The sequence below is a fragment of the Sorex araneus genome, chromosome 8, assembly GCF_027595985.1.
Source record: "Sorex araneus isolate mSorAra2 chromosome 8, mSorAra2.pri, whole genome shotgun sequence".
NCBI classification, from domain to species: Eukaryota; Metazoa; Chordata; class Mammalia; order Eulipotyphla; family Soricidae; genus Sorex; species Sorex araneus.
The window spans coordinates 14126899-14187846 of record NC_073309.1 but is presented as its reverse complement, the minus strand read 5'-3'; the positions used below and the strand labels follow the sequence as shown (position 1 = coordinate 14187846).

Here is a 60948-nt window from a genome sequence, read left to right as displayed (position 1 = left end):
AGGCTCAATCCCTAGCTCACCTATGGTCCAGTGAGCCTATCAGGAGTGATCCATGAGCACAGAGCCAGGAGTAAGCCCTAAGTACAGCTGGGTATGGCCCCAAAATAAATACAAAAGGGCCAGAGAGATAGAACAGTGGATATTCTCTTGCTTTGCATGCCACTAACCCTAGTTTGAATCCCCTGCCCTACATATGGTCTCCCAAGTCCCTCCAGGTGTGTGACCCACCACCACCACCACCACCACCACCACCACCACCACCACCACCACCACCACCACCACCACCACCACCACCACCACCACCACCACCACCACCACCACCCCGCCCTGCCTTCCACCATCTCCAAAAATAAGAAGTATGGGTGGAGTGATGATACAACAGTTAGGGTGTTCACCTTGCTGGCCAATCTGCATTGATCCCTGGCACTCCATATGGTTCCTCTAGTCCTGCCGGGAGTGATCCCTGAGCACAGAGCCAGGAGAAAGCCCTGAGCAATGCTGGGTGTGGCCCAAATAACAAAAAAAAATAAACAAAAATAAGAGGCAGTTTGGAGATACAAGTGGCATATGGGAGTAGTATGAAGGGAGGAGAGATAAGCATTTGCTACTGTAGAGGAAGGAGGTTACAATCCAAAGAATTCAGGCAGGGCCCTGGAACATGCAAGAAAATGGAGGGATGGAGGTTCCCCTAGAACCTCTGGAAGGAACTGGCTCCCAGCCACTGAGACATCCAGAATTAAGATGTACTTTTTAAAAATGTTTTATTTTTTTTATTGAATCACAATGACATATAGTTACAAATTTGTTCATGATTTGTTTCCCATCATATAATGTCCCAACACCTGTCCCTTCACTAGTGCACATTTCCCACCACCAATGTACCCAGTTTCCCTCCTGTCCCTTCCATCCCCCACACCTACCTCAATGGCAGGCACCTCTCTCTCTCTCTCTCTCCTCTCTCCTCTCTCTCCTCTCTCTCTTTCTCTTTCTGTCTGAGGAAGCTGCTGTCTCCCACACTGGGCTGCACCAGCCCCGACTACGTCCACTGCACAGGGGCAGCAGGGAAGGCCGGGGGGTGGAGAGGGCACATCACCTGTCCTGAGGGTCAGGATCTGATGAACTCGTGGGGAGTGCAGCAGCCCCAGTGCTGAACGGGATGTGCCCGCTTGGCGTGCGGCCTGCAGAGGAAGAGGTGCTGCTCGAGCGGGGTTTGTGTTTGAACAAGTGACTTCGACACTCAGGAAGGGCTGCAGGGTTGGGGCGGTGGGGGGCGGGGAGCAGAAACCCGTTTCTGAAGTCCCAGGTGGAGTGAGTTCAGTCTACAGCAGCTCCCAGGCAAGGCCCAGAAGATGCCCTTCCTGGTGATAGGCAGGGCAGGAGGCCAGTAGAATCTTCTAGAAAGAAAACAACAACCAAGATCCAACTGGTGAGCTGCGTTACTTTGAGGTCACAGTCAGCTTCTGTACCAGCCCCACCTCCCACTCCTACCCGACTCCCTGGGCTACGGACTCCCAAGGGGAAACCCCGTGTCACATGGGCCTCCAAAGCTCCTAGGCTGGCATCTGGCGGGCACAGGCTGATGGCTGGAGGACTGCATTTCCCCAATGCCATACAGTTCAGAGATTAAAAGGGACCCCGGGCCCAGGAAAGATTGGGGGGGCTATGCCACACACATCTTGTCCCTCCTACAATTCCACACCGCAGTCAGTCTGCAGCAGAGGTGCCCTGACACCAGGGAGCAGGGGCCAAGCTTGCCAGCGGTGCCCAGATGTGTCTGGCTGCCACAGGAAATCTCCACTCAGAAGATGAACAAGTCGGACAAGTGCTCCTCTGAAGAGCTGCACTCTGAGAACCTGCGGAGAACGAGTGCGTCACCGAGGCAGGGATGAGTCACTGTCGCTTAATTCAGCATGGAGGGGAGAGAGGGAAGCAGAAGGGGAGGGAGGGGCGAGAGTGGATAAGGGAGGCTGATGGGACTTACAGAAGTGTCCCTTAGTTTTTTTGACCAAGAGTGTGGGGACAAAGAGTTTTGGGGGGAGATGATCCCAGGGGGGCCACAGAAAGGAGTCAGGTGGGGTAGGGGGGAGGAGAGGGGGTAAGGAACAGGTTACCAGTGGGACCAATGCCACCGGAAACTTCTGGAAGGGCAGGAGAACAGTCGGAATGGAGCCACCACAGATCCCACCAGCCGCCCACCCCGGCCGCACTCCTTGAGATGTCACACTCCTCCCTCTCCCTCTCCCCTCTCCTTAGATGCCGGCCTTTGCTGGCTACAAGCCGCTCTGCTTGACAAATGTTCACTACGCCCCCTGCTGGCTTGTCCAGCTTCAGCAAGCGCAGCTGAGAGGGAGGGGGGGAGGAGAGAGAGAGAGATCGTGCTGACCAATGAAGCATGATGGAGTTCTCAGATTAATGCGCTGACAGGTGCTCCGAGGCACAGCATGCAGGGACAACCCACAGAAGGGGGTGGCATCTAACATCTCAACAACCTCATGCTCCCGCTTCCTGGTCCCCAGCCCCAAGAGTAGCCTGAAGCAAGCAACTCGAGCCTCCCACCCCACATCTACCTCAGGACTGTGCTGCCCCCTCAGGCAGCAGCAGCAGCAGCAGCCCCACAGACCCCAGTCTCAGGCATCAAAACCAGAGGAGAGGCAGAGCTGCAGTTCCATGGTCCCCATCCTCGCCCCCCCCATCTCCCTGGACCCCCAGTTTCCACCATCCATAGTGGGGGTGTTCAGTCTCTGGGCTGAAGGGGGCAGAGCCTTGTGGGGGCAGCACCAGTAGTGAGGGGGTTCCGGCTCAGATACATCCTCCCTGCCCCCCTGCTTTTACCACAGGGGCTTCATCCTGGCAACCACAAAGGCCCTCTGGGTGGTGCGGGGCAGAGTCTGGCTAGGAGCTGGCTCTACCGTGCTGGCAGCGACAGTAATCAGACACAAGACACACCACTTGTTTTTTGGTTTTGGTTTATAAAGAGGTCACACCCAGCGATGCTCAGGGGCTACTCCGGGCTCTGCGGTGCTTGGGGGACCATAGGGGATGCCAGGGATTGAACTTGGGTTGGCCATGCGCAAGTGCTTTGTCCTCTGTACTATCTCTCTGGCCCCAATGTGCATGCCACTTGTCTCAAGGGACCCTGCCACCCCCAGACTGGACCTCCCAATGTCACCTTGGTGAGGCAGGGGAGAGAAAGGAGTGAGGTATGTATGGACCCTGGAGGGGCATCCCTCCACACTCCAGCACAGGGTGTGTCCTCAGGGCAGGTGTCCCTGGCCATTGTCACCTATTCAGAGAGGTGGGACTGAGTGTCCTCTCTGCCACCACCAACCCCATCCTACTGGTTGGCCCCAATTTATCATACTGTGGTCCCCCCATCTATGCAATTTTCACCAGACCCCCCCCCGGAATATCCTGGGGGTCCACACAGACTCTGTTGAGAAACCCTGGTGTAGACGCCACTCGTGGAGAAATGCTGGCACAGATGGCTCACTTCCTGACCCACATCGCTGGCTGTGGGCCCATTTCTGTCTCCTGGCTAACAGGGAGCTAGGCCAGAGCTGACTGACACCTCTACTGGGACTGGGATCAGGGTCTCCACCCGACCAGGCCAGTCTAGAGGGCAGAAACCCTCCACCAGTCATTATCTTTTTTGGTTTTGGGGGTTGTCACACTTGGTGGTGCTCAGGGATTATTCCTAGCTCTGTGCTCAGGGATCACTCCTGGAGGGGCTTGGGGAACCATAAGAGGTGCCAGGGATCGAACCCAGGCTGGCTGCATGGAAGGCAAGTGCCTTTCCCACTGGACTATGGCTCCAGCCCCCTCCCCCCCATTAGCCATCTTCAATCTCCGATGTGCACACATGCACCCTTAGGCCTCCTCATTGGGGCCCACCAGAGCACAGCCCCCTCCCATCAGGACCCCTGATGGATGGAGGCACACCTGGTACTGGCCCCGGACAGGTGAGCTTAGCATCCAGTGTGGTGGGTGGGCAGTGGAGACCAGAGTTTATTTCATATGCAATCTGGGTCCATCGAAGGGGACTGTACCCAAATCTCATGGGCACGGTGTCAGGGGCTTGCATGCTGAGGGAAGGTACTTCTCCCACATCTGGGCTCTAGAGCCCAAGTCGGGTCCCACACAGACCACCCATGCTGGGCTGCAAACAAACCCAGCTTTCCCATCACCCCTATGCAGGGAGCCCTTGGGGGGCGTCTCTTCTAGGGACATGAATCCCACTTGTGCAGACTCCAGCCTGTGATCTCATCACCTTGTCCTCATAGTAACCCCTCAGGCCCCAGGGGATGGGCACCTGAACTGAACAGGGTTACAAACCCCCCATCCTCTCAGCCACCGCCCCCACCTGCATTCACTTAGGTCCATCCGTAGCGGCTGTTCTGTTCCCGAGCTGTTTGTCTATTTGGGCACCAGAATCACACTCTTTTCATTAGAGGGTTTATATTATGTTTTGATGTCTGGAATGGCCGGCCCTCGTCAGTTTTTCGCTTTCAATGGTTTCCTGGCTATTTTTGTATGTTTGCTTTTCTCGGGGAACAATAGCCCGCGATGTTTCTATTGGAACTGCAGTGAATTTGTAAATTAACTTAGGGAAACTGACATTTTGATAATATTGAGTCATCCCAGGCAAAGGACAAGATGTCTACATCTGCTCGAGTCCTTTTTGTTCGGTGTTTTTCAGGAGCCTTTTCAACATTGGTCTGGTTTGGTACATTCCTTGTTAAGTTTATTCTGGATAATTTCATCTGGGGACAGTGGCACGTGGAGCTGGTGGTTGCTATCATCTCTCTGGACTTGTGTTCTCTGACCGGAAGCCCCCCGGTCAGAGTTGGCCTGACTTTGAAGTTGGTTTCATCGTTGATTGTGGGTTCTCATTTTCTGGGGGGTTCATTCCTGACCCCCAGGAAGGGAGTGGTGATGTTGTGGATGCTCTCTGGCCTGGCCATTTTGGAAGGAGACCATTGTTAAGAAACAAATTTGTGGGGGGCAGGTAGGGAATTTGCCTTGCACACGACCGACCCGGGTTCGATTCCCAGCACCCCATATGGTCCCCCGAGCACCACCAGGAGTAATTCCTGAGTGCAGAGCCAGGAGTAATCCCTGTGCATCACTGGATGTGACAAGAAAGAAAGGAAGAAAGGAAGAAAGAAAGAAAGAAAGAAAGAAAGAAAGAAAGAAAGAAAGAAAGAAAGAAAGAAAGAAAGAAAGAAAGAAAGAAAGAAAGGAAGGAAGGAAGGAAGGAAGAAAGAAAGAAAGAAAAGAAAGAGAAAGGAAGAAAGAAAGAGAGAGAAAGAGAGAAAGATAAAGGAAGGAAGGAAGGAAGGAAGGAAGGAAGGAAGGAAGGAAGGAAGGAAGGAAGGAAGGAAGGAAGGAAGGAAGGAAGGAAGGAAGGAAGGAAGGAAGGAAGGAAGAAATTTCCAGCTTCTTGAGTGGAGAGTCCACGTGGGCTCTCCCCCAGAGCAGGCCTGGCAAGCCAGTCAGGCGAGACTGGGCTACACGGACTCCAGGCTGAGCCAAGTGCAGACACAGATGCTCGGAGACTTCTATCCCTTGGTGGAGATGCTCCTTTGCAAAACAAACACTCGGCACCTCCAGCGCTGCAGGATCCCAGTCACAGTCCCCACTCCAGGAACTCTGCCAGTGAAAGTGCTAGAAAGCCTCTCCAGCCAGGGACAGAGAAGGAAGCCTGGAAGAGCAGCAGAATCAGACCCACTTCTAGCCCTTTCCTCTCCTGGGCAGTCCCTTTTCTTCTAAAAAGCAAAACAACCAGTATCCCAGGGGAGGCGAGAAACAGGGCCTAGGGCTCAGAGACAGTATCCCCACACCACATGCCCCCCCCCCACACCAAATCACCACATGGCTGGCCTGGATGTTCCTGGCACCACAGGGACTGGGTAGCATCAAATCCTGGGCACCCCCGGGCTCTTGCATGAACCCCAGATTGGCTGACACATCTGTGGAACCCCCTGGCCCACTGAGCACTGTTTGGGAGACACCAATAAAAAGAAATGGGTCGTCAGGGCTGAAGCAATAGCCCAGGGGGTAGGGAGTTTGCCTTGCACACAGCAGACCCGGGTTCAATTCCCAGCATTCCATATGGTACCCCGAGTGCTGCCAGGAGCAATTCCTGAGTGCAGAGCCAGGAGTAAGCCCTGAGTATGGCTGGGTGTGACCCAAAAAGAAAAAGAAGGGGCTGGAGCGATAGCACAGCAGCTAGTGCATTTACCTTGCATGCGGCTGACCTGGGTTCGATTCCCAGCATTCCATATGGTCCCCTGAGCACCACCAGGGGTGATTCCTGAGTGCAGTGTTTTGCAAAAAAAAAGAAATGGGCCCAGAGAATGAAGGTGAGCTGCCCAAGCTCTCAGAGCCCACCCACAAAGCCAAATGAATCCCCCAAAGGTAAGGTCAGCAACAAACACACAAACACACATGCTTGTTTGGTCACTGCTTATTTTTCTAGGTCTTTCTGGAACTGTCAGCATCTGCCCTGTTTGGGCACAGGTCAGCCAGCTCTGTGTAACAGCAGGGGGGTGGGGGTGGGGGGTCGCCGCTCATCCAGCCCCATGGCAGGGGAGGATAATGAGGTCACAGACCAGAAAGCCCTCATCCATGTGCCCAGGAGCCCCCAGCCCCAAGAGAAATGGGGACACTTGTGAAGAGGCCAGTGGGGCCCTCCTGGGGGGTCAGCTTTCACAGGCGAGGTGTGGGGGCGCCGCACTGGAGCAGGTCTGCAAGGGTCCCCAGAGAACTGAGAGCCAGGATGACGTGCTGGGAAGCTCTGTTACCATGGTTACCCCTGCCCGCATCCCGGTGGCCTGCAACCCCGCAGCCCTCCCCAGCAGGCCCGTTCCCCCCCCCCCCCCCCCGCACAGCCCTGCCGCCTGGAAAGCCCAAAGCTGCAGAGGGGTGGGGGGTGGGGGGATGGTGCTCACAGGGTAAAACTCCCAGGTCCGCGGGGGTGGGGGTGTGCAGGCCTAACCACCAGTCCCCAGGGGAGCCAGGCACACGAGCCCGAAGAGAGAATTCTCAGCTGCCAGGTTCCCAACAGACATGCCGAGGGTCGCGCACGCAGCTGGAGACTGGGAAGGGCAGGCGCACAGTTGGGGGGATTACAGAGGGGGGCAGAACTGCGGGGTGTCGGGCTTCAACTTTAAAGGGGTCCGTCTGGACTGCGCCAGTGCACCTGGAGCGTGTCAGCGAGTGCCCCGGAGGCGACACGGGCTCTCCCAGCCCGCCTGGCCCCATGGAACCCGGTCTGGGCGCTGGGCTTGCGGAAGAAAACAGCCACGAGCGCAGATACTGGAGACTGCAGTAAATACTGACGAACATTCTGGATTCCCGGGGAGCGGGAGCAGCGCTCCGGCGGGGGCGGCGGGCAGCGATTACCCAGAGGACCCGCAGCCCGGTCCGGGGCCCGCCGCGGGAGCGCTTCGTGACGGCGCCCCTCCCGCCGCGGCGCGCGCTGACATTTCCAAGAGCTCGCCAATTATTTTAATAACTGCAGCTCCTCGGGTGGGCAGGCCAAGGGGCGACTATTACTCATCCTACAGACAGGAGAGCCGCTGAAGCAGCTCTAGGGAAGGGGAGGGGGAGGCACCCCGGCGAGACAGCGGGGGTGGGGGAGCCGACAGACATGGGGCGGCAGGAAAGCTTCCAGTTCAGGTGAGGTGCTCAGGTGCCTACAGAAGGGGCTGGGGGAAGCCTCACTCCCCAGGAACTGCATCTGCCCCCGAGCAGGTGCCCCGAGGGGCAGCTGGGGCTGCGGACATTGCCCTGAGCGTGGCAGGTCACCAGCGGGAGGGCAGCAGGGTGAGTGGCCCCTTCCCCAGCTACATGGGGTCTCAGAGTTGCACTGGGAACCTGCCCGGGAGCAATATCAGTCAGAGTGGGACAGAAATCGTGAAATCTGTCCCCTGCCCCCCAGGCCCTGCAGTCAGCAGCCCACCCCATCACTGCGAACCAGTGTCTTCTCTGCAGGGACAGGTGGGGGGTGAAGGCACACCCACTGCCCGAGTCAGGACACAGGACACTTAAAAATTTTAAATTCTGGGCCAGAGAGCTGGTACAGTGAGTAGGGTGTTTGCCTTGACACCCATATGGTCACACGAGCACCGCCAGGAGTAATTCCTGAACAGAGAGCCAGGAGTAACCCCTGAGCATCGCAAGGTGTGGTCCCAAAGAGGAAAAAATTGCTTCATTCTAAATGGCAAGGGAGACAAGGTGCTAAAACTCAGCAATCCAGAATTAACCATTAACCCCAGCTGTTAGCATGAGGCACCACTGGGAGGGACTAGCTACTCTAGGGCAGAGGCTCCTGCCTCCACAAGTTTCTAGTCAATCACTTAAATTTGGGTGCCTCAGTCCCCAAAACCCTGGACTGCTAGCCAAACTGGTCCCAACAGGTAGGAGCGAGCAGGAGCAGGGATCCCTCTTAGCGCTCCTCCAGCAGGCCTGCAACATGCACACACACACACACACACACACACACACTCTCTCTCTCTCTCTCTCTCTCTCTCTCTCTCTTATACACACATACAAACTCTTTTACACACACACACACACACACACACACACTCTCTCTCTCTCTCTCTCTCTCCTCCTCCTCCCCCCTGCACATTCTCACACTCCTCTCACATACACGCAAACACAAATTCTCTCTCACACACACACACACACACTCTCACACACACTTTTGCTCTCACTCTCTCTCTCACTGGGGGCCAGGCGAGGCCTTCCAACCTTCACACAAGCGAGCTTGAGGCTGGGGCCTGTTTCCCAAAGCTCACAGCTATCCCCTCCTTCTGCTTCCCAGTCTCCTTCTCCTGGACACTCCCCCACTGCCATGCCCGGCTCCAGGCTTCAGGGGGATGGAGGGGAGGCTCCTCTTCTCTCCTCTCCCCCTTGACATGGGGTGGGGGTAGGGTGGGGTGAGGGGACGGCATAGTCTGTGCCTCACTTGTTACGGCTGAAGGAAGCAAAGGGTTTTTCTGACCTAATGTATGGCTGTGAGCTCTGTGCCCGTGTCCTGGCTGGTAAGACATCAGAAAGACTTGTGGTGCCACTGCCATCTCTCTCCTACAGGTCCTCATGCAGGGCACGGTGGGCCGGGAACCTGAAGCCAGGCACCCCACCCCCATGCCGGCCACAGAGAGTCCGCTGCTCGCGCACGTCCTTGGTCACCATGGAGACTAAGCCAGGAGCCCGGCTATGACGCTCTTGGGGACACGAGGTCCAGAGGGCGTCATGGGAACACCACGTTCTGCCGGACAGTGATCCGGCCCCGCAATTCTGGGAGGTGATCCAGCTGCAAACTGAGCAAAGTCTGGAGACGCGGATGGCTGCTGAGAGGGGCTCAGATAAGAGGAGACTCAGGGTCACCGGCACCCTGTGCTCCAGGGTCTCCCCACAGCTGTGAGGGTCCCCAGCAGGGCGAGGTCACGGGGAGGGGATCGGTACCCCCGCTGAGCCAGCCTGGGTCTTGAGAACGTCCGGGAGCCCACCCGTGTCCCTGAGCCCAGGGCCTCCCCAAGTTCCAGACTCCAGCCCTGGCCCCTCGGTGGGGAGGGCTGAGGGTTAGTCCAGACGCGCAGCGAGATCTCGGGTGGGTCTTCTCTGAACAAAAGGGGCGCAGCCGAGGAGCAGCGCTGGACAGGCGGACGTCCAGGGAAATGCAGGATGGTGAACCCCGCAGGCCAGGTCAAGTTCTCGTTGACACTTCACCACAAGGGCGAAGGGCAGTCTGGGAGGGGCTGTCTGGGGGGGTCCCTAATAACTCAGCTGCGGTCGCACATGCTCCTGGTGTGGCCCTTCCTGTGCTATGGCCCAGGCAGCCGACTCCCTGCAGCTAAGATCCGCTCCCGGTTTCGTTCCAAGATTTCTAACATGTTCTGCATGTCATGGTCAGCCTCCAGCACCTGAAAAACAAACACATGGGTCAGAGGGCTGCGCTGGCCTCCATATCACGCTCCCCCACAGACTGGGCAGGAGGCAGAGAAACGTGAGGGCCCGGGCAGAGGGAAAGGAAGGTCATAGCGAAGCGGCCGCCAGTTGGAGATCAACCGAACATTCTCGACTCCACGTTTCTCTGAGGAGGCCGGTGGCCGTCCCTACAGTGAGCTCACGCTGTTTCTGTCTCGCCGTACACCACCCACTGACTTTGCTTTTTTTCTTTTTATGTTTTAACAGGGGTGACCACGATGGCTGCTCAGGGGGCCCCGGGGTATCGGGCATCAAACTTGGGTCCTTTGCAGGCATGTGGTCAACCCCGAGGTCCTTCCCGGGACCCTGGCTTTATTTCCTTTAAGACCCACTGTGGGAATTAACGTCTCCTCATCCAGCAACCTTGCTGCCTGGAAGCACCCCAGGGCCAAGTCGGGCAGCCCAGAGGCAGCCCCAGGAGGCCTCGCCCAGACCCCACATCGGGCACACACTCCTAAGAGGCTCTGGCACCCGTCTGTCTGTGCCAAGAAATTCAGCTGTGGCAAAGCCACAAATAGGAGTGAAGGGGGCTGGGGAAGACAATGATGAGGGGTGACACAGGAGCTCAAACCGGGCCGCAGGAGGAGGGCTATGGGACAGAGCACAGGAGCGCATTAATGGCCTGTGCCAGTGGCAGCTCCTGGCGCTCCCGAGGCTCTGGGTCACCAAGGGAAGGTGCACGGGAGGTTCCAGGCCAGCCTCAGTCCAGGAAGGGAGGCGGGCTCAGAAAGGCTACGGCCGCCCTGATCACCAAAGACAAAACGGCGTCGAGAACTTGCCTGCGCTAACGCAGCTACCACAGCTGTAGGACACGGCCCGTGCCACCTTTGCTCGGGCCAGACTCACTCGGGGCCATGGCCACCCACCACACTTCCCTGCGTGCCCATCTTCACTATCCGGCCCAGAAATGGGAGCTGGGAGACAAAAGTTCCTCCCAGGCTCCCGCTTCCTCCTTCAAAGTCCAGAGCGTGGAAGGACTCTACCTTTCAGAACCTGTTCCTGTCATTCCTCCCTCTAGAAACTTCTCCTGCCCTAGCAAGGGGACTTACCAGAACAGGAGCTGCCACTGGGAACGAGCCTCCCTTCACCAGCCATTCCTCGTACAGGTGGTGGATGGCATCCAGGTATTGCTGTGGGGAGACGGACCCACGGGCACCGTCAGAGCAGGCCTCCTCCTCGGGGGAGGGGCAGGCAGGGAGCGAGGCAGGGCAGGGGGACATCAACGGCCAGAGACAGTGGCTCAGACAAGGCAGCAGCCAGCCAGGCCCAGGCGGACAGTGGTAGCTCTAGGCACGCACGGCCACAGCCAGTGGCACTCAGCGCCACCCCCACCCTAGACACACCCTACCTACCGGCACCCCTGCACCCACCCGCCTTCCTCACTTCTGTGCCGTCCCTGTGGGAGACTGCCCAGGCCCAGGTGCTTCTGCCTCTTCCTCTGACCTTCCCGCCAAGCACACTGCAGCTCTCGCTGCCTTCACCCCACCAGACGTGACCCAGGACCCTTGGGAACAGCGACCTTTGACCTTCCTGCACCCGAGGCCCGGCACCTGTCCTATATTCTGGGACAGGGACCGGCAGAGATGGCCAAGGCGAGGATCTGAAGTTCACCACCTCTCCAGAACCTTCCTGCATGAAGCCGGAGTCTGGTTGCTGAGGGCCAGTGATCTAGGATCCAGTCTCAGAGAGTCCGGCAAGGCGAGTCCCAAAGGATGGGGGCCCCGGAGGCCCCTAAAGCCACCTGAGCCTCTCACCAGCCCTCGGGAAGCTTTCAGGCAGATCTACTGCCACCTTCCCATTGCCCACCGAGCCCTCAGCCCCATCAAGGTGGGCAGCAGAGGTCAACGGGGAGACAGCAGGGCCACTGTCGCGGGCGCGGGCATGGGCTCTGCACTTCAAAAACTTCTTCCAAGTGGCAGTTCAGGGGCTGGATTTCAGAAGCTGGTGGCAGTGGAAGGTGACCAGGACAGCAGTCCCAGCATGCCAGTCCCAGTGGAACCCAGGGGATGAGTTCAGGCAGAGGTGAGTGCTACCTCCAGGCCCAGCCCTGAGCCAAGCACTGCGGAACAGCAGGGGGCCACCCAGGTGAGGAGCCAGAGGAGGGCACAAAGGCCAGCAGCTCCAGGATGGGGTGACCAAGGCCTGAGTGGAGGCGAGGCCCGAGAGGAAGTGAGTCTCTGGCCCCCAACAGGCTCCACTGGGATGGGTCAAGGCTCCGGGGGGCGCTCACCAGTGGAATGATCTTCTCCTCCTCCCTGCATCTCATCTTTAACCGCTGGTAACAAGTCTCAGGGGTGGTCCGGAGATAAACTGTGGGTTCAAGAAAATAGGGGGTTGGAGCGCTGGCTCACGGCGCTGGGCATGTGCTCCGCAGGCGGGAGGCCGGGCTTCATCCTGGCACCACATAATCCACCCTCAAAACACCACTTTAAGGAACTCCCAGGCACATAGCAAGAACAGACCCCACCACCCCAGTCCAATGGGTGTGCAACGATAAAAAACAAACAAAAATTATGAGGGGAAGGAGGTGTCTTGATGGTGGCAAAAGTGCCTTGTAGTAGATGAGCTACTTTGATCCTCAGCACCGCAAAAAACAGGAAAGAAAAAAAGAGCAGTTCTGTGAATCCTGTTTGGGGTCTGGAGCCCAGCTGACATCAGAGAACTGGGTTCATTCCCTCCTCCTTCCTGTGCACTTCTGAAAGCCCTCAAGGTGCTGAGGACCCAGGGGAGAACAGCTGGAGGTGTCTCCTCCCAGGCACAGAAGCCCCGGATTCTATCTTCCCCAAGGAAGAGAATCAGCAATGCTGGGTGTCTGGCACCTTCTTGCTGGAGGGCCAGGCCCCACCCAGGGGGAGTTAAGAGAGGCGCCTCACCGATGAGATCCACAGACACATCCACGTGCTCCTTGATCCAGTCAAACCATTCTGACAGAACCACATAGTCCACTTCGGGCATCTTCCCACTGCAATGAGAGTTGAAAAGGGGCGACTCATCCTTGAGAAAGCTCCCAGTGGCCCTGTCTCCCCGCAAAGGACCCAGAAATAGCTTTCATTCAAATGGCACTGCCTGGGGGCAGGAAGCTGGATCAAAGAGCCTGAGAGCACACGTGGCAGAGCTCAACCCCCAGTTCAATCCCCATGATGATCTCCGAGCACTGAGCCACTGGGTCCACACAGTCAGGGCAGATACACCACTGACACCACTGAATACTACTCGGATCCTCCCCCTCCCCCACATACACGTACACAAAGAGTATTTCCCTGTCCTTTGGGTCAGGGAGTTCACTCAAGTGGAAGCACAGCTGTCCAGTGTAGGTGAGACACTGGGTTTAATCCCCAGCACCACATGTCTCCCCAGTGCCACCAGTGACCCCAAGGACCCCTGGGCCACACCACACTTGGACCATTAACTATAAGGTCTGCACCAGGCCAAGCATCACTGAGGCAGCGGGGTGTCCAGCCTCTGTGGGTGGTTCCTTTCAAAAGGAGACTGTGGCTTAATGGCGGCCAAAATGCAATCCTGTAATGCAGAAGGTGTGGTGCTGGCTAGGGGCCTCAGGCCTCAACTTCCGTGCCTGGGGATGGGCTTAGAGGTAAAGGCAGCCGGTATCCTGCACCCCCGCCACCCCCAGGTGGATATGTGCCCATCTCCACAACAAGCAGAGAAAGGGGCTTTGAAGCCTGTCCTCTGAGAACCAGGACAACAAACCAATTTCACCTCTTGCCATTAATTTTGTAGGAGCTATCATGGAGCTTGCGGCAGCCCTATTAAAAATAATGAAGAGCTAAATCTCGAAACATCTATATCACAGAGACCCACGCAGCAACTGGAAGATGAAGCTGTAAAATAATACCAATGACGTGGAAGGTGTTCATAACCTAATGTTCAAAGCAGACAGCAGAACACAGCGCAGAGTGTATTTACAGCCCAGCCACAGTCTCAAGAGTACTCGGCCATTCATTTTGAAAAGGAGACTGGAAAGAAAAACACCTAAGATGTCAATAGCATTTTGTCTGAGTCATACGACTATGGGGATTTCTGAAAAAACCATACCTTTCTGTCTTTTCCAAAATTCAGCAAACTATTAGTCATTAATTCAGAGTGGGGGAGCATTATACCTTTCAAGTGGAATAAATAATGGAGGGCAGAAGGAAGGGGAAAGAGGGGAGAGGTTAGAGCAGCAGAGAGCACAAGAGAGATGTACCTGTCTGCTCCCATGGCTTTCTCTGCCCCAGGAAGTAAATGGAAAGGAATAGGAATGAGGAGGGTCCTACCATGGCTCCTAAGAGGTATTCAATCTTTGAACATCTTTTGCCCACTTCAGATCCCTCCTGAGATCCAATTTCAGGTCCGAAATTCAGGTCTTCTTCAAATACAATCTGAGATTCCTACTCAGATCTCCTCTTAGATCCCTCTTCAGATCCCCCTTCAGATTCCTTCTCAAATTCCTCCTAAGAACCCCCTTCAAAACCTCCTCAGATCTCCTTCAGATCTGTCCTCAGATCGCCCCTCATATCCTTCCTAAGATCCCTCATCCTGATGCTTCCTCAAATGTCCCCTCAGAATCTTTCTCAGATCGAGGTCAGATTGGCTCTCCTTGCTCAGGTCCTTCCTCGGATACCTTCTCAGAACCTTCCTCAGATCCATCCTAGGATCATGCCAGATACTCCCTCAAATCATTCATTAGATCCTTCTCAGATGTCCCTTCAGATCCCCCCCCCCCACAGATCCTTCCTCAGACCTCCCCTCAGATGCTACTTCAGATACCCCTCTCATATTCTTCCTCAGATCTCCCCTCCATCCTTCCTAAGATCCACAATCATGATGTTTGCTCAGATCTCCCCTCAGATTATTTCTCAGATTGGCCCTCAGATCCTTGCTCAGATCCTTCCTCAAATTCCTCCTCAGACAGAACCTTCCTCAGATTATGCCTCAGATCCCCCCCTCAGATCCTTCCTCTTATCTCCCCTCAAATCCCTCCTCAGTTCCCTACTTCAGATCTCATCTCAAATCCTCCCTCAGAACCTTCCTCACATTTCTCCTCGGATCCCCCTAAGATCCTTCTTCAGATCCTACCCACATCCTTCCTCAGATCTCCTCAGATCCTTCCTCAGATCCCTCCTCAGACCTCCATCAGATACTTCTTCAGACCTCCCCTCAGATCCTCTCAAAATTTCTCCTCAGAACCCTCCTCAGATCTCTACTGTGATCCTTTCTCAGATTCCCCCTCAGAAATCCCTCAGAGACTTTCTCAAATACTCCCTCAGATCCTTCTTCAGATCTTCCTTCAGGTACCCTCAGATCTCAGATCTTCCCTCAAATCCCTCCTGAGATCTCCCTCAGACCCTCCCTCACATTTCTCCTCAGATCCCTGCTCAGATCTCCTCTCAGATCCAACCTCGTATCTTTCCTCTGAACACCTATCAGACCGTCCTTCAGATCCCCCTCACTACCTTCCTCAGATTCTTCCCCCGAATCCTTCCACAGGTCTCCCCTCAGATTCTCCCTCAGTTCTCCCCTCAGATCCTCCCTCAAATCCCTCCTCAGATCTCCCCACAAATCCCTCTGCAGATCCCCCTTCAGATCCTCCCCTTCCTCCCTCAGGTCCTTCCATCACAATTCTCAGATCCATTCTCAGATCTTCCATCAGATCCTTTCTCAGATCCCTACTCAGATCTCCCCTTGGTTCCTTTCTCAGATCCCCTCTGATTCTTTCTCAGATCTCTCCTGAAATACCCCTCAGATACTTCCTCAGATCTCCCCTCAGATCCTTTCTCAGATACACCTTAGATCTTTCTTCATATCCTCCCTCAGATATCCCTGAAATACTGCCTCAGATCTTCCTTCAGATCCTTCCTCACATCTCTCCTCAGATCCATCAAATCTCTTCTCAGATCCCTCCACAGATCCTTCATCAGATCGCCACTCAAATCCTCCCTCAGATGCCCCTCAAATCCTTCCTCAGTTTCCCCCTTCAGATATTTCCTCAGGTCTCCCCAAAGATCCTCTCTCAGCTCTCCCATGAGACTTCCCCTCAAAAACTTCAGTTCCCCCCTCGTCTCTCCTCAGATCATCCCTCAGATCCTTCCTCAGATATCCCCTCAGATCCTTCTTCAGATACTCCCTCAGATACTCCTAAGATACTGCCTCAGATCTCCTCTCAGATGCCACCTCAGATCCTTCCTCAGATCTCCTTGATATCCTCCATTAGATCCCTCCACAGATCTCCTCCTCAAATCCTTCCTCAGATTCCCCTCAGGTCTTTCCTCAGATTCCTCTCACATCCTCTCTCAGATTCCTCCCCCCCTCCCTCAGATCCTTCCTCTGATTCTTCCTCACATTTCTCCTCAGATCCCTCCAGAGATCTCCCCCTCAGATCCCTCTCATCTCCCCCCTCAGATCCTACCTCGGATTTACATTCAGGTCCTCCCTCAAATCCCCTTCACAACCTTCCTCAGATTTCCCCCTCAGATCCTTCCTCTGCTCTCTCCTCAAATCCTTCTTAAGTTTGCCCCTCAGATGTTCCCTCTGATCCTTCCTTACATTTCTCCTCATCCCTCTTTAGGTCTTTCCCTCAGATCCTTTCTGAGATCTTTCCTCCGATCTCCCCTCAGATCCTTTCTCGGGTCTCCACTGTGATCCTTTCTCAGACGCCTCCTCAGATTCTTCCTCAGATCTCTCCTAAGGATCCCCTCAGATCCTTGATCAGAAATCACCTTAATCAGATCTTTTCTCAAATCCCCCCTCAGATCCTTTTCAGATCCTCACTCAGGTATCCCTGAGATACTTCCTTAGATCTTCTCTCAGATCTCCCTCAGACTTCTCCTGAGATACCCCTCAGATCCTCTCTCATATCCTTCCTCACATTTCTCTTCAGATCTCACCTCAAATATCCTCTCAGAACCCTCCTGGATCCCCTTTCAGATCCTTCCTCAGATCTCCCCACAGATCCTCCCTCAGATTCCCCTCACTTTTTTTTTTTTTTTTTTTTTTTTTTTTTTTGGTTTTTGGGTCACACCCGGCGATGCACAGGGGTTACTCCTGGCTCTTCACTCAGGATTTACCCCTGGCGGTGCTCAGGGGACCATATGGGATGCTGGGATTAGAACCCGGGTCGGCCGCGTGTAAGGCAAACGCCCTACCCGCTGTGCTATCACTCCAGCCCCCTCCCCTCACTTTCTTCCTCAGATTCCTCCCCCAGATCCTTCCTCAAATCTTCCTTCAGATCCTCCCTCAGTTCTCTCCTCAAATCCTCAGTTCCCCCCTCAGGTCTCCCATCACATCCTTCCCCACATTTCTCCTTAGATTCCCCCTCAAATCCTTCTTCAGAACCTCCCTCAAATACCCCTAACATCCTTCCTCAGATCTCTCCTCAGACCCCAGATCAGATCTCCTCTCAGATCCTTCTTCAGATCCTCCCTCTTGTCTCCCCTAAAAATCCCTCTTCAGGGGCTGGAACAATAGCACAGCGGGTAGGGCGTTTGCCTTGCACGTGGCCGACCCGGGTTCAATTCCCAGCATCCCATATGGTCCCCTGAGCACCGCCAGGGGTGATTCCTGAGTTCAGAGCCAGGAGTAACCCCTGTGCATCGCCGGGTGTGACCCAAAAAGCAAAAAAAAAAAAAAAAAAATCCCTCTTCAGATTCTTCCACAGCTCTCTCTCCTCGGATCCTCCCTCACATCTTTCCTCACATTTCTCCTCAGATCTCCCCACAAATCCCTCCTTAGGTCCTCCCTCAGAACCCACCTCAGTTCATTCCTCACATGTTCCTCCAATCCCTCCACAGAGTCTCAGATCTCTCCTAAGATCTCCCTTTAGATTCTTTCTAAGATGTCTTCTGAAATTCCATTGAAATCCTTCCTAAGGTCTCCCCAAAGATCCTCAGATCCCCCTCAGACACTTTCTCAGATTTCTCCTGAGATCCTCCCTCAAATCCTTTCTCACATTTCTCCACAGAACTGTCAGATCCTTCCTCAGATCTTCCCTAAGATCATTTCTCAGATTCCACCCTCAGATCCTTCTTCAGGTTCTTCCTCAGAAACCCCTGAGATAATTACTCAGATCTTCCCTCAGATCCTTCTTCACATTTCTCCTCAGATCCCTGCCTCAGGTCTTTCCTCAGATCTCCCATCAAACCTTCCCTCAGATACCCCTCACATCCTTCCTCAGATTCCCTCCTCAGATCCTTCCTCAGGTCTCCCCTCAGATCCTCCCTCAGATCCTTTCTCACATTTCTCCTCAGAACCCTCCTCAGATCTTATCTCAGATTGTGCCTCAGATCCCTCTCCAGATATCCCCTCAGGTTGATCCTCCCAAGATACCCCGTAGACACTTCCTTAGATCTTCTCTAAGATATTCCTAGATTCCCCTCACATCCATCCTCAAATCCCCCTCAGATCCTTCCTCAGATCTCCCCTCAGATCCTCAAGATCCCCCTCACATCCTTCCTCATATTTGCCCCTCTGATCCTCCTTCAGATCTCCCCTAAGATACTGTCTCAGATTCTTCCTTGCATTTCTCCTCATATCCCTCCTTAGTTTCCCCCTTAGATGCCCCCACAGATCATTCCTCAGATCATGCCTCATATTTCCCTCAGATCATCACCAAGATCATTTTTCAGATCTCTCCTAAGGTCCCTCATAAGATCCCCTTCAGATTCTTTCTCAGATGTTCCCTCAGATCCCTCCAAAGATCCTTCCTCTGATCTCTCAGATCCACCCTCAGATTGCCCCCCTCATTCTGAAATCTCCTCTCATATTCTTCCTCAGATTGTGCCTAGTTATTGCCTCAGATCATCCCTTTTATCCTTCTTCAGATCTCTCTTAGATCCCTCCTCAGACCCTCCTTCAGATTCCTTCTCATATATCCCCCAGATCCTTCCACAGATCCTTCCTCAGACCTTTCCTCAGATCCTCCCTCAGATCCTTCCTTACATTTTTCCTCAGATCCCTCCCCAGATCTTCCATCAGATTCTTCATCCTTCCTCACATTTCTCCTCAGACCCCCCTCCCTCCCTCCTTCCCTTCCTTCCTCAGAACCTCCCTCAGATCCCCCTCACATCCTTCCTTAGATCCTCCTTTAGATCCTTGCTCAGATCTCCTCAAATACTTCCAATTTACCCTTCACATCTCCCCTCAGATTCTTCCTCATTTTGCCTCAGACTTCCCCTCAGATCCTTCTTCAGAACCTCCCTCAGATCCCCCTCACAGCCTACCTTGGATTCCTCCCTCAGATCTCCCCTCATATCCTCCCTCAGATCCTTCATCATATCTCCATCAAATTCTTCCTCAGGTCCACCCTCAGATCTCTCCTCAGATCCTTCCTCAGGCCTCCCTTCAGATCCTTCCTCAGAACTCCCCTCAACCCTTCCTCAGACCTTTCCTCTGATTCTTCCTCAAATTTCTCTTCAGATCCCTCCCAAGATCCCTCCTCAAATCTTTCCTCACATTCCCCCCTCAGATAGTTTCTCAGATCCCTCCTTAGATTCTCCCCTCATACCTCCTCTCAGATTCTTCCTCGATCCTTCCTCAGATCTCCCCTCAGACCTTCTTCAGATGCTCCCTCAGATCTCCCCTCAGATATCTCCTCAGACCTCCCCAAAAATCCCTCCTCAGATACTCCCTCAGATTCTCACTCAGATGGCCCCTCAGATCTTCCCTTAGATCCTTCTAGATCTCTTCTCAGATATATATATATATATTTTTACCTTTTGGGTCCCGGCAATGCTCAGGGGTTACTCCTGGTTCTGCACTCAGGAGTTACTCCTGGCGATATTCAGGGGACCATACGGGATGCTGGGAATTAAACCCGGGTTGGCCACGTGCAAGACAAACACCCTACGTGCTGTACTATTGCTCCAGTCCCCTCAGATCCTTTCTTTGATTCTCCCTCAGCTCTCCCCTCAGATCCTTCCTCACATTTCTCCTCAGATCCCTTCTCAGATCCTCCTTCATATCGCTCCTCAGATCCTTCTTCACATCCCCCTCAGATCCTTCCTCAGATATTTCCTCAGATCCTTCTTTAGTTCCCCCCTCAGATCAACCCTCATATCCCTGTTTAGGTCCTCCCTCAGATTTACCCTTAGATCCTTCCTCAGATATCCCCTCAGATTCCTTCTGGGTTTGGCTGGCTCTCGCTAGTCGACAGGCTGAGCCACTCAGAAAGAGGTTGGCTTGGATCTGGTCCTTACCAGACGCTGGGTACTGACTCACTTGTTGGAAGAGACTGGTCACACAGGAGCTCTGGGACACAGGGCACACACAGGGAACTTGTAGGCAACAGACCTCAGCCAGAAGGGCAGAGCTTAACCTGGAGGCTTTCCAGAGAAGTGTGTGTGTGTGTGTGTGTGTGTGTGTGTGTGTGTGTGTGTCTGTGTACATGCACATGTGCGCAGGTGGGTGGGGACACCTGCGTGTGGGAGGGGGTGGGCATATCACACCACAGAGGTGACTCAGCCCACTGAGTTCAGATACCAAAGGTTAGGACCCTGGCTGGTGTGGGGTAAGGGCAGGTGGGTGCCCAGTTTTTCTCTCTCCCCTTCCCAGTCTCCTTCTTAAAAGGTGCCCATCATTAGCTCAGGCCCTTCCACAGGTCTCAGTGTTTAAAGGTTAGGCAGCTTGTAAGACAGGACAATCATCTCCTTTGGCTACTCTGAGCTGGGAGGGGCAGGACACCCTCTGGTCACAGGGAGCCCACTTGTGCTGGTGTGGTGTGGGGGAGGCTTGCAGAGGTCCTGGAAAACCAAGGTTTCCTGGACTTACAGGAAAACCATCAGCAAGTCAGCTACTCTTTTGTCAGCAAGTGAAAGGGCTGGCACTGCCCCAGCCATTTTGTCACCATGAGGAAATCACCTTGGGGTGGAGGGCAGGCTCCCACGTAGTGTTCAGGGGGCCTGGGCAGTTCAATGCTTGGGTTTGTGGGGTGATGCTCCTCAGGCCCAGCAGTGCTGGGGGCTTCCAGGAAAACACCCATTAGTGCTTGCAGGGGTTAAGGGAAGCCAAGCAGTGCCAGTTCGGTACAGGTCTGGCCATCTGCCCCGCCCCACAGGAATAATCTTGAGAACATAAAGACACAGAGCAGCAAAATGGAAAGAAGTTATGCAAGTGGTCCCTGGAAGCCTGTCTGTGAGCAAGCAGAGCTGTGCAGAGCGCGTTCAGGTGCCTGTAAGGTTTGACGTTCAATCAGCCAAACCTCCCTCTCTGGAACATGAGTCTGCAAGTCAGTCTCGCCTCCAGCAAACACACCGCCATGAAGGGTCTGGCTCCAGGGTGGTCTCCCCAAGGTGGGATGGGTGCCAGGCTTTGCCCCCGCAGATGCTACTGTACAATCAAGCCTCAAAAGGACAGGGCCAGGCCCAGAGCTGTGGCAAGAAGGCCACACAGCAGCCCAGCCCAGCCAAGCTGCCTGACGGAGCCTCTGCTCTTGCTGTCGCTATTCTGTGGCCCTGGGTTTTGTCTGTGTCCTTAAGATGATCCCCATCTCAGGGCTCAGGAGCACCCCACACACCACCTGCTCTACTTTCCACTACCACCGCCCCCCAACCTGTTTGTCTACCAAGGGATTTGCTCCACCCACTGTCTCCATGGCCTCAGCACAAGGACAGCCCATGACTCAGGCCCAGGATGGATTGAGAGGGGGCAGCACCCCAGGCCACGCCAAGCAGTGTACAGTCTTAATCATTGTCCCTGGCCCACCTCGGTGAGTCATTGCCTGGCCCCTGCCCCCTCACTGCTGTTCTTAGAAAACACACCACGAGGCAGCGAGCCGCAAAGGCTTCCTGCACCCCGAGCAGCCCGCGGTGCTCAGGCCACACAATCACTGCGCAGCTTCTGGCATCCTTCAGCGTTCTCCTCTCCCCACTCCCGCCCCATGCCCACACCACAGAGGCTGTGGGATCTTCAGTTGTTGGTATGTCCCCTGGTGCCATAATGGCTCTGACATTCTGCCCACCTCAAACCCACTGGGCGCTGGTGGGGATGGGTGGGTCTCTCCCTAGTGGGCAGTTTCTTCCATGTTTGAGGCTCAAAAGGTTACGGGCTTAGAGAGCTCAGCGCTCTGGCATGGGCTACAAATGCAACAGTGAGGCTATGCTGGCTGCACCCCCTCCTGCCTGGGCGCTCCCCAGAGAAGAGGGCCCACCCTAGGGTTCCAGAGCACTGGGGTCCAGGCAGGAGCTGACACCCCAAATGTTTCATCAAGTGGCTCCCAGGAATCAGCTGAATAGCCCCAGAGGAACCAAATCGGCAAGAGTGCAGCCAAACCCAGTTTCCAGCCTCTGTTTGGCTTTGGTTCAAAGGACAGTGAGTGGGCTCAGGCCAGGGAAACTTCCAGAAAATGTCTCCTTTCTACACTCTATGCACTGGGCTGTGTCAGGGCAGCAGGGACAGGAAGGCCATGGCTCGAACCTCCCTTCTCTCAGCATTTCCTTTTGCTCTGGCTAACCACGTTCCTCAGGGTCTCCAAAAGGAAACCCTGTGTAAGTCAGGGCTGCCCCTCTCCTGCCGGGAATGAACCCAGACACCCTGAAATAGTAACTCACAACATTTCCCCAAAACCAAAAATTCAAGCCACAAACAGGCTTGAAGAAGAAGGGTAGGCGACCCCGCAGGGAAGCGCTTCCTCGGGTACCCAGTGCAGGCCCCGCCCAGCTCCTGCCCTGAGAGAACTCACAGGAAAAGCCTTTTCAGTGGCCTCCTCCAAAAGAGCCGGGGAGTCTGGGAGTTGGGGCAGGAGCCTGGGACAGGTCTCATGCTGGAGCCGAGAACCCAGCGAGAGTCCTGCTGCCCGGAGCAGCTAACATCTCATCACTCAATCCCAAATGAGCGCTGGGCCCACATAGTCTGCACCGAGGAGAGTAAATCCTGGGCACCACTGGGGGTAGGCCGAAAGTAAAACTAGAAGAATGGTTCAAGGGCTTGCCTTGCCCGCCGAGCCCAGTTCGAATCCCCAGCACTGTACACAGTCCTCCAAGCACGCCCAGGGGCCATGCCCAAGCAGGGAGCCAGGATCAGTCCCTGAGTACTGACGGGTCAACCCCCAAACCAAGAATAGCTTAATACTTTCTCAGTACCTTCGATACAGGTTTTCAACAAAAATGTATCTCGCGCTGTGAATCGACCGCTCCATCAGCCGCACGGGTGACATCTGAGGGGAAAGAAAATGTGCCTCATCAACTCAGGCTAATGCTGGCAACCCTGGGCAATGCCAGTGGCTGCCTCAGCTTTGGTCCACACTGGGTACCAAAATGGAGAGGCTGTGGGAGGCCATGGTCACCACAGAGCGGGGTCTGGCTCCCCTGCTGCAAGGAAGCTGGGGCGGGCAGTCTCTGACAGAGCACGCACAGCTCAGTGGGATCGTGGGCACGGAGAACGCCAGACATGGGGTTCAGTGCAGTCTCGCAGAGTGTGATGACGGCTCTGCAGCTAAAGAGGGTGCCGACACGTCCATATGCCCCGGCGGAAATCCCGGGGGCCCAGGGTGTGGGTGTCATTCTCGTGTCAGTATCAGAGGGCCTGACTTTTTGGGACTCATGAGCAGGTGCTCCTCAAGCAGCCCCGGAACAATGGGACGGGCTGTGCTAAGGGTCAAGGGGGATGTGGCATTGCTGCCCACAGGGCTCCCCTGGGAAGCAGGGAGCAAACACTCTCACCCCACCTTGGGCCCGCAAAGCACGGGAGGATTCAAAGGCAAAAACTCTCGGCTCTCCCTGTTCCTCTACCTTTGCTTGTCCTTCCCCTTCTGCCTGCGTGACTGATTTCCTTCAACAGAAAAACAGACACATCCCACTACAGCCAGATGTACAACTGGCCCTCTGACAACATCACTCTGTTCGATTTCTGATTTTGTTTTATTTTGGGGTCACACACAACAGTGCTCAGAACACAGCAGTGCTTATTCCTGGCTTTGCACTCAGGAATCACTCCTGGTGGACCAGGGGGACCATATGAGACGGGAATCAAACCCCAGCAGGCCCTGTGCAAGGCATGCGCTCTACCCGCTATGCTAGTTCTCTGGCCCCTAAAGACGCCCTTTTGGAGCAACAAAATGACGAGAGGAAAACTGCTCGCCAATTTAAACAGTATTCGAGGATTTGTTTCTTTGAATTTTAAGTAAGGGCTAAAATTAGGCTTGTAATTGTTTCGAAAAACAGAGCATGCCCAGGAGGGGCATTCCAACCCCAGTCCCTCTAATCTGCATCATTTAGGTGGACATTAAGGAGACAGAAACCCGTGCAGTTCTGCTCATGTCTTTCCACTTTTGAGATGCATAGCAAGTCGCTAGCTGCTGTGCCCAGCCCGGCAAAGCTGCTGTATTAGCCAGACTGGAGCCATCTCCTTCAACAAGAGCCTCCCATGTGGATCTCCAAGGCTGTGCTTGAAGTTTTGAGCCATGAGGGCCAGCAGGATCCCCTCAGCCAGCCTTTCTCCCAGGGCAGCCTCTCCACCCTGAGACGCCTGCCCACACAAGGCCTGTTTGCAGATCTGCCCTAACTCCTGATTGGCCCAAGACAGGACATGTGATCCAGATGAGCCAATAGAGTCTTTACCTCCAGAATCTGCCTTTAGTGCTCAGCCTCGGGGCAATAGATTAGATGGCTCAGTGATTCTCAGCCACTGGAATAAACCAAGAATGCATTCCCATCACCTGGAGAGCTCAATAAAAACAGACTGTCGGGGCTCATCACCACAATTTCTGACTCTGCAGGTCCAGGTGGGGGCCAGAAAACGTGCACTTGTAACCAGATCCCAGGTGCTGCAGGCTTTGGAAAGAAATGCGTTGCAAGGGCCAGACCCCAGCAAAGTGACATTCTAATAAGCTCTCGCTAGCTGAGCTTGGTGAGTGACTTTTTGGAGCTTTCTGGAGCTACAGAAACATGGACCTTGAAGCCAGAGTTGCAGGAGGCCAAACAGTAAAGGGCGAACTGGCTAGTGCCCCCAGGGGCGGGCCCTCTCTGGACCGTGCAGAAACACGAAGGCTGGTGTGTACCTGAGGACGTGTGTGCTGCTCCAGCATGGTGAGCTGCACGTAGGTCTGCAGCGTGAGGCCCCAGCGACAGGCATCCTGGTACATGAGACCCTGCGGAAGCACAAAGCAGGCCATTCACACACCGACCTAGGAACCTGGCCTCTTCTGTTTCTGCTGACCGTCTCAGGAAACCCCAGGGGGATGGGCTGGGGCACAGATGAAGCCAACGTGACTGCAGTTGCCTCACAGAGCAATTCCAGGGCGGCCCAGGAACAGCTAGATGGGCGCTTACAGATGCTCCATCAATGTTCACTGTGCGCCCCCTGCAGTCTGTTCTCAGCCTAGCAATCAAAGCAAGCTGGTTAGACCTTCCCAGTCCACTGCCACTCACCCCTGCACGGTCTGGGCCGTCCCCCAGGGCCTCTGCATGAGCAACGCCTTCCATCCGAACCCCTCCTGGCTACAGGAGCTGCCCTGCTCATGCCTCTCTTGGTCTCTGCTCAAACGCCGCCTACCAGACATCCTTCCCCCCTGCCCCCCCACCACACCTCCCCCCACACCCCACCTCAGTTACCGTCCTTCCGCTCTTCATCATTTTTGTTCCTCGACTGCCTCCCAGCTAACTGCTGAAAGCCCAGGGCTCTTCAGGGAAAGCCAAGCCACAGGTCCCCTAAGCTCAGGGGAAGCAAATTTCAGCAAGGTTAGCAGAGACGCTCCCAAACAGGTGCTCTGCAAGAGAACCTGGTTCAAACAAAACTGACGTTTTCCAAAAAGATGCTTTCGGGGGCTGGAGTGATAGCACAGTGGGTAGGGCATTTGCCTTGCACATGACCAACCTGGGTTTGATTCCCAGCATCCCATATGGTGCCCTGAGCACTGCCAGGAGTAATTCCTGAGTGCATGAGTCAGGAGTAACTCCTGTGCACTGCCAGGTGTGACCCAAAAAGAAAAAAAAAAGATGCTTTCTGGCGGGGGAGGTGGTTTGGGGGCCACCCCTAATAGTGCTTGGACCTTATTCCCGGATCTGTGCTCAGGGGGCCATGTAGGATGTTGGGGGATGAAATCCCGGTTGGTTGTGTGCAAGGCAAGTGCTTGATCTGCTGTATTAGCTCTTTAGTCCCTAAAAGGCACATTTTTACACTTTTAATCAAGCTAAAATGTCAACCTTGCTCTTTTGTTCAGAGTGGAAGGCTGTAAAAATATCTAATTCTGGAGCCAGAAAGATAGCACAACGTTTAAAGCAGTTTTTGCATGTGGCCCACCTAGAATTGATCTATGACACCCCACTCCTTGCCAAGAGTGACCCCTAGACACTGAGCATCGCGGGGTCTGGCCCAAAGCTCCCCAAAAGAAAATCTAATTCTTATAATACTGTACGCCTGTAACATACATGAGGTTAAAAATTGATGTTACCTCAATAAAACCTTCTTTTAAAAAAGAGAGACCAGGGACCAGAGAGACAGCACAGCTGGTAAGGTGAGGGTACATGCCTTGCACATGTGGCCAACCCAGGTTCAATCCCCAGCATCCCATACGGTCCAAGTACCGACAGGAGTGATCCCTGAGTGCAGAGCCCAGAATAACCTCTGAGCATCACTGGGTATGGCCCCCAAACAAAAAATAAATAAAATAAAAAATAAGGGCCAGGAGCCAGAGGTAGTACAGTAGGTAGGATGCATGCTCTACATACAACAGACCCAGGTTCGAGCCTGGGCACCCCATATGGTCCCTCGAGCACTGCTAGGGAGTAATTCTTGAGTGCAAGCCAGGAATAAGTCCTAAGCACAGTTGGGTGTGGCCCAAAAACCAAAATAAGCGGGGAGGGAGGACAATCAGAGAGATAAACAGGACATTATACACAGGTAAAACACAAGCTTTGGATGCAGTCAACTGCCAGTCTGATCCCAGGCCCCATGGAGCCCAAACACCTCCAGGTGTAGCCCTGAAGGCCCCCTGGGGACACTACGGCCATGTCCCAGGAAATCCCCAGCACGCAGGGCCCAAGAAGCACATCCTCGGGCCCTCACACTGAACCGCCTGTTTGGCTGGCTAAGAAATTCCAAGCTCGCTTGGAAATTCACTCCTCACCCTGCAGGAGACGGCCAACACTTGCACAAACACACATCTAACTCTAGTTTTCACGACAAAGCTGCCCCTGGCAATGCTCTCTGTGCCAAGGATGCCCAGAGTCCAGAGACTGAGACCGTGTCCTCTGAAGTGTCACCTCCACCCCTGGCTGCTGTCTGATTCTATGAACCCAGCCCTGGCGCGGGGGGAACGGGCTTGCTGCCGAGCTTCTTCCTTGAGCCCGAGAAGGGTTGGCCTCCCACCCTCTCCCACAGCTGCAGAAGTGAGATTCCTCTCACATCTCTGAAATCTCTGAGATGCGTTACTCTGGGGGTTTTTGCCTGATGGAGCACACTGATGCTGGCACCGGTTTCATCTGTGTCAGTGAAACCACATTCACGTGTCACCCGTGCTCTGTATCAAGAGAACGCCGATGTGTTATGAACACCCTTTCACCTGCCAGTGCTCTCTCATCCCCAGTCACCAGGGTAGACATTTCACTGTATTCTCCCCACCCCCCACCCTCCCACCTCTGCTCACCCTGGAGCCGGGAGCAGGAGCCTGGAGGCTGTCACTACCCCGTGTCTGGAACAGCACCAGCACGTCAGAGCCAGAAGCTCTGGGTTCTGGAGAACCCACCGTGGGCTGCTCAGACAGTGCTCCGGCCTTGGGCGTACCCAGAGACGCCAAGGGCACTGCTGGGGATGCGGGGACAGCCCAGCTCCCAAGTCCAAGGCTCAAACCTAGATACCACTGACCAGCTGTGTGATCTGGGAGAAGTTATTTCCGCTGCATAATGAAACTAAAACTACCCCCTCATCACTGGCTGAAGCCCGGACCCAACACCCCTTAGCTTCCTCCTGCAGACCCAGAATCCATCCCTCTCGCTCCAGCAGCGAGAGCTGAGCCCCTGAACATGGAAGGAAGTTGGGGGTTATGGGCAGCCCCTGGGCACTGGCAAACATAAATGTACATCAGAGGGGTATCAAGGAGGCTAGTTTCTTACAGGAAGTCCCGGCCCACTTGGCCTTAGAAACTTGGGTGCTGATGGCTTTTGTCCAGGCGAGGCTAAGGGGGTAGAAAGAGCAGCAGGGAAGAGACATCCCTGCAGCCACGGGGACACCACATGGGACAGCCAGGGAGGGCTGACAGCAGGCGCCCGGCTCTGCACGCCCCGAGCCAGGGCCCCCGAGAGCCTGAGCCTCAAACACCGACCGATGTGCCACCATTTCCCCCAGCCGCTCCTTGTCCTCCCCGACTAGACCCGTCATGAGTGAACCTTGGGAAGATTCAGGCCCAGGCGTCAGCACCCCTCTCCCAGGCGCGTGCGGGGCACTGGGGGTTCTCCCAGGAAGCTACCCACTCACCAGAGGGTTATGACCACGGACATTCCTCCACTTGGACACAGGCTCCGCTAACACCTGCAGGGAGGGAAGACGTCAGCTGGAGTGTGCGGCTCTTTCCTCACACTTCGCAGAGCTCCGTCCTGTCTCTCTCCTGCCCGCTAAGTAACAGGGTTTATCCTACTGCCTTCTTTGGAGAGTGCTTCCCACGATGTGAAGAGCTGGAACCCGGGTGGAAACTGGAACTGACTGACGTCACTGGTCCTGAGCACCCTGGAATACTCCGCCCCCCACATTTTGAAAAGCCATCCCGGGAGGGAAGTGAAGAAACGCTGTCGAGATCTCCGGAGGAGAGGCAGCGCCGTCGAAATCTGCTATGGAGATGGTTGGAGAGGGAATCCAGGACCTTGCCTTGCACGCAGCCATTCTGGGACTGATCCCATATGATCCCCCGAGCCTGCCAGGAGTCATTTCTGAGGGCGGAGGCAGGAGTAACTTATCCTAAGTACCACTGGGTGTGGCCCAGACACCAAAAAATTAAAAATAAAATATCCTTTAAAAAAATCTGTCATGCAGGTGCAGTTGTTAGATAAAAGGGGACACAGGGAGGAGAGGGAGTAGGGGAGGGGGGAACGCCAGGCCCTCTCTGAGCATGCTTAAGGGGCAGGGATAGCACAGGGGTCAAGACGCTGTCCTGTCTTGCTCGTGGCTGACTGGGTTTCCATCCCTGGCACTGCACATTATGAGCACCACCAGGAGGGATCCCTGATGCCGCCAAATGTGGCTGAAAACCAAAACATAAAAATAAAACAAGATCTTATACTAATTTACTTTCTCAACTAGCCTATCCAAACCACTAACCCAGCGCTGGTTTTTCTTTTTCCTCTGCAGAGTTTTGAGGATTTCTTTTGGTAACAGGGATAGGAGCTGGAGGGAGGGTTTAGACCACCCCCCAATAGTGCTCAAGGGATCAAGTGGTGCCAGGGATTGAATGAGGGTCTGCCACGTGCAAGGCAAATGCCTTAACCCCTGTACCGTCTCTCCAGGCCCACGCTGATGACTTTAAGGACAAGAAGTTCACCATCTGAGCCGGGGCCGTAGTAGGGTGGGCAGGGCGCTTGTCTTGCACACCGCCAGCCTGGGTTTGATCCCCGGAACTTCAGGATACCCTGGACCTGCCAGGAATTATCCCTGAATATGCTCAGGAGGACGCCCCGAGCACCACCAAGAGGGTCCCCCCCCAAAGACCAAAAACAGAAAACGAGAGAGCAGCTGCTCCTGCGCCCGAGCTCAGGGGTTGTGGAAGGTGGAGAGATGGAGAGAGTCGAGATCGGTGCCCGGGGTGGGCGGACAGAGCGGAATCTCTGTGAGACCACAGCGCCCCCTAGCCACGGCTTCCAGGACTGACTGAGAGCGGCTCCCCATCTCTTACACAAACTCCGCTCAGCGGCCCTGGGAGCCCTCAGGGGTCCTTCCAGTTCCTCTCTGCATGCTCCACGCCAATCCCCTTCTCTCAACTTCCCACCCCGTGGCGCTGGGCATGGAGGTGAGAGAAGCTGCCAGCGAAGCTGTTCAGGTCAGGGCGCCTGAAACCTCCAAGTGCCACGTAGGAGCCTGCCCAGTGCCACGTAGGACCCTGGAGCCCGCTCTGTCTCCCTGGGAGTAGCTTCTGGTGGTTCTGAGACCATATGGTGCTGAGGCGCCATCTCCTGGCCCGAGTCACATTTCTCTGGCCCTGTCCTTGCAGCTCCGGGCGGGCGGCATTCTTCCCCGCTGAGCCTGCCCTACCCTCTGGGGACCAGTTTCACCAATGCCCGCTTGACCTGAGCTGCAGATCAGTTTTCCACTGGGCATTTCCAGGTCCTGCATCTCTGGTCTAAACCAAGGGGTTTTAAACTCTTTTCCGTTTTCCCCAACAAGGGGTGAGTGAGCACTACCAGAAACACCTCCGATTCATTTTGAATTGATTTTGGCTGCTGCACATTCAGAAACCTTTTGACTGTTGCCCATGTATTTCTTAGGGGCCAGAGAGGCAGTACAGTGGGCACTTGCTTTGCACACGGCTGACCCAGGTTCAGTCCCCAGCATCACATAGGGTCCCCCGATCACCCAGGAGTGATTCCTGAGCGTAGAGCCAGGAGCAAGCCCTGAGCATCGCTGGGTGTGGCTCCAAAACAAAACAATATTTTATTTTGCTGTCCCCATGTTCAATCATGCAGCCCAGGAAGAACACGGATATAAACCAGTTTTCAAAGTGGGCAAGCCTGCCCTCTGGTGGCCACTGAGAAAACTGCTGGTGCAATGGCAGGGCACGGGAGGAGAGGCTGACAAGCAGTTTGCTTTAAGAAGGCAGATTTCCAGGAGTACTGAGTACTTTTGTTTCTGAAAAATGGGCAGTAAACCAGGTAAACTTTAGGACCTTCAGCTAGGTCCCAGGCTTCAAGAGTACATCTGGGGTTTAGGTTTGTGCTGGAAGGGTGCAAATGATTCGTGCCACCGAGGTCAAGATTTTTTGTTTTGTTTGGGGGCCACAACCAGCCTTGCTTACTCATGGCCCCATGCTCAGGGCTCACACCTGATGGCGTTCAGGGGCCCATGCAGTGCTGGGTACTGAACCAGCCGGCAAGGCAAGCACCTAAACCTCTGTGCTCTCTCTCTCTCGTGGGACCAAGACTTTGAGGTGACTCACAACTGTCTGGGACCTTGAGGGGCTCATGAGCGGGTGTCAGGGTCTTAAGCCCAAGGAATGCGATGCACAGGGACTCGAAGGATCCCCTCCTCTCTCCCTTCACACCTCCGTGCTGCTTCTCACAACTGTCCTTCTGGCCTGCTTGCTCACCTCACTTGCCTTTAGAGCAGCAAAGGGAAAACTCTGCATCCGGGCAGGCAGAGAGCCAGGCCCGCAGCTAGGGAAGGGCGGGAACTCCCACATGCTAGCCTCACTGACAAGCCTAAGGACAGCAGACTCGGGTCTCCTATGCCAATGCTTCTCCGCAAAGCAGGCGAGGGACATGCACAGGACAAAGGCTCTGAAGTGTTCACTTTTATTTTTATTATCCTGCATGCAAAAAGCAGGAGCTCCAGCTCTTAGGAGCTATCTCCCAAGCCTCTAATGTTGCTTATTTTTTGTTTCCTTTTTTGTTTTGTTTGGGGCCACACCTGGCAGTGCACAGGGCTTACACCTGGCTCAGTGCTCAAGGGTCACTCCTGGAAGAGCTCAGGGGAGCATATATGGTGCCTGGGATCGAACCCACGCGGGCCACATGCAAGGCAAGAGTCATACATGCTGTACTATCATCCAGTCCACTATATTGCTTACTTTTTTGCTAGACCAAACACATATTAAATAGAAAGAAATCACTGTCATCCCGTTGCTCATCGATTTAGTCGAGCGGGCACCAGTAACGTCTCTCATTGAGAGACTTATTGTTACTGTTTTTGGCATATCCAATACGCACGGGTAGCTTGCCAGGCTCTGCCGCGCGGGCTCAATACTCTCGGTAGCTTGCCGGGCTCTCCGAGAGGGGCGGAGGAATCGAACTCGGGTTGGCCGCGTGAAAGGCGAACGCCCAACTGCTGAGCTATCGCTCCAGCCCATTAAATAGAAATCGAATAGAAAAAGAAGGAAAAAATGACAAATAAGTTATATACTTGTATATAATTTGTATATAAGTCTATGGCAACAAAACAAGTCATCAGCAGAAAGGATGACAGCACTCAGGTGCAGAATATGGAATAAGGGTTGGGGGCTTGGTGGAAAAATAGATAAAAATTTTTTTATCACCTGTCACTGTCACTGTCACCCCATTGCTCATCCATTTGCTCGAGTGGGCACCAGTAATGTCTCGACTGTAAGACTTGCTGTTACTGTTTTTGGCATGTAGGGTTATTTTTAGAGATCGAGCTATAAATTTTTTAAAATGGGACTACAAATGGTCAAGAAATCATGATGATTGGTGATGCAGAGTAATACTCCCGCCTGGGCGTGGACTCCGGCCATGCTGGGCAGCTGACCTCTTTCACGTGGAGACTCTTTTCCTAACCAGACTGGAAGCGCTGGACCTGCACTGCCCCAGAAAGCAGCCCTGGAGAGAGGCTGCAGCGAAAATAACCCATCAAACAATCAAGGTTTCATCTGAGAAACAGGACAGAAGAGCCAAGTGATGGTTTTTGTAAGATGTCAGGTTGCCCTGTCACACTGTCGTCCTGTTGTTCATCGATTTGCTCGAGCAGGCACCAGTAATGTCTCCATGGTGAGACTTGATGTTACTGTTTTTGGCATATCGAATACGCCACGGGGAGCTTGTCAGGGCTCTGCCGTGCAACCGGGATACTCTCGGCAGCTTGCTGGGCTCTCCGAGAGGGAAGGAAGAACCGAACCCAAGTTGGCCACGTGCAAGGCAAACACCCTACCCGCTGTGCTATCACTCCAGCCAAAACAGGAGAATAATGGATATATATTTTGGTAGATGAAACATTCATCTGGAGCCGGAGGGGCAGTACAGCAAGCAAGGCGCTTGCCTTGCATGTGGCGCAGGTTCCATCTCTAGCACCCCATACAGTCCCCCGAGCCCCAGCACGAGTGATCCCTGAGCTTAGAGCCAGAAGAAAGCCCTGAGCACCGCCGGGTACAACCCCCAACTACTAAATAAATTTTTTTAAAAAATAAAATAAAATGCCCTTTTGTTTTTCTTTTGAAGCTACTAGAAATTGAATTCTATATACGGGGCTTGGAGTTGCAGTTCATACTGTACTTCTATTGGCCAGTCTACACATCCTATCAACTACTCCGTTAAGCTTTTGCAGGTTCCGATGAGCCCAGGGGAGAGGACATACCTCAACGTCTGCTGTGTTGGAGAAGAATTCCAGGCACGTTGTCTTCCCACTTGCAATGTTGCCCTCAATGCAGATCTGACAAAAGACAAAAGCAAGTTAGAACCAGGCACCAAGTGTTTAGGGAGCATCAAAGAACCATTTTTTTTTTTTTTTGCTTTTTTGGGTCACACCCGGCGATGCACAGGGTTACTCCTGGCTTTGCACTCAGGAATCACCCCTGGCGTTGCTCAGGGGACCATATGGGATGCTGGGAATTGAACCCGGGACGGCCGCATACAAGGCAAACGCCCTACCCGCTGTGCTATCACTCCAGCCCCCAGAGAACCATTTTGAAGGGCTCAATGGAAGGGAAAACAGGTCAGCCCAAGAGTTCAGAGTGCAAAGTATACGCTCTCCTCAGGACCCCCGCCAAGGTGCCATGACTCATAATAATCATAGCATAATAACATAATCCTCCCTCTTAAAGGGCCACCCACCCTCCAACACAGACCTCCCTTATGTCAGCCCCTTAGGATCCCCAGAGGATCCCAAACTTATCTGGCTGCCTACTGACCCCTTTTCAGAGCAAAATCAGTGACCCCCTGAAAATTGACCTTCTTTCCGTGCCCGTCCCTGTATCAGAAGCTATGACGGCCCCCTCCCCAACCCAGATCCTTCTAAGGTCCCTTCAGAGTGGGTTAGGGGGTGGTCGCCTACTCTGGGAAACACTGCCCTCCACCACACCTCGCCTGCCCTCCTCCAACTCAGCTCTGTCCAATCTATCACCCCAGACTACTTGACTTCAGGCAAACACACTCCGCCTAACGGCTGTGAGGCTGGGGAGCAGGTATGTGATCTGGAAGTGACGTCACAGCTCTGTGCAGCGACCAGGGTGGCCGGGTTAAGTACCTGGGTGCCAGGCAAGCCCCAAGACAGGTTAACTCATCCCATGAGCACCTGGCAAGGGAAAAGTGGATCCTGCAGGTGAAAGGCAAGGCATCAGGCCTGGCAGGTGGGCTGGAAGTCACACCTTCTGGTGACAGCAGGGGAGTTTCGGTCACAGCCCACATAACCCTGGGGTGCCCGGGGCTGGAGCACAGGCCGTGCACTCAGGATGTCTGGATTCAATCCCCAAACCACATGGTCTCCCAGCCCTGCCGAGCACAGACCGGGGAGCAGCCCCTGAGCACTGCCAGGTGCGGCCCGAAAAGCAAAAACAAACTAAACCCAGGCGGTCATAGTGGCCTTTCACGTGGCCCATCCCTAACAAACTCTCCCCCACCTGCTGCACAGGTTTCCTCCTGCCGCAAGGCTAACGGGTGTCAGGAAGGCTGGACCATCTCACATCCAACACTTGCAGCATCCCCCAGCCCCCGCCTCCCGCGCCCCACTCTAACCCCACACCCCGTCACCCGCTCCTTTACCACAAAACAACTCCCTGGGGACCGCAAAAGGCAGGGCCCGCTAGAGAATGGAGAGATTTGGTGCCCCCCTTCCTGCTCTCCTTAATAGGAAGCTTTTCCTCTTCTAGAAAATGAGAGTCGCACCCAGCCAAGACACTTGCCACAGAGCGTCTTTCTTTCCTGCTCCCTGCTAGAACGTTCGAGAAACAACTGTTTCCTCTCTGGGGTCCTTGCTTCCAAGACGATAGAGAAGAGACAGCGTGACACCAGTGCTGCGGCCACTGCAGCCCAGTCCTGGTACCCCTGTGCCCTTGGAGTGCCCAAGGACAGGACCAGAAAGAAGTTTGTCGTCTGGGCCGCGGGTGTGGCTCAGCAGAATGGGGAGGTCCTGGGTTCAGTTCCCAGCACTCCCCGAAAAGAGTCAAAGATGACAACACCTGTCATTCCAAATCATTCCACCTCCCAATCCACCACAACCGTGTCAGGGAGCTCAGTCCCGAAGGGCTGAAGAAAAGCTGCCCGCTGGGGAAAAGCAGGAAACGGGAGTCACCCTTCAAAGCCAAGAGACTGGAGGTGGGAGAGGACAGAGAGGGCACAGTGGGTAGGACGCTGGCCGACCCAGCACCAATCCCCAGCACCTCACAGGGTTCCCCGAGTCCTACCAGGACTGAGCCCTGAGTACTGCCAGGTCTGATCCAACCCACCCTCCATCCCAATAAATAAAACAAATAAATAAACCACCCTTCTGATTCCCACCATGAAATCCTTGGGGATTCAAAGGCTTAAGATTTAGCTCAGTTGGAACTAAAGCTTCCGGAAGAGAGTGCCACAGAATGCCCTGACCCCGCACCAGGCTGTCTTCACCGGGGCACCTTGGACGGGGGATGGGTTGAGTTTCCCTCCCTGCCCCAAGCAGAACCCTGGCAGCCAAAAACCTCCAGAACCCAACCACCGCCATGCCCAAGGCCACTATCCTCACACTCGGATGAGCCTCACCCAAAACGGGATGAACCTCACCAGAGAGCAGACCAGCAGGAAAACCTAGGTATGCGTGACTGAGATTTCCAAGCCTGCTTGGATGGGGACTGGGCCTCCTCCCCCAGGTCCCCAGTTTTCCAGTAGCTTGGCAGTCACACCCACAAACTGCCCCTGGTGCCGTGTAATCTCATCAATGGCCAAGACCCAGAGACTATAAACTAAAGCTCCTGGAAGAGAATGACAAAGAATTTAACAAATTGTCAAGCACTGCCTTTTCGGCAGGTTTGAGTGGTGGTGAGACTGGTGTCGAAATATGGAATGTAACCAAAGTAGAGAGAGAGTATGGGGGAAATTGTCTGCCACACAAGCAGAAGGGTTGGAACAGGGGGAATACTGGGGATTTTGGTGGTGGAAAGTGTGCGCTGATGAAGGGATGGGTGTTTTACGATTATAGGGCCGAAGCTCAAACATGAAAGTTTTGTAGCTGTATCTCACGGTGAACCAGAAAAAAAAAAATGGGGGGGGGGGAAATAATAATAGAATAATAAAATAAAGTTAACATTCTGAGTAGAATTTATAAAAAAGTAATATGGAGTTCATGCCCAATTCAATCAGCTTACTCAATGGCTGAATAAATAGCAGTACTCCTACATTATTAAAAAGTGTATATATATTAGCTCTCCACACGTTCGGATAGGCCTCATGCATGAAGGTACCGGCAGAGGAACCCAGGTGTGTGTAATACCATCAACGGCCAACATCCAGAGAGAGACTTAAAAGTAAGCTCTCAGAAGCGCACATAGCCTGCTTCTCTCTCTGGGAGAAACTGGCAATCTTCTGAGAGTTTCCTGCCCACATGGGACAGCCTTGCAAGCTTCCTATGGTGTATTCATATGCAAAATCCAGTAACAAGCTGGATCTCATTCCCCTGACCCTGAAGAGGCCCCAGTGCAACATAGTTAGGAGGCCGAGTCGAGATGGACTTCTAAGATCTCAGGGAAAGGACGAAATGAGAGGTTACTGAGCCCACCTGAGAAATCGGTGATTAACGGCATTTCGTGACTCGTGATTTGTGATATTAGCTCAGTTGGGCTGGAGCAATAGCAAAGTGGGTAGGGCATTTGCCTTGCATGTGGCTGACCCGAGTTCAATTCCCAGTATCCCACATGGTCCCCCGAGCACAGCCAGGAGTAATTCTGGAGTGCATGAGCCAGGAGTAACCCCTGTGCATCGCCAGATGTGTCCCAAAAAGCAAAAAACAAAAACTAGATTAGCTCAGCTGGGGTGGAGAGATAGTGCAGTGGTTTAAGTGTTTGCGTTGTATACAGCAGACCCGGGGTCGATCCCTGGCATTCCCTAGAGTCCCCTGAGCTTGCCAGGTGTGGTTGCCTAGCACAGAGCCAGGACTAACCCCTGAGCACTACTGGGTGTGGGCCAAAAAAGAAAACTCAAACAAACAATAAAGATCAGCTTGGCCAAGCTACTTCCTGGTTTTCCAGAGAGAACAGGCTGGTAAAAAAAAGGATTTTTAAGAGAAGTGCATACTCACTGAAGAAAAGAGGGAAAAAATGATGGAAGTGGAAACCACCCCCACAACCCCGTGACCACAAGGAAAGCCTTTCCGCTCAGTTCGGGCAGCGGCTATTATCTGTAGAGATCTCGGCAGGCGTCTTTCAACTGCTGGCCGGAGAAACCGCCTGGGCACTCGGGAGTCAGGCCCGGCAACCAGAGTTCACAAGGAGAGTGTGTGTACGTGAGCGTGTAGCAGGGCTAAGGGGAAACCAGGAGAAAAGGCCCCCATGAGAGGTGGGGGAACACCTGCAGGTCGCTGGCATCTGAGTGTGCCAACGAGCCCCTCCCCCTCATCTTTTTTTTTTTTTTTTTTTTTTTTTGCTTTTTGGGTCACACCTGGCGACGATGCTCAGGGGTTACTGCTGGCTCTCCACTCAGGAATTACCCCCAGTGGTGCTCAGGGGACAATATGGGATGCTGGGAATCAAACCCGGATCAGCCTCGTGCAAGGCAAACGCCCTACTCACTGTGCTCCAGAACCTTCTTTTCTCCACACCCCCCCCCCCCCCATCCTGCCTTCACTCTGCCCTGAGTCCTGCATCCCAACTGCTCATGACTACAGCTGACCTGGCGACATGAGGCCTCCCCTAGCCTGACTTTTGGGCAGCAACGTTTTCCTGTTCTCTGAGACCAGGAGCTAAGTAATTTTTACAGTAGGAAATACAGAGAAGGAAAAGGGGAAAGTAAAAACCACAGCGTCCCCAGACCGCCACCACCTGGGATGCTGAAGGAAAAGCAGTCTTCCCAGGGGCAGGCAGGCTGGGCTCCGAGGCCCCTGCCAGAGGGATCAAAACACACAGTGTCCTGGGGCAGCCGCTGACAAAGCTCCAGGCAGGCCGAAACCGGCACCAATGGGCAACAGCGAGTGCCTGAAAACAAGCCTGGTGCGGACCCAGCCAGTCAGTGTGGGGTTAAGGGGCGGCTCTGCACACAGCCGATCAGGGTCAATCCCCAGCACTGCACGTGGTGCCTCCTGAGCACTGCCAGGAGTGATCCCTGAGCAGTCAGGAGGAAGTCCTGAAGTGGGTGTAGCCCAAAAGGGCAAATAAACAGTGGGTGAAAAAATAAGCATGGTCCATTCACAAGAACTGAATTACTCCACACACACACAAAGAAAGAAATTAGGGGCTGGAACGATAGCACAGTGGGTAGGGCGTTTGCCTTGCACGCGGCCGACCCAGGTTCGATTCCCAGCATCCCATATGGTCCCCTGAGCACCGCCAGGAGTAATTCCTGAGTGCAGAGCCAGGAGTAACCCCTGTGCATTGCCGGGTGTGACCCAAAAAAAGCAAAAAAAGAAAAAAAAAAGAAAACTGAAGTACGATAAGGACAAACCAGGGCCCTCAACCCCTTGGAAGTCCTTGCCTGGACTTAGCAGCCCAGTGACCCTGTGTTCTGGGCCCCAGGTAAGGTGTCTTCCCTCCCTGCTGGCTTCTTTGCTCCAGCCTGGCCTCATAGAACTCCTCAGCCTGACCCATGCCCCACCCTCTTCTTGGGGCTGTGGCTGCTCCTGCTGTGATGAGTGCTGGCAGTTCAGTCTGCACAAGGGTTCCTGCCCCTCCTCCCTTCTCTCCCCCATCTCCCAGGTGGCCTGAGGCACCCCAAAGCTCCCAGTTCCTGTCCCCTGACACTCCACCATGTGATAGCTGCCGGGTCCCCGCCCCCTCCCACCCCCGCCAGACTCTGTCCGGGAGTACTGAGACCACACCCGGGGCAGGCTGACACAGAGATGAACAGGACATGAATAATCAACAGTGCGTTCATGCGTTAGTGAGTGTCCTTCCAGTTCAATCCAGACTTCCCCTTTCTCGGCACCCCAGTACCTGTGGGCCTGCCCAAACCTTCCCCCAACTGCAGGCCCCAGCCCGCTCCTCCTGCCCACCTGCCCAGCCGCAGGACCTACTGACTCCCAGCTCCCTTAACAAACAGGGCTGCAGGGTTGAAGGTGGCTGCCACACTGTTCTCTGATGCAAGCTTGCTACAGGCTCCAAAATCCCCCTGGACCTGTCCCAACTCCACCCACCCTTCTCTGACTTCCCACCTCCTGCCCGCCACCGGGGCTACCCAGAGCTGGCATCTCAGACCCTGCTCTGGCCCCACCTGTCTCGATTCTCTTACTCACCACTCTGGGTACTGGAGGGGATAACATGTCCCTCACACACAGGCAAACCCAAGCTGGGACCAACCTTCCACAAACAGCTTGTTGCAAACTCGAAGCAAGTTACAAACTGGTCGGTAAACCTTAGCTTTCAGTCCATACTGATCTAAAGGATCATAATACATGCATGCAGGCACTCAGGAGGGACATAAAAGAAGCTGGTGAAAGAGATATCTCTGCAGAGGTCTCTGGGGGGTGAGAGAGAGACAGAGAGAGAGAAGGGGGAGAGGGAGAGGGAGAGGGGGACAGTGAGAGATCATGTAAAAGAGACTTACCACTGACTTTTTTTCTTTCTCATTTCCTCTGTCTTCATCTACAAAAGACAAAAAAACAAAAACAAAAAGCACCCAACTTTTAACTAGGCTTTAACTCCCGTTTGTCCCCAGGTGCTGAATCAACACGGTTTTCAGGCTGCCTCCAAAGAAAAAGTTCTCCCCTTCCCCATAGCCGAGGCGGGGGTGGAGTGGAGGTGGGCGGGGGGAAGGTGAAGGGGGTGCGGTGGTCCTGGGGTCTGCTTATGACACTGGCACATCTGCGCCCCCTCTGTGCTCAGCTCTTGTTTTTCAGCCCCCCTGGAGGAGCCAGGCTTCTCACGGAAGCGGGCACAGAAGTTAACTTGCAGAGAGGCGGGCGCGGGACAAGGCGGCGGTGGCGTTTGCGTTTGGGGCGTCCCCTAGAATAGGCGCCGGGTGCCCACCCGCCCACAGGTGCTTCAGAACAGGCGCCTCTGCACAGCTCAGGCCAGAGCTCCGCGTTCACGGGGCGTCACGCTGCCGCCCCATCCAGAAAGGGGTGACCCCGACGCACTCCGCCCCCTGGGAGCTCCCCCGGGGGCGTTGCTGCTTAACTGCAGCGCCCACCCCGCGACAGCCGAGGCGGGGAGGGGGAAAGGGGCCGGGCGTGGAGCCGACCCCGCCAGTCGGTAGGGGGGTCCTTCGGGCCCTTACCCCCAGAAGCCACAAACCCGAGCGTCACGGGAGGGCGCGGGCACAGGCCGCCCCGCCCCCCTCCGCGGCCGCGGGCGCAGAAGCCCCGCGGCCCGCGCGCGGGCTGGGGGGCCGGGAGGTGCGCGCGCAGGCGGCGCGGGGCGGGGCGCGGGGCGGCCGGGGCGGCCGGGGCGGCCGGACCGAGCGCCGCGAGGCCCCGGGCCCCGGCCCCGCGCAGCGCCCGGGCGGCCCCGCTCCATGGCGGCCGCAGCAGCATGGCGGGCGGCGGCGGGCGGGTCCTGCGGGCGCCGCTTCCTTTCCGGCCGCCGCGGCTCTTAAAGAGCCCCGCCGCCTCTGCGCGCGCCGGGACCCGGCCCCGCCCGGCGCCCCCTCGCGCCCCAGCACCGTGCCGGCTACTCCGACCCCACCTTGTCATCCCCCCTCCTCACTTAGATTCAGAGCGGCCAGACGCCGGGGGAGCCTGGATGCGGCTCAGTGGTAGAGCAGCGGCCCAGTATGTGTGAGGCCCAGGGTTCCACCCCCAGCACCGCAAAAATAAGTAAAATCAAGCGGGTGGGGGGTGCAGGGGTGCAAGGGTAATGATAGCGCCACAAACTAAGCGTGTGCTTTGCCTATAAACTTACCTCGCCCGCCCCTCCGGGGTCGCATGGTCCCCCAGCACTCCCGGGGCGGGGTGGGGGGGAACCCCATCTGGTGTGCCTCCCCCAAATCAATCAAAATGACCAGAAGCCTTCATTGGGGAGTGGGGCTATAGTGTGACCGCTATCATCGAGTCTAGGTTCACAGCCGTGGGAGGGAGGAGAAGGGTATTCAAGAGAGAACATGGGTTTCTCCAGAGGCAGAGAGAGCTGAGTACACATGTCAGGTGGAGATGCAGAATGGTGAGGCGTGGGTTTGTGTTGACTTTACAGCTTTCCTCCCAAGATGCCCCATGTGGCACTTTCTACCAGACGAGCCTGTTGCTAGGGTGGCTGTCAAGGAGAAGAGTTTGAAACTTTCGATGGCCCTTTTCTATGTTCTTAACACTGCTCAGATTTCTCTTGAGGAAGAAATCTCTTCTGGACCTGCGCTGACACCAGTTAAAGTCTTATCATGTGTCAGTTCCTGTGTACACAAAAAAGGTCCAGCAACAATGCTTAGGGCTAGTGACAGTAACTTCTTCAATTCCATCTCTTGGTTTTATTACTTCCTGAGAGTTCGTGGCCAGGTCTCCCCTCTCTCCCCCACACCCCACCTCCTGTCTGTCGTGTCTGTCTCTCTCTTCTGTCTCTGTGTCTATGTCGGTGTGTGTGTGTGTGTGTGTGTGTGTGCACTCGCGCATACATGCGCTCTCTGGGGGTGCATATGTAGCAGTCACCTCTTGAGTCCCTAGACTGAAGAAAATCGCCTGGAAAACATCCACTTCACCTCTAGAGCTGTAACTGGAAAACCTCAGCCCTTGTACTTCCTGTGATATGCATCGCAGACCTACAGGGCAATTTCAGGATTAAGTTCAACAGCACGTGAGTGACCTGCTCACCAGAGTTAATTGTGTGAAATGGGCTAGGGTTGGAACCGTAAGGATTCAGAGGTCTGAACATACAGGGGTGATGTCCAGGTGATCCAAACTCAAGTCTCAATCACTTGTGGAATAAAGTTGAGCACAACAAGTTAAATTTTCTGGGGCTGGAGCGATGGCACAGTGGGTAGGGCGTTTGCCTTGTACTCGGCTGACCCCAGGTTAGATTCCCAGCATCCCATGTGGTCCCCTGAGCACCCCCAGGAGTAACTCCTGAGTGCAGAGCCAGGAGTAACCCCTGCGCATCGCCAGGTGTGACCCAAAAGGCACAGACAAAAAAAGAGTTGAATTTTCAGAGCTTGAGCCAGCCCCCATTGGGCTGTGAAAAGTAGTGCCACCCCAGGCTTTTTAAATTTCACACACACACCCAACCCTCAAGGAAAGGGCTTGAAGTAACCAATAGCCAACTTGCTGACCAACAGCCACTTAACCAAAAATAAAAATCATATATGCCTCCACTTGCATTTCTCACTGATAGAATGGTTCCTGGTTCAGAGATAAAAATCTCAAATTCAAAGTAAGCATTCCTGTGCAAGCAGGATGTTAGCAATTGCCCCAAGCCCTGAAAGAGAAACGATTTGTTACTATAACCATTACTTCACAATGAAGCCCAGATCAAGGGAAGGGGAACTTTCTCTGGGTTGGTTCCTTCCTCCTGTCAGCTCACTAAACTCAGAAAAATAAGCATTGTTTTTCTTCTTCTTCAGGCAGCCTTGATACTTTATTTTGGTTGGCATACATCAAAGCAGGCCTACTACATATTCCTGAATAGTTGCAAGATGGCAGCTGTATAATTAAGGTTCTTGCCTAGCATGCGACCCTCCCTGGTTGGATCCCCAGAACCCCATATGGTCCCCAGAGCACTGCCAAGTGTGATCCCTGAGCACAGAACCGGGAGTAAATCCCGAGCACCACAAAATGTGGCCCCCAAACAACAAAAAAGTTGTAAGAAGGTGGAACCATAGCTTCATAGGACACTTGCAAGAAACCTGGGTTGAATTTATGCATCTGAAGAGCCACTATTCTATGGGTCAAAATGCGCCAGTGGGAAGCAAAAAAATTAAAGTATCAGCTAGGAGCCAGTGAGATAGTACAGGATATAAAGCACGTGCCTTGCAAGCAGCCAGCCTGGGTTCCACCCCAGCACCACATACGGGTCCTCCCTGCAGCAGCCAGGGGTCACCGCAAGCATAGAGCCAACCCCTGCACCCTAATAATAACAAAAAACATAAGAGGGAGGGGCTGGAGCAATAGCACAGCGGGTAGGGCGTTTGCCTTGCACGCGGCCGACCCGGGTTTGATTCCCAGCATCCCATATGGTCCCCTGAGCACCGCCAGGAGTAACTCCTGAGTGCAAAGCCAGGAGCTAACCCCTGTGCATTGCCAGGTGTGACCCAAAAAAAGCCCCCCCCCAAAAAAAAAGCCATAAGAGGGAGCGATGGTGGCTACTCCGAATGCAGGGAGACAGGGAAATCCTAAATAGGTGGCATTTGAGATGTTCCAGTGGTCTAGGGTAGCAGGAGTCCTTCCTGCTCCTTTCCCATCGCAGGCGGTTCCTAGCAGGGAAGCGTCTCTGGGGCTGCAGAGCTACTGTCATGATGTCCGCTGGCCAACCCGCCGAGGCTGGGCGGATAGAAACCCCGTTCATTCTCACGCCGCCAGCCGCCGCGGAGGATGCGAGCTTAGCGCGCGTGCGCGCGGGTGGGCTGGGAGGTGGAGCGCGCATGCGCGCGTGAAGGCGGGCCGCGAGGGCTGCAGCGCGGGCTAGGCGGGGTCCGCGGTACCCGCGAGGTTGCTGGAGGCGAGCGTAAAGGGGAAGTTCTGAGGCTGGTGTGAAGGCTCGGCAGCCGCGAAAGCAAGGGAAAGGAACAATGAAAGGAAAGCTGTGGCCCTTCTGTCTCAGCGTGAACGGACGCATGAAGATGCTGCGGCTGGTAAGGGGCGGCCAGCGGGGCCCCATCACGCCCGAGCTGTGTCCCGAAAGTGGGTGCCCCCTCTTGCAGTCGCCTTGTCAAGGCCCAGGAGGCCGGGCACTCGGCTGTGCACCCTGGGAAAAGGAGAGAAAGGGGCTCTGCTGGTCCAGGTTACCGGCATTCCCAGAAAGCAGCATCTCTGAGCTCCCAAGACCAGCTATCCCGTGCAGTGGGATAACTCAGAAGCCAACAAGATTTAAACCAAAAAAAAAAAAAAAACAGACTAAGTTCGGGGCCAGTGCCTAGTGTACTTACGGTAGGAAACAGCGAGACGGAACCCAGGTCCTAGCAGATCCCAGGTCGTTTCGGGGCAGCAGACGGAGCAGGAGCTGGTGCTGCTCTGGAACTAAGTTCTGGATGGAGGAACCTCTGCTTCTCTGCAGAGAAATGAATCGTCACTTGGAGGTAGGTAGCCTGGCCCGTGGGGAGAGTGCAAATCATCCCAGGAGACCAGAGATGCCAGAAGAGAAAAGAGAAGGACAGTAACTTTCTTATTTTGTTTTTGGGGTCACACCTGGCAGAGCTCAGGACTTACTGTGCTCCTGGGGTTGCTAGGGAAGGACCCCTCTCTCCACCGTCACCCACTACGTGCAAGGCAAGTAGCCCTACCCACTGTGCTGTCTCTCCAACCCAGTAATTTTCTTTCTCTATAGGTGGTGACCTGGGGAAAGCATCAGCTTATATTTGGGAAGTTCCCCAAATGAAATGGCCACATAAGAAGACAGGGCATGTCCCAGGCAGCAAAAGTAGCAAAAGTACCAGGCACAGCAGAGCAGTTTAGTGCGTCTGTTGTATAGGCCAGTCCAACTTCAAGTTGGAGAACAAATCTCTTTTTTCTTGTGTTTTTTTTTTGTTTCTTTTTTTCCCTTTTTTTTCTCTTTTCTTCTCTTTTTATTCTAAGGAGAACAAATCTCATCCAAAGTTCTTTTCTCACCCAAAGCCTAAAGTTGGAGAAATAACTGTAGCGTAATACATGACAAAAGATGGAGTGGTGTCTTTGGTTGGAAGTAAATAATCAGGGAAAAAGTCACCAGAAAGGTTGAGCTTTTATGCCCAAGTGCTGACAGAAAGTGCTTGAACAAGAAAAAAGGATTTGGTGAGAAAGGTTTTATTTTCGGCATATTAGTTCTCTCAGTAATTTGAGTCTTTAATGCACACCCAGATCTGAGTTCAAACCTGTGGCAGGAAAAACAATCAATGCAAACATTTCTGACTCCAACTTCTGCAGACAGAGGAGAAGAGAGCTGGAATCTATGAGAAGAGGGAGCTGGTGCCCAGTGTGGGACGTCTAGCCAAGGATAAGATACAGAGCGGTAAAGTCAAGAAGTCCCCTGGGGACTGGAAAAATAGTACAGTGGGGAGGGTGCTTGCCTTGAATGCAGCTGACCCAGGTTCGATCCCTAGCATCCCATATGGTTCCCCAAGCCCCACCAGGAGTGGTTCCTTAGTGCAGAGCCAGGAATAACCCTTGAGCATCACCAGGTATGATCCCAAAAGCCAAATAAATAAAGAAACTTCCTAGAGGAACTTAGCTTGAGGCTTTAGAGACAGTCACCTGAGCAAAATCATGGAAGCCAAACATGCCAGGCTATAGGCAGCCACTTCTATCTTGAGTGTTGCCTTTTTTTTTTTTTCATTCAGCAAACACTGATTAAAAGTCTGCCAGGTATTATGCCAGGGCCTTGAAAAAGAGCAACAGGGAAAAAAAACAAGGTGGCTGCACTCCTAGAGTTTGCAGTCAATACTGTCGTTTCATATCCATATTCTAGAAGGCAGCAAGTGCTTTGAATCATGAGAAAATAGATGCTGGTCAGGGAGGATCTGGGGGCAAGAGGATTGAGGTTAGGCCTTCTTGAGCTGTCATCGAAGCAATAATTCAGTGAGGTAGCAATGAGAATACCTAAAGGAAGAATGTTTATGACACAAGGATAATAAAGTGCAGTGCCCTCTGGTAAGGTGTGTGCCTGAGGGGTTCAGAATCAATGAAACCAGGGATTGGAGCGATAGCACAGTGGGTAGGGCATTTCCTTGCACATGGCTGACCCAGGCTCGATTCCCAGCATTCCATATGGTCCCGAAAGCACCACCAGGAGCAATTCCTGAGCCAGGAGTAACCCCTAAGCATCGCTGGGTGTGACCCAAAAAGAAAACAAAAATTAACAAAACTCAAGTGTCTAATCACAGAGGGAAAGGGTGGGAGATGGAGGACGGTTTTGAATAAATTAATATATGATTAACTTAAACAAAAATTCACCAGGGGGTGCCGGAGCAGTAGTACAGTGAATAAGGCACTTGCCTTGCATGTGACTTACAGGTTCCATCCCTGGCACTGCATAGAACCCCCTGAGCCCCACCAGGAATGATCCCTGAGTGCAGAGCCAGGAGCAAACCCTGAATACCTCTGGATGTGACAAAAAAATAATAATTTTAAGTAAATTTTTAAAAAACACACACAAAGGGACACCTAAAGATTTACTCAGTTATTAAATACAAACTTAATCTGCAAAATAACTAAATGAGTGTCTGCATATACACAAGTTCTCTAAAGCCTATTTTCTTAAACTGTGGGTCACAACCCCAGGTAGGGTTACATAAAATTGTGGGAGTTGCAAAAAAGTCTTCAAATGCCGTTTTAAAATAAATTCTCTTATGCTGTTATTAGTAAATGTTTGGTTTGTAAACCTATTGTATAGACCTATGTACCCATGTAAGAATTTCCCAGGCGAGAAGGGGTAGCAAGTGGACCAAGTTTACAGAGCCTCACACTAAACACAAGCGTGCACAACGCACCAGGTATTCTGATCCTTCGATGCTTGTGTATATGCAGATACTCATTTAGTTATTTTGCAGCTCAAGTTTGTATTTAATAACTGAGTAAATCTTTTTCTCTTTCCTCATAGACACTGACTGTGACATCTATGACCTTCTTTATCGTGGCACAAGCCCCTGAACCATACATTGTTGTCACAGGATTTGAAGCGGTCGCTGTTTTATTTTTCATAATTTTATATGTGCTCAGACTTGATCACTTAATGGACTGTTTGTTTTGGCCTTTGCTTGTAAGTATTTAGTTTCATCATTAACGTTAATGACTTTTTCCTGCTGTAAAGATACCTTTAAATAAACTTTGGTTTCTTAAGCTTTTAAGACCCCCTCCAATAGGTTTAAAAAGGAGGAACTCTCTCCTCTGATAATATGCTCGGAATGTTCCCCAGGACAGCCACTGACCATAGTTTTTCCTCCCCCCAGTACCTGTAAGTAGACCTGACTTACTTCAAGAGAACTCACTTCAAGCTGGGGTCATCCAGAATTATTTGCTTATTTATTTATTTTTTTATTTGGAGGTGCACCTGGTGGTTCTCAGGGTTTATTTCTGGCTTTTTGCTCAGTGATCACTCCTGGCTGCGATGGGGTATCATGGATTGAACCTGGGTTGGTCGCGTGCAATGCAAACACCCTGCCCACTGTACTATCACTCTGGTCCCTGAATTGTAAGATCATGATGATAGCTGTGGTCTGACTCACACAGGCTGAGTGCATGCTTTACATGCAGGAGCCCCAGATTCCACTCCTGGCCCCACTCGGTCCTCTGAGCACACAGCTGGGTATGGCATGAAAAAACACCAGAAACAAAATATCACAGTTAAAACTTAGTCCTATACTAAGATCCTCCTCAGTCGGGGAGTTTCCTTCTCTTTCCCTCTGGTTTCTAATTAACCTTTCAATTTCCAAACAAACCAATAACAACCAAATATCATGGTTAATAAAATTAGAGTGTTCTTTGTCTCCCTTTTCCTTTATTATTTGCTGTTTTTTTTATAGTTTTTTACTTTTTTAATATTTTTAAATGCGTGTTGATGTGGCTTCAAAATCGTGGAATAGAGTTGGAGGCAAGTATGCAAGTATCTATATCTTGCACATCTCTGATCAATAATGGAAAATCAAAATAGGTCAGCAGACTGAATAAAACACAGCATAATTTTTTTTTCTTGCCTGTTGGGTCACACCCAATGATGCTCAGGGTTTACTTCTGGCTCTGCACTCAGGAATTACTCCTGCCAGTGCTCAGGGGACCATATGGGATGCTGGGGATCAAACCCAGGTTGGCCGAGTGCAAAGCAAACGCCCTATCCGCTGTGATATCGCTCCGGCCCCACAACATAATCTTTTGGTTTTGGTTTGTTTGTTTCTCTGTCTTGGAGCTATACCTGGTGATGTTAGGGTACGAAGCATAGATTTTTGTATAGATACCTATAATCAATAATGATAAATCATTTTAAATTCATCTGGAAAAACTTATTTAGTAGCATATGAACTTCATTTGTCATATCCACAGCATTTGCCCCATGAGAACTGCCAGGATGGTCTGGAAACAAGATAGACTAATTGATGGGGCATGATCTTGGCATGATCATCAACTTAACAATTTTTACTTGTGCTTTGTTAGTTTTCGTTTTTGTTTGTTTGAAGCCAGACCTGGTGGTGCTCAGGGCTTACTCGTGGCTCTGTGCTCAGGGGACCATATACTGTGTTGGGGATCAAAACCAGGGTCAGCCATATGCAAGACAAACAAGCACCTTAATCCCTTGTACTATCTCTCTGATCTTCAGTTTATAATTTAAATCACTGGTGGTGCTGTCAGTAATGGTTTGAGGAACAGAACTAGAGGTAAGTCTCAGAGGTTACAGAAAAGTTTGCTGGCATAATTCAGGCATGAAAACAATAAAGACCTGAGCTAACTTGATAACAGTGGCTGGAGAGAAAGGGGGTGTTGATGAGGTAGAATTGATAGAACTGGGTAACAGGATCGAAGATACTGTCCATTTCATTATCTTGAGAGGCTAATGAGGTAAGAACAGGCTTACGTAGGTAGGGGTCAGGCAAGTCGTATGGAAGTCAGTTTGTGAAATACTGGGTTTTTCTCTACTAACGGGAGATACTGATCGGTAGTCAGACGTGTTATCCATTGCGCCACTGTATGGGCTGGAGGATAGCACAGCAGGTAGGGCGTTTGCTTGCACACAGCCGACCCGGGTTCGATTCCTCCACCCTTCTCGGAGAGCCCAACAAGCTACTGAGAGTATCTCGCCCGCACGGCAGAGCCTGACAAGCTACCCATGGCATATTTTAATATGCCAAAAACAGTAACAACAAGTCTCACAATGGAGACGTTACTGGTGGCCACTCGAGCAAATCGATGAGCAACGGGATGACAGTGACAGTGACAGTGACAATGGGAGATACAGATAGAACTGAAATGTTCAGAACAGATCTGTGGTGTATGTAGTACTGCAGCTTTGGTGCTCTTCAATTTGTGACACAGTAAAAAGAGCTCTAGAACTGGCCTACGTGGCTCAAAGAGAAAGTAGACAAGTTGAATGTAAAACTGGAAATACCAACATAGAGGAGACTGACGAACTCAAGGGAGACCCCATTCCCAGCAGTGAGGGAGAGCAGTGCAAGAAGAAAGAGCCTGGGAATGTGACTGGAGATGATGCACTTACTTTGCAATGTGAAGGCCTGATTTCAATTCCCAGGGTCGCATGGTCCCCCAGACACTCCCAGAAGTGACCCCTGAGCACTGCCAAGGTATGGCCCTGTCCCCCTCCCTCCCCCACCCTGCAAAGTATGCAGTTAGGGGCTGGAGAGATAGTTCAGTGGGTACGGTGCTTGTCTTGGCTGATTTGGTCCCCAGCAATCCCTATAGCTCCTGAGCCTCACAGGAGTAATCCCTAAGCATCACTGGGGGTGGCCCAAACCCTACGACCCCTTAGCAAGAAAAAGGATGCATTTATCCCTGGCACAGGAGTAGAAGGGAAATTCAAGAAGAAAAAAGTGGTGTGAATCATGTCACATAGAGAGAAAAATAAGTCACAGATACAGATATTTCCTATGAATAGAGGCTGTGCAGAGAAGGAAAGGACTGTGATTTGGATCAGGACTGAGTTGGAAGCAGCAAAGAAGAGAAGAGAATGAGGTCCCTGCAGAGCGGGAGGAGGGAATGGGGGAGGGGCACAGCTGGGGAAGGGGCGGGAGGACACAAAGACGATTGAAGCTTCAGAACGTTGAGGAACTCCTCTCTGAGGGCCACAGTCTGTGCTCCCCTTGGCTCTGTCACAGGCTCTGGCATTCCAGAGTTGTAGTAAAGAGCCCAGACTGTCAAACAGTCTTTTTCTGACTGTCCCCTCCAGTACACTAATGACAGAAAACACAAAAAGACCCGGTCCAGGGCTTCGCACAGACATCTGGTAACCCGCTATAAAATGTCCAGTTTTTAATAACCATATTTGTATTCTACTCCATGACAAATGCATGTTCACTTTTGAATCTAAAATCTTGTTTTCGATGATCATTAAGAGTTATTGATGCGAGGCCAGAGTGATAGCACAGCGGGTAGGGTGTTTGCCTTGCACGCGGCGGGCCCAAGTTCGATCCCCGGCATCCCATATGGTCCCGTGGCACTGCCAGGAGTAATTCCTGAGTGCAGAGCCAAGAGTAACCCCTGAGCATTGCTGGGTGTGACCCAAAAAGAAAAAAAAAGTTATTGATGCTCCAGAGATGGTATATTCAATCCCCTTACACCTCTACACCTCGCCCATAGATCTCACACCCCATAACCCCACTTTTATCCAAAGCCTTTCATAGGCACAGATCATCTCAGGAGGGAGGACTGCCTGGACAGGCAGTGGAGGTGGGGCCTGCTGCCTGGAAGCCAAGCGAAATACCCAGCACAGAGCACATTGCTGGGCATTGACAGCCAGCCTCACTATCACCTTCAAATAACTCCAGTCTGAGCGAGATGGCTCTACTCTTGCCCTGTCTGTCCTGCACTTTCTATATTCTTTAAAACAACTTTTCTAAGTTGCCAGGGCTCTATAGTTTGATGTTTCTGTTAACATCCTGCCTGCAGTTAGCTATAAGTGCACATAAACTATTCCAGAATAAAGATGACTGCCTTTCCTATGCTCTGTATGCAACCATTCAAAGTGTAAGTTACACCTCATGAAGCCACCATTTAGGAGGAAAATGCCTTATTGCAAGAACTTACACAATAAATGAAATCCATCAACAAAAATACTTAAACTGGCCAGTTGTTGCAGACAGGTGGGAGTTTTTTCCTGAAAATGACCACTTACCTCTCAGTAACACTGTGAAGTTGTTCAATGAACCTGTTTTCTCTCTTATTATTAAAATTGAGCATTCGGAACTTGCCGGTGTGCCATTCTACCTTCAGCCTTCCTCATAATTTTCCACTTTCCTAACCAGATGCGATTTCCCTCCACTGCAGTTAAGTAAGAGAGACTTATACCCGTTAGTTAAAAGACAGGTGTGTCAGAGGTCACCAGAAGCACTGGGTATCATAGTAGCCCAAATACAGTAGAGGCATCATTTTGCTGTGGCAGTTTGATTTCCTAAAAGATAAACACCAGGAGGGCCGGAGAAATGGTGTTTGCCTTGCCTGTGGCCAATCCAGGTTTGATCCCCAGCATCCCATGTGGTCCCCCAAGCACCGTTAGGAGTGATTCCTGAGTGCAGAGCAAAGACTAACCCCTGAGCATCACTGGGTATGGCCCCAAAACAAAACAAACAAAAAGATAGACAACATGGCCAGAGAGATAGTACAGCAGTTAAATCTCTTGCCTTGCACACAGCTCACCTAGGTTTGATCCCCTGCACCACATATGGTCCCCTGAGCCCTGCTAGTGGTGATCCTGAGCATCATCGGGTGTGACCCAAAAAACAAAAATGAGAAAACACCAAATAAATGTTTATCATGTATTTGATAGTGCTGTAGCACTGTCATCCCATTGTTCATCGATTTCCTCTAGTGGAACCAGTAACATCTCCATTGTGAGACTTGTTACTGGTTTTTTTGTTTGTTTGTTTCTGTTTTTTATTTTTTGGTTTTTTGGTCACACCTCGCAATGCACAGGGGTTACTCCTGGCTCTGCACTCAGGAATTACTCCTGGCAGTGCTCAGGGGACCATATGGGATGCTGGGAATTGAACCCGGGTCAGCCGCGTGCAAGGCAAACGCCCTACCCACTGTGCTATTGCTCCAGCCCCAAGAGACTTGTTACTGTTTTTGGCATATCGAATACGCCACGGGTAGCTTGCCAGGCTATAGAATATTATCAAATTTTTATATTAAATTTTTATATGCCAAAAACAGTAACAATAAGTCTCACAGTGAGAGATGTTACTGGTGCCTGCTCAAACAAATCAATGAGCAATGGGATGCCAGTGACAGTGACAGTGGTTATTTTGCAAGTCTTTAAGAAGATGATTGTATGTGTGTGATCTTTATAAAAAGTTGATCCATATGGTCCCCTGGGCACTGCCAGGAGTGACCCCAAGCACAGTGCTTAAAGTAGCATCTGAGCACCACCACAGAGGACACCAATGTGAAAATAAATAAAGCTGACCCTTCTGTATTTTCAGGATATTATCAACTCAGTGGTATCAGCAATATTCACGATAATTGTATCTGTGTTGGCACTGGTACCAGGAAACACAACACTTACAGTCCTTGGAGGGGTAAGTGGCAGTCTTTCTGTTTCTTTAGATTTCATTATTCAAATAATAGACATAAGAATAGAAACTCTACTATATTCGTTCTTTGAGCTCCAAGACCAGCTTACAATACTATTGTCCTTAGTGTCTTATTTTCGCATGTGAACACATGTCTGTGAAGAAATAAGGCTCACATGAAACTGAAATTAGCCAAATAAAGACATTTTATTTTTCTCATAGGAGTGTTATGTGTTTTTCTCACGGAGTTAGACTAGGCTTCAGGTAGGCTGTGCTAGCCTGGAGATGTGCTACTGGAATCAGGGGCAGCACAGCTTTGAGAAAGGATTTCAAGTGAAACATGAATGTGAGTAGCTTTCTTCAAGGGGTAGAGATGTAGAGAGAGCACAGTAGGGAAGGCACTTGCCCCACATGGCTGCATCAGATGCAATTCTGGTTCGAATCTCTGGTGCCATGTATGGTCACTTTTGAGTACACAGCAAGGAATAGCCTCTGGATATCATCAGATATTCTGAGACAAACCCTCCAAAAATAGAACAATATATGTACATATACATAAGAATGTATGGGTTTATATTTATATAATCATAAAATATATAAACATAAAAATGCATTATATAAATATAAGAATGTATGGGTATATACATACATATTACTAGTGAGGTAAAGCAGACTGTTCTGGGATTAGTTACTTCTTTTTCTTTGGTGGGGGCACACCCAATATTTCTCAGCGCTTTCTCCTGGCTCTTCACTCAGGAATCACTCCTGGGGCGGGGGGGTGGGGGGGGTTGGGACCCTATGGGATGCCAGGGAATGAACTTAGATTAGCAGTGTGCGAGGCAAATGCCTTACCAAAGTATTACTGCTCTGGCATCCTCAGTTATTTCTTGTCCAGATTCTTCCTCAGATAAAGTATAATAGATGTTTCATGACAGGAAATGATGATAGGAGGTCTTCTGACAAATATTTTGAGCATTGCTTGAAAAGGAGAAAATTAGCTTAATCAGATTTTTTCCCCCTGAAATGCACCATAATTTTTAAAAGTCAGTAACGTACAGTTCCACTTGATGTTCTTCTGATATTCCTTACTGGAAATTCTAAATTATTTGGTGGGGCTAGGAATAGCTACTTATGAGAAGGGACCACTTTCAGACAGTTATAATGGTCATACAGGTAAGAATCCATTGTTTCCATGGCTGTTAATATACTATTGGCAATATCAAGAAGGATAGAAACTCTTCTAGAAATAAGATAGTGTAATTGCAATTTCTTCCATGTATCTTATCCCTATACTCGGAACCAAAAGGAAAAAGACATAGTTTTCTGAGGCCCAGAGTTTGATCTTTGGCACCATCAATAAGTAAAGAAATCAGTAGGGGCCAGAGAGATAGTAGAGGAGGTAAGGTGCTTGCCTCGCATGAGTTCAGTCCCAGTTCAATTCCAGATACCACATATGGTCCCCAGAGCACTACTAGGGATGATTCCTGAGCTTGGCAGGGTGAGGTCCCAAACCAAAACAAATAAATGAAAGTGTAAGGTCCTGTGTGGGTGAGGGAGGCTAGCCATGAGTCCAGCAGTAACTCCCTGCTTTGTTTGCAGGTGTCGGGGTGTGTGGCTGCAGCATTCTGTATGGCGGACATGTTCCTTATCGGCCGGAAACTTCGACTGAACCCAAGTGGTCCTTAACAGAAAATAAATCATGACAAATGATGAGTGTGGTGATTTTACTCTCCTTTTCAGTTGATGCTATATATTAAATGTCTTTGTTTTCACGCCTGCTTTCTGCTGCAGTTCTCATTTTCATCTCTAGAGGGGCGCTGGGGGAAGAGATTTGGGAACTCCGGACCCTGTGCTCACCCAGTAATGTCACTTCCAAGAAGGCACTGGCAGCTCCCGCCCTGCTGGGCTTTCCCCTTCCCAGTCCTGAGAGGCCAAGATCAATGTGCCAGGGCAGCCTTGAGGGACTTGGGAGCCACCTCCTCTGGCCGGCAGCTTGGAGGCTGGGAGGGCTGCGGAGAGGTGGTGTCTGTCCCCAAGCTGGGTGGCAGTGCCACGGACTGGGGCTGCATGGTCTGGTCTGCCCTGCTCTGAGAATGGGGTGCGCGTGAGGGGGCGGAGCCCGGAAGCCGTTGGGCGGGGCGCTGGGTCAGGCGCTGGTTCCCAGGGCTGGCTGCAACGGGAGCTCCTGCATCACCAACTCTGGGGCCCCACCATGAATACCCCCAAGGAGGCTGCCAAACACGGCAGATTGCAGCGTGCCAGGTCCAATCCAATACCCAAGGAGGCAGCCACGGCTCCACCCACGCCTGCATTCACCACCAAGCCCCAGCCCGCAGCCGCACAGCACGTTGAGCCACTTGTAAAGGATCCCGGGGAAGCCAGAGAGCCGCCCCAAGCCCGTCAATCGGTATGGAAGAACATCTTCAGTTTCTTCCTCCGGCCCACAGGACTGCTGAAGCTCTTAAGGATGGTGAGCAGAGAGCTGGGTGGAGCGGGTAAGCAGAGACAGGCCTGACGCTCAGGGAACAGGCTTCTCAAAATGTGCTGATTCCCTTTGCGTCCCCCGCCTCCCCCGCCCCACCGGCCCCCAGCGATTCTTTGGGCTTACCTTTCCTCCCCACCCCCATGACCCTAATACTACCCCCCCTTTCTATGGCTCAGGTTTCTTCTCACTAAAGGACCTGGGGAATTAATTATGATAGCAAAAGTGAGTAGATGAACAAATAGAACCAATAAAATTGATGAAACACTAGTTTAAGTATATGATATAAGCTGTTATCTTAAAGTATGCAAACCACTAGTTAATAGACTCAGGAAAAAGGAAGAGAATAAATATTTAAACTTAGAAATCTCAAAAGGAAAATAATCACAAACTCTGATGAATTCTGACAGGGCCCATAACAGTACTTTGTAAAACAAGTAAGTGTGAATAATTGAATGAAAGGGTGGTTTTATTAGGAAAATACAATTGAACAAAAACTGATCCCAGAATTGAGAAAAACCTAAATAAAACAATACAAACAGAATAAGATAACCTACCAATATCTTTCTAAAAATGTCACAGGAAAATACTTTTCAGTGTTTTTTATTTGTGGGGGTGCTAGGATGGAACTTGGGGTCTTCTATGTAAAGTCAGAGTGAGATGGAGTACATAAAAGTAAAACTAGAAGTTTTGATTGTATCAAAAGCAATAATGATAATTCATTACCAGATAGTGTTCATTAAATTTTTTTGAAACTATATGAAGAAGAACTACATGAATGACAATATCATAACTATTAATTTCCTATATTTACCATATTATGGGTTGGAGTGATAGCACAGTAGTAGGGCATTTGTTTGCCTTGCACACGGCCAACCCGAGTTCGGTTCCTCCGCCCCTCTTGGAAAGCCCGGCAAGCTACCGAGAGTATCTCGCCCACATGGCAGAGCCTGGCAAGCTACCCATGGCATATTTGATATGCCAAAAACAGTAACAACAAGTCTCACAATGGAGACATACATTACTGGTGCCCGCTCGAGCAAACTGATGAGCAATGGGATGACAGTGACAGTGACCATATTATAAATGAAAGAAAAATAAAAGTTTTATATTTTGGGGGAAGAAGGTAATCTTTACTTTCTAGGTCTTTAAGAACAGTAGAAAGAATTTTCCTAATGACTCAAGACAGATAAACAAGAGAAAAAGACTAGTTACATGTGCACAGAGACCCATAGATAGATTGATGAAACCTGTGATCTGGTTATTTCAGTGAGTTTTTATTGCTTTCAGAAAGGAGGGCCAGAAAGAAAGCTCATATATTGCATCCTGAGCATATACTTTGCAAACAAGAGGTCTGGGTTTGATACCTCCAGAACAGAGCCAGGAGTTTGTAATATAAATGAATGAATTTTGCAGGATTATATACATGAGCATTAAAGCAGAGTTTCCAAGCACTAGTTTGGGTGATCAGGGTCTCCCTTGACTCCTGAACCACAGCAATGATTTATTTCCTGAGTTTAGGGAGACAGGTGATTAGCCAAAACATCATTCTCATTTGGATGCTTTACAATTTCCTTCAGTTATCAATAATGAGTATACTACTTAAGTGCATTCTGGGATAGCCTGTATTTTTTTTTTAATTGAATCACCATGTGGAAATTTACAAAGCTTTCAGGCTTAAGTCTAAGTTACATAATGCTCGAACACCCATCCCTTCACCAGTACAGATATTCCACCACCAAGAACCACAGTAAACCTCCCCCCATCCCCCGCCCCCCAAACCCTCACCCCACCTGTGTAGCTGATAAATTTCACTTTACTTTCTCTTTACCTTGATTACATTCAAACAAAAAACTCACTATTATTGTTTGGAGTTTCCCAACCCCCCCCCCCCCAGAGTCGGACCTGCTGGAAAGGAAGCATTTGATAATTTGTTTTCCATTGCTGAGAATGAAGAGATATGAGGTCGTGTGGCCACAATAGTGGCTGTGAAGTTCTGGATTTCTGTATTTTAGTATTTTAGTAACTAAGCCCAGAGGAATTTCTACCAGAAGTTGCATCATTGCTAGCTCGTACCTCTCTGTTACTTTATATTCCACATATGAGTGCAATCTTTCTATGTCTGTCTCTTTCTTTCTGACTCCTTTCACTTAACATGATACTTTCCATGTTGATCCACTTATATGCAAGTTTCATGACTTCATCTTTTCTAACAGTTGCATAGTATTCCATTGTGTAGATGTACCAAAGTTTCTCTAACCAGTCATCTGTTTTTGGGCACTCTGGTTTTTTCCAGATTGTGGCTATTGTAAACAGTGCTGCAATTAACATACAAATGCAAATGTCATTTCTACTATACCTTTTTGCCTCTCCAGGGTATATTCCCAGGAGTGGTATTTCTGGGTCAAATGCGAGCTCAATTTCTATTTATTTATTTATTTATTTATTTATTTTTTGCTTTTTGGGTCACACCCAGCGATGCTCAGGGGTTACTCCTGGCTTTGCACTCAGTAATTACTCCTTGCAGTGCTTGGGGTACCATATGAGATGCCGGGGATCGAACCCGGGTTGGCCGCATGCAAGGCAAACGCCCTACCCGCTGTGCTATCGCTCCGGCCCCTCAATTTCCAATTTTTGGAGAATCATCCATATAGTTTTCCAAAAGGGCTGAACAAGTCAGCATTCCCACCAGCAGTGAAGAAGAGTCCCTTTCTCCCCACATCCGTGCCAACATCGGTCACTTTTGTTTTTTGGGATGTGGGCAAGTCTCTGTGGTGTGAGATGGTATCTCATTGTTGTTTTGATCTGCATCTCCCTGATGATTAGTGATGTCGAGCATTTTCTCATGTGCCTCTCATCCATTCGGATTTCTTCCTTGGGGAAGTTTCTGTTCATTTCATCACCCCATTTTTTGATCGGGTTGGCAGTTTTCTTCTTGTGGAGTTCAAACAGTGCCTTGTATATCCTTGATATCAACCCCTTATCGGATGGGTATTGGGCAAACATTCTTTCCCATTCTGTAGGCTGTCTTTGTACTTTGGTCACTGTATCTTTTGAGGTGCAGAAGCTTCTTAAGGTAGTCCCATTTATTTATCTCTGTTTTCACTTGCTTGGCCCATTTATTTATCTCTGTTTTCACTTGCTTGGCCAGTGGTGTGTCAGCTTTGAAGATACCGTTGGCTACAATGTTGTGGAGGGTTTTGCCGACCTTGTCTTCAATGTACCTTATATTCTGGTCTGATGTTGAGGTCTTTAATCCATTTTGATCTGACTTTTGTACATGGTGATAGGTGGAGATCTGAGTCCATTTTTTTTTTGCATATAGCTGTCCAATTTTGCCAGCACAATTTGTTAAACATGCTTTCCTTGCTCCACTTCACATTTCTTGCTCCCTTATCAAAGATTAGATGATCACATATTTGGGATGGTGTGTCAGAATATTCAACCTTGTTCCATTGTCTGCAGCTCTGCCTTTGTTCCAGTACCATGCTGTTTTAATTACTACCGCTTTGTAGTAGAGTTGGAAGTTGGGGAGGTTGATTTCTCCCATTTTCTTTTTCCCAAGAATTGCTTTAGCTATTCGTGGAGGCTTATTGTTCCATATGAATTTCAGGAGCGCTTGCTCCATTTCTTTGAAGAATGTCAAGGGTATCTTTATAGGGATCGCATTGAATTTGTACAATGCTTTGGGGAGTATTGCCATTTTGATAATATTAATTCTTCCAGTCCATGAGCAGGGAATATCTTTCCATTTCCTCATGTCCTCTTTTATTTCCTGAAGTAGCGTTTTGTAGTTTTCATTATACAAGTCCTTTGCCTCCTTAGTTAAGTTGATTCCAAGGTATTTGATCATTAGAGGCACAACTGTGAACGGGATTGCTTTTATCATGTCGCTTTCTTCTCTCTCATTATTTGCGTATAGGAAAGCAATGGACTTTTGGGTGTTGATTTTATAGGCTGCAACTTTACTATACAAGTCTATTGTTTCTAAGAGTTTCTTGGTAGAGGTTTTAGGGTTCTCTAAGTATAGTATCATATCGTCTGCAAATAGTGAGAGTTTGATTTCTTCCTTTCCTACTGAATGCCATTAATACTTTTTTCTTGCCTAACCACTATTGCAAGTACTTCCAGTACTATATTGAACAGGAGAGGAGAAAGTGGGCATCCTTGTCTCGTCCCTGATCTCAGAGGGAAGGCTCTTAGCTCTTAGTTTCTTCCCATTGAGGATGACGCTTGCTTATAGGCTTGTAGTAGATGGCTTTGACTATATTGAGGAAAGTCCCTTCTATACCCATTTTGGTGAGAGTTTTCATCATAAATGGGTGTTGGATCTTGTCAAACGCTTCTCTGCATCTATTGATATGATCATATGGTTCTTTTCTTTTGTTGATATGATAGATTATGTTGATTGATTTCCAAATGTTAAACCATCCTTTCATCCCCGGGATGAATCCCACTTGGTCGTGGTGTATGATCTTTTTGATGAGTTGTTGAATTATGTTTGCTAATATTTTGTTGAGAATCTTTGCATCCGTGTTCATCACGGATATTGGCCTGTAGTTTCCTTTTTTGTGGTGTATTTGTTTGTTTTTGGTATTAGGGAGATATGAGCCTCGTAGAAACTGTGTGGGAGGGTTTCTGTCTTTTAAATTTCCTGGAAAGCTTGAGAAGAACTGGCAACAGGTCCTCTTTAAATGTTTGGAAGAATTCGCTAGTGAATACATTTGGACCTGGGCTTTTGTTTTGGGGAAGACTTTTGATTACAGTTTCAATTTCCTTGATATTAACAGGACTGCTCAGGTATTCCTGGTCTTCTTGGTTCAGTCTTGGGAGGTTGTAGGAATCCAGGAATTTATCCATTTCTTCTAGGTTCTCTTGTTTCATGGCATACAGCTTTTCAAAGTAGTCTCTGATGATCTTTTGAATTTCTTTGGTTTCTGTTGTGATGTCCCCATTTTCATTTCTGATTCTGTTTATAAGGGTTCTCTCTCTCTCTTTCTCTCTCTCTCTCTCTCTTTGTGAGTCTTGCTAATGGTTTATCAATCTTGTTTACTTTCTTGAAGAACCAGCTCTTGGTTTCATTGATCTTTCGGATTGTCTTTTGGTTTTCCATGTCATTAATTTCTGCCCTAAGTTTTATTATCTCTTTTCTTCTGCCTGGTTTGGGCTTTTTTAGTTGGTCCTTTTCTAAAATCCTAAGCTTTGAAGTCACGTTATTTATGTGGGCCCTTTCTTCCTTCCTGAGAAATGCTTGCAGAGCTATAAATTTTCCCCTTACCATGGCTTTAGCTGCATCCCACAGGTTCTGGTAGCTCGTGTCTTCATTCTCATTTGTTTCCAAGTACCTTTTGATTTCTTCCTTGATTTCCTTCCTGACCCACTCTATGTTCAACATCAAGTTGTTTAATTTCCAGGTGTTTTATTTGCTTTTCTACGTCTGTACATGATTAACTTCTATCTTCAGTGCATCATGGTCTGAAAAGATAGCTGATACAATGTCTATCTTCCTGATTCTGTTTAGGTATGTCGTGTGGCCCAGCACATGGTCTATTCTGGAAAATGTTCCATGTGCACTGGAAAAGAATGTGTATTCTTTTTTTGGGGGGATATAACGCCCTGTATAAATCTATTAGCCCTATCTCTTCTATTTCTTCCTTCAAAGCCAGTATTTCTTTGGTGAGTTTTAATCTTGATCTATCCAGAGGTGAGCTGAAAGTAGACTACAGACCGAACATGAAGACCACTCAATACCTCTATTGCAAACTACAACACCCAAAAGGAGAGAGAACAAAAGGGAATGCCCTGCCGCAGAGGCAGGGTGGGGTGTTGAGGGATGGGGTGGGGGTGGTGAGGGGGATACTGGGATTATTGGTGGAGGTGAATGGGCACTGGTGGAGGGATGGGTAAACAATCACTGTATGAGTGAAATGCAAACACAAAAGCTCATAAGTTTGTAACTGCATATCACAGGGATTCTCTAATAAAATTTTTTTTAAAAAAAAGAAGGGAGGGAGAACGGAGAAAGATAAGTTGTCATGATTCCATATTTCAGTGCAGCATGCTGTTATATACTTTTCCCTAATATTTCCTTTTCTTCTACCCCCATTCATCCACCCTCTAATCAGCTTTGTTACATAAAATGAAAATAATGACACTTTT

The 60948-nt window shown here is 51.4% G+C and overlaps 2 protein-coding genes across 5 annotated transcripts; one reads left to right on the top strand and one right to left on the bottom strand.

Moving 5' to 3' along the window:
• Window positions 1–8197: 8197 nt before the first annotated feature.
• Window positions 8198–40907, bottom strand: TK2 (thymidine kinase 2). 3 transcript variants are annotated; one of them, XM_055145843.1, is made up of 10 exons: window positions 40868–40907; window positions 39573–39610; window positions 33208–33282; window positions 28396–28449; window positions 24983–25072; window positions 23067–23140; window positions 12870–12958; window positions 12227–12306; window positions 11046–11126; window positions 8198–9932 (listed from the first exon to the last, which is right to left on the bottom strand). In XM_055145843.1, exons 1-10 carry the CDS (start codon window positions 40890–40892, stop codon window positions 9834–9836), a joined length of 705 nt encoding a protein of 234 aa, XP_055001818.1. In that variant the 5' UTR covers window positions 40893–40907; the 3' UTR covers window positions 8198–9833. The 3 variants fall into 3 exon arrangements, with proteins under 3 accessions (XP_055001818.1, XP_055001819.1, XP_055001820.1); XM_055145844.1 differs by lacking the exons at window positions 39573–39610; window positions 40868–40907 and adding an exon at window positions 25527–25631; XM_055145845.1 differs by lacking the exons at window positions 39573–39610; window positions 40868–40907 and adding an exon at window positions 25536–25631.
• A 2619-nt stretch (window positions 40908–43526) lies between these two features.
• Window positions 43527–54079, top strand: LOC101552413 (chemokine like factor). 2 transcript variants are annotated; one of them, XM_004622711.3, is made up of 4 exons: window positions 43527–43736; window positions 46676–46834; window positions 52218–52313; window positions 53907–54079. In XM_004622711.3, the coding sequence occupies exons 1-4, from the start codon at window positions 43674–43676 to the stop codon at window positions 53991–53993; spliced, it is 405 nt and encodes a 134-aa protein (XP_004622768.3). In that variant the 5' UTR covers window positions 43527–43673; the 3' UTR covers window positions 53994–54079. The 2 variants fall into 2 exon arrangements, with proteins under 2 accessions (XP_004622768.3, XP_055001935.1); XM_055145960.1 differs by lacking the exon at window positions 46676–46834.
• The last annotated feature ends 6869 nt before the right edge of the window (window positions 54080–60948 follow it).

What these genes read in the sequence shown, in the direction of transcription:
- TK2 (XM_055145843.1), bottom strand. Translation starts at nt 40,892, where the DNA reads ATGCGACCCCGGAGGGGCGGGCGAG. An exon ending in TGTGTCTGTGGATCTCATCG is followed by an intron (nt 12,307 to 12,869) that starts GTGAGGCGCCTC and finishes TTGAACCCACAG; the next exon opens with TTTATCTCCGGACCACCCCT. An exon ending in AGGAGAAGATCATTCCACTG is followed by an intron (nt 11,127 to 12,226) that starts GTGAGCGCCCCC and finishes GTCTCCCCACAG; the next exon opens with CAATACCTGGATGCCATCCA.
- LOC101552413 (XM_004622711.3), top strand. Translation starts at nt 43,674, where the DNA reads ATGAAAGGAAAGCTGTGGCCCTTCTGTCTCAGCGTGAACGGACGCATG. An exon ending in GCATGAAGATGCTGCGGCTG is followed by an intron (nt 43,737 to 46,675) that starts GTAAGGGGCGGC and finishes CTTTCCTCATAG; the next exon opens with ACACTGACTGTGACATCTAT. An exon ending in CACTTACAGTCCTTGGAGGG is followed by an intron (nt 52,314 to 53,906) that starts GTAAGTGGCAGT and finishes CTTTGTTTGCAG; the next exon opens with GTGTCGGGGTGTGTGGCTGC.